This window comes from Oncorhynchus kisutch, linkage group LG2 (genome assembly GCF_002021735.2).
Source record: "Oncorhynchus kisutch isolate 150728-3 linkage group LG2, Okis_V2, whole genome shotgun sequence".
NCBI lineage: Eukaryota > Metazoa > Chordata > Actinopteri > Salmoniformes > Salmonidae > Oncorhynchus > Oncorhynchus kisutch.
The window spans coordinates 28418953-28491041 of record NC_034175.2 but is presented as its reverse complement, the minus strand read 5'-3'; the positions used below and the strand labels follow the sequence as shown (position 1 = coordinate 28491041).

Here is a 72089-nt window from a genome sequence, read left to right as displayed (position 1 = left end):
CATCATTAGATTTTTCATTACATGAACAATTTATGAAATGTAATTATTTTCCCCCACAGCATTTGAACACAAACGAGTTCTTGTGAAAAATTCGCAGAGGGATACGAGTTGATGTATGGGGAGACAGTTACCTAATTAGACCGTTAAAAATTGAAACTTTACAGCATGCGGGTCATATAATTACTGTTAATTTAACGCTCAGATTCTCCATCGTTAATTTTTATTCCCTTAAATGTTTGGCAGCAGCTCTTGGAGCACAGGAATATATTCTACTGTATGGGAAAGCACACTGCCCCCTCCGAATGAATTACCACGGACCCCGCAGTCCAAATAACAAGACTCGCATCATTTATGCGTTGTTAAGCCATGTAATTGAACGACCCATAGTTTGCATATTACACCATTAAAATAATGTGCTTTGCATTTCTCCCAACACGACTATTTAAGCCTGTGTGGCGATGTGGTAATTCCTTGAATTACAGCCCTAATTACCACAAATGTTCTTTTGATTTGGATGGTTTCAGTGTTACGCCACAATGATGATATAAAACAAATTAATTACTGAACCATGCCTTGAAACTTTTGTGCTTGGACTTTAATCCTTTCATATTTGCACTGTGTTATATGCACAGTCTATTTGATTATGTTTATATTCATATATTAATAAGGATTATTTGCTGCGACATGTCAAGAGAATACTCAGGTCAAACTATTGGTATAATGGATGGATGCACAAATCTGTGGATAATGCCATTCAGTCAACCCGGATTGTTAATCTACACTCTTATGAAAAAAAAGTTCTGGATAAACCGGAAAGGGTTCTATGCTTGCTTCATATATGGCATCCCTTAAGGTTCTATATATGACCGAAATTGGTTCCATATAGAACCCTATATGGAGTCCAAGGGTTCTATATGGAACCAAGTTTGGTTCAGTGAAGAAGAACCTTAGAATCTAGAACCTTCAGGTGCCATATATGAAGCAAGCGATATAAAATAACCCTTTTTGGTTTTATCCAGAACCTTTCTTTGTGTATTGAACTAATCAGAAAACTGATTACCAGTAAACTGTTCCACGCTAAATGAAAGATTGTTTCGATTATCCAATAATGGTACATATTTTAATAGGCCTATATGCCTTTATTATGTGCATTGACGGTTTGTTGAGCTGGTATAGGCTACCTTTTGATCGTTCGTTTTTTTTTATATTCGATTGAATTCATATTAGATTTCAATCTATTTTAGTCCCCCCCCCCCTACAACGTGTTTTTGAACACGTTGTAGGCCTATTTGTTCTGGCGGTCAATTCCATGCTCCAAAATATGAACATATTTACTGGGATATTTCAGAGGGCTATTCTATTTGGCCTGCACACTAGACTGATAGGTTAGGCTACTATTAAAGAAGACTCAAGCGGGTAGTTAGGCCTAATATTTGTGACGGAAAATTTGCTTGAATGATGCACAAAAGTTTGAGAATGGAGAAGTGGGGCCAGTTTTAACCCCTTATGTCGTTTGTAGGCCTATCATAACTACTCTACCAGGCATACACAGAAACTCTCTCACTCCTCCCTCCCTCCCTCTCATCCTTTCTCCTTCAACGTTCCCACTAACACCCACTCCCTCCTTTTCTCCCTCCAGCCTTTGTCCCGCCAGAGGGCCCCTTTAAATAGACCTTTAGATATTCAAGAAGAGGGGGCGAAAGTAGCTGTGACGTGAGCTCTGTTGTTTCATTTACTCCTCTCTATGGCAACCAGCAGTGGCTCGACAAGAATGTCTCTCTTTGGACAATGTCCTATCCTATCCCTGAGCCGCACAGAGAGGAGGAGAGAGAGAGGACGGCAGCTGTGGCGGGTTTGACACCTGCGCACCACGCCACGGATCGAGGCATGATCTCACTAAGCCGCTTGTATGCACTTCTGTCCTTGATGCTTCACTGACTAAACATCAGCCAGTCGACTCCCACTCTAAGAAACATTTTAGCCTTATATTGGCCTAAGTCATTTGTTTGTATTACTGACTAGTAATTAGCTGGTTGATAAACTGGATCAGGTTATTTATATCTGGAGTTGAATTGAAAAACTACAGGACGGTGGCTCTCCAGGAACAGGTTTGGAGAGCCCTGTTGTAGACTACTAGGCCTGCTTCGCCTATAGGCCTACAATCTCAAATCATAAATGGAGGCTATGATTAGGCCTATATACACAGGGTTGGGTAGGTTACTTTCTAAATGTAATCCATTACAGTTACCTGTCCAAAATTGTAGTCCAGTAATATAACTTTTGGATTATCCAAACTCAGTAACAATCGGATTACTTACAGTTACTTTCCCTTTCCCATCGAAAGCATTTGGTGTGTCACCATCTTAGTCTCTGACTTGTGGTCAGAGGTCGCTCAGGTGGAACAAACTTAAACTTTCGCCTTTTTTCGAAGATAAATTGAATGTCATTGGAAAACAATGTCATAAGGGTATTTTTTCGCAAACATCCCTCCTACTTAAAAAAAACGCAGTAAGTAATAGCTTTTTTTTAGAGTATCTGTAATCTGATTACAATATTTTTGCTGTTAACATAACTGATTACATTTAGTTTTTTGTAATCAGATTACATGATTAGGCTACATGTAATCAGCTACTCCCCAACCCTGTATAGACAATATGTGTATAGGCCTACTTCACACATAAAATATTGATTTCCTTGTACTATTATATAATGTATTTATTACTTATTTTCCCTATATTTTAATCAATTCAGTAGCATATTGAAAGCTAATTGTCCAAAGATCATACTTTTAATGGGTTCGATTTGAAAAGTATACTTAGGCAACACAACACTAGTCTTGCCTATATAACCGAATTCAGCACTGTGCTTAACGCGTTACGTTCACTTCTAAGCCACTGTGGAACGTTTGTTGAGTAGGCGCAATTTAATCATTGTATGCAAACTTTGGCTATAGTTAGTTAGTTATGCCTACAGCTGGAAACACCTAAGCAGATGCAATGCTTATTGAAATATTTGAAATGTTGTGGCAAAAAAATGTTCTGTTCCTGTCTCTGTTCCACAGGCCTTTTATGTATCTGCCTTGTCACGCACAACTTTTATAATCTCTTACCGTCATTGTTTGACATTGTTGTGGTGGTCCAACTTTTTTTGTTCTATTTGTAGACGTTTTATATTCGTGTAGGTCTCCATAATCCAAACATGTTCAACTTGGTATTTACAAATTACATCAACTAATTTTTCTACTAAACCTAAACCAAATAAAATAGTGCCCAAACGAATATTTGAAAACTCGTACTATTTCAGACCCGATTTTCATAGGTCTTAGGTGGAAGCGTTTCACACACACACACACACACACACACACACACACACACACACACACACACACACACACACACACACACACACACACACACACACACACACACACACACACACACACACACACACACACACACAGAGAAAGAGAGAGTCCTAAACAACAATGACATCATAGCGTGCCCATAGTTGTACATTATGCACTCCGGTTTTAAATGCAAAACTCCAACTAAGTAACCTATTACTGAACGTTTTTATTTTAAGGTTTACACCTTCATATGGCGCCAAGACTAGTTTGAATCTAAAAGTTTATTGTGCTTAGCCTTATACTTGTATTGTCATACAATTACATCCCAGTATTGTAGAGCACGTGTAATGCAGAGGGAAATGGCATTACATCACCGACATTGTATACAAACAGATCACGTAACACATGCACACGCAAAGTACTGTCAGTGGCACAAAGCATGTATCTATACAGGTTCACAGTAAAACATGTTTTCATTCCCTGCATTTTTGGCCATAAAAAAATAATTATGCACTACAATCATTTCCATCATGCAACCAGCACTGATCCTCGCAATAAGTCTCAGTTACTCTCATTCGGCTATTCAATATCAAGGAATCCATATCCTATCTCATAGTATACGCCTAGTAACACAATAAATACATAACACATGTAACTGCAACTATCCGCCTACTACCTCAAACAAAACTTTATCCTTGAAGAAAAAAAAGTTTTCGCCACAATCACTGAACGGCCAAACATAAAAATGCCCACACAGTTATTACAAGTATTAATAACATTTCATGTCAAAAAAAAAGTTATGTAAATACAATAAATACAAACACAATTTACTCCAAATAAATAGGAGAAAATCTATAACCGTAAACAAATGGATATTTCACAAAAGCATTTGAAGCATGCATCACTCGAATGATCTGCAATCACGATATTCATATATTGGTTTAAAACATTATCGTATTAATTTGAGTAAATTCCTTACAGTTCCATTTGAAACCTCGGCCAGTGCCTATCCCCTCTCTCCGTTTTCCATGCCGCACTCGGTCTCTCACGTTTCAGAGGTGCCGCAGCAGAACTCGCAGTTCTCTAGAAATAGGTAGTGTTTGTTGAGACTCTCTAACGTCCAATGAGTGGGCTGTTGCCAGTAGCAACCACGTCCATCAGCCATTTCTGTCCAATGAACAGCGGGACGAGGCGGAGTGCAGGTGCGCGCCGCTGTGTCCACTTGGCAGAGTGCCTGGGAGACGCCTGTGGCAAAACAGTAACTGTCAAATGCAAGGTTCCTTTAATAAGAGCGATCAGTCCGGCTCCGAGAGTCATGGCGACCACAGCGTCTAATCATTACAATATCCTCACCTCCAGCGCATCCATTGTGCACTCGGAGCCCGGGAGCATGCAGCAAGCATCGGCGTACAGGGACGCGCAGACCCTGTTGCAGAGTGACTACTCATTGCAGAGCAACAGTCACCCGCTCAGCCACGCGCACCAGTGGATAACGGCACTGTCGCACGGAGAGGGAGCTCCGTGGTCAACCAGTCCGCTCGGTGAGCAGGACATCAAACCCGCGGTGCAGGGCACCAGAGACGAGATGCACAGTTCCAATAACCTGCAGCACCAGCATCAGCCGCGACCGCCCCACCTGGTGCACCAGTCACATGGGAACCACCACGACGCCCGAGCGTGGAGAACTACCGCAGCCCACATACCCAGCATGGCAACATCCAATGGCCAGAGCCTTATTTATTCACAGCCCGGATTCGGCGTCAACGGCCTGATTCCAGGCAGCGGACAGGGAATGCACCACCACAACCTAAGAGATGCACACGAAGACCACCACAGCCCGCATCTCAGCGACCACGGCCACCAGTCGTCCCAGCACCAGCAACAGAGTCACCACGACCATTCGGACGAGGATACACCGACCTCCGACGACTTGGAGCAGTTCGCCAAGCAGTTTAAGCAGCGGAGGATCAAGCTGGGCTTCACTCAAGCTGACGTCGGACTCGCCTTGGGAACGCTGTATGGAAATGTGTTTTCCCAAACCACTATTTGCAGGTTCGAGGCCCTGCAGCTCAGCTTCAAAAACATGTGTAAACTCAAGCCTTTGTTGAACAAGTGGTTGGAAGAAGCGGATTCCACCTCGGGCAGCCCAACCAGCTTGGACAAAATCGCTGCACAAGGGAGGAAAAGGAAAAAACGGACCTCTATCGAGGTAAGCGTAAAAGGGGCGTTGGAGACCCATTTCTTGAAGTGTCCTAAACCCGCAGCGGCGGAAATTACTTCCCTGGCGGACGGTCTACAGCTGGAGAAAGAGGTGGTGAGGGTTTGGTTTTGTAACAGGAGACAGAAAGAGAAACGGATGACTCCTCCCGGTGGACCGCTTCCTGGAACCGAGGATGTGTATGGGGACACACCGCCACATCATGGAGTCCAAACACCGGTTCAATGAACAATAACGGACCACTATTAGACTTTTCCTGATTTTGTTTGTCTTGAAAATTATATATAATTCACTGGACTATGAGCGATAGTGGGTGTTTTATGTATAATAGCCTAGCCTATGGCATGAGTAGGCTACTTACACAATATCTGCATTGAATACCATTCAAAACCCGAATATCATAAGCGATGGAGTAGAAAATGTTTTCTACAAGAGCTAAGCGAACACATGTTCGAGGATATGCCTAGCACTGTGACTCAACGCAGTTTCAAGGTGTAGCCCTATTGTGAAAAATATTTGGCGTAAAGGAAATTATCGTTAAAAACTAGCCTCGGGATTCATAGCTAAAATGGTTTACATTCTCGCCTCTTGTTCAACACATGGCGCTGCGTAATCATCATGGTTTTGTTCTGGACGTGTGGGTCGGACAAGAAAAGTCATGAGAGCTGCATTCGACAAAACATAGCCTAAACGCCATTTCTCTGTCCCAGACAAGCAGCTGGGGGTTGAGCATCGGCTGAGCAATGTGTGAGGGTTGATCATCCGTCAGTCATCTTTTTCCAGTTAGTTTTGACATTCAACATTGCTTTGAGGCGTTTAGGCAAATGATTATGTGCGAAAGCTTTATTATTTTAGCCTGTTACCTGTTATATCCCTATTATTATTATTATTGTTGTTGTTGTTGTTGTTGTCAAGAGCAGTTCGAAGGAGCTCCTTGAATAATTGATACCACATAAGTCGTATGGTTTTAATATTTCGTTTGGACGCACACAGGAGCACATCATCCTCCTCGTTCTCTCAATGATATCAGCACGTGTGGATCAAACACAAAAGGCTGCCAACACTGAGCTCCGCTCCACGCCACGCGGCCAGCAGCTAGCAGTCAGGTCACGGAAGGGCTACGTGGCGATGGAAACCTGGCACTTTTCTAGAGCAAGATATATCACCAAGTTTCACAGAACATTGTGATCAATTTTGTAAATATTGTATAACTAAACAGTCACGGCTTAGTTCCTTCTCACTGGGGCACTTTTTTTCTTTCGGTGTTTTCAAAACAAAAACAGGTTTTAGCTGTTTATTTTTTTATTCCAAATGGTTTTGACACAATTTTTAGGTTTCAATAGCCTACCTTGTATTTTTATTTAAAGTTATTTGTAGCTGAAATTATGCTTGTTGTTTGCAGTGTAATGTGTTTGAGAAGCATTTTATGTTCAATTCAGAGGGATTTCATTGATGTGAGTTCAATTGGATTGGCAGAATTGACTTCACATGTTGTCCTGACATTGGCTTTCAATAATGTCCACCTGACATTATATTTTTGAATCAAATATATGCTTTAAGTAATTATGGTCTAATTGATTGGCAACTAAATAATTAATCAGCCCACAGATTGGCAAAAGAAGGCGATATGCTCGCTGAAATATATTTTATTTAAAAGATGTATAATTCCTTTACAAAAGGAAATAGATATTTAAGTGTTCTACATTTTATATCAACTTTTAAAAACAACGTGGACCCTTTGTCAAAAACAAGTCACCTGACATCACATATCATGAAAATAATAATAAGAATAATATATTATTATTATTTTATTATTTATCAATGGGGTGAGGATTTTATTTGATACTTGCCACCTTTCTTTTGTTTTGGTATCATTGCGATATGGGAATAATGATCAAATACGTTAATTTTATAATTTTGTTATTGAGATTGTAATTTATTCTATAATGACTTTTATAGATGACAAAGTACAATAGATATATAAATGGCATCGAAAAGGCTTATGGAATATAGGCTAGTCAGAAAGGGGGAGAGATAGTATTTTTTATTTCAGGGGGATTGCCATAGCCTATACCGTCAATGCTACGTGTATATACATGTTTTATGATAACCATATGGCTTGTTCTCCGTAGCTTTGTTTCATTTTATGCAAATTATATCCAGGGACTTGTGTTCTTCTCATTTACTTTTGTTTTTTTAAAGAAAAAAGTTAATGGCATTGATCGTATTTCTTCTGTAGCTTGAATTAATCGACCAATCATACAATTGTCTGATAATCAAACTGTGGGATGTACAAATTCGATGTTTTGTTTTGTTTTTGTTTATTGTTTTTTTTTCTCCCCGCGTTTGTCACATTCACTTTTAATTGATCTGGATAAACCTGGGGGTTAAACACGCAGATGGTGATGTGCAGGTAATATTTCATCACTTGATATCACATGAACAAAGACTTGCACATTTTTAAATAATGGGGTTGATATTAAAAAGCTTTTTTCAATGTCGAGATCTAATGTATTTTATTTAAAGCTGCATGGAACATGGTCTTTCTGGCTATTTCCCACCATCTTTTTTTTTTATTGTATTCTCATCAAAGGTCTTTTCGTGGTAATCACGTCATGATGACGAATTTGGTTCATTTTGAGTTTTGCAAGAAGAGAGGCATCGAATTGGTTAATACCATTTTGAAATTTAGAACAATAACAAGATTGAAATGTTTATCAGTTCATGGCCATGGCGCATTGTATTATGCCAACCAAATGCTAAAACCAGATTAATGCAAGTTACCGTTTCACGACAGCTATGCCATTTCTGTGCATTCGTTCATATTTACTGACTAGACAAAAATATTTAATATGAGCAAATGGGTGGTGCGCCTCGGCTATAGGGAAAATATAGGCAAAAGGCCTATTTCGTTTCTGCTCTCTCAACAGCGTGCGGTCTTTTGTAGGCTAAATGTAGGCCTACATTCCACAGGTCAAATGGACCACAACACCATTGAGCCCTGTGGACGTGTCGATTAGTGTCAATGAATCCATTCGAACATGTGTTCAAAAGAATAGGGCCAACAACTGCCCTCTATCGATCACAACCATAGACTTAGATAGACATGGAATCATTGTATCGGTCCTTATTATGGCGTCCGTGAGCGCATGGGCAGCGTTATTGGCAGCCCATTGAGGACTCCTCCATTTTGAAGTAGTCCATTTTCTTCTTCTACTACTTTTATGACCTGGCAAACAAACTGGAAGGGGGCATACTGCCATCTGTAGTGTGTTGTTTGAACATATATGAAGCCAAGGTTGGTGATTTACTGCCAATGTTAGCTCATTACTATAATTCATTGGCTTATTCCTCCTGATTTATTTTATTTTAATTTTACCTTTATTTAACCAGGCAAGTCAGTTAAGAACACATTCTTATTTTCAATGACGGCCTAGGAACAGTGGGTTAACTGCCTGTTCAGGGGCAGAACGACAGATTTGTACCTTGTCAGCTTGGGGGTTTTGAACTCGCAACCTTCCGGTTACTAGTCCAACGCTCTAACCACTAGGCTACGCTGCCGCCCCAAGGATAGAATCACGTTGACTACTTCAAAATGGTGAAAGTCCTCATTGGCGCTGTACATGCAAGAAATATATTGAGGCAAAAAGTATAGGCAGTAGCCTAGAATTAACAAAATATAATCTAGATTTGAGAGACCTCTATTTAACTCTGTGGTCACAACCCAGACAAGGGCATGGCTCTCCGAGCCTTCGTAGCGTTAATTAAGATCCTCTTTAGAACAATCTTATGATGTATAGTAGCCGAGCTTTTCCCAAAACCATCGTTACTCAAGTTGCACAAAATAACGCTCGTTATTTATTGACGGCCTCAGACCACTCGTAGAACATCTAAGGGAGTCGTTAGATGCTTTTTTTGCAGTCACTTTATACGCAGAAAATCTCAGTTTAACACTTAATCAAGAGCTTCGTCGGTCTGTCTGGGACTGCGGATAAGTTCAGAACGCAGTCGACTACAAATAGGCTAGCCTATGTTGCTTGTGTCTTTGCATTTGTTACAAACAAACGAATAATAAAACGATGCGTGCTTCAAATGAAAACCGAGATGACTGCAAAATATAGGCTACGTTATAGGCTTCGTGGGCCTATATTTAAATCACATTGAAATCAATTTGACGTTCATTCAATTGAATTATATTTGGCTAATTCTATGCTATTGTCTGTACTTCTTGCCTCAATATATTTCACGATATCGAACAACATGTGCGGAATGATGCGCCAAATCTTGATTTAGTGCATTATTATAGGGTAGGCCTAAGCATTTAGAGTAAGTCGCTTCAATATTTGCAGCCAAAGCTGGTAATATCTATAGGAGCTGATCCATCGTCAGTATTGTAGATTAATTATAGTGCTATGGTAATATTTGAAAGTTGATCAGAGAGCAGCCCCACTGAGCACAGTCGTCAATTCAACGTCTATTCCACCTTGGTTCCACACAACGTTTATTCAACCAGTATGCCCCGTGGGGCGTTGCTTCTCTTTCGACACAAATGGTCTGACGACGAACTACTCTACGTGCTTGTTTGGGAAAAAGTAAATAACAATGCATCTGGTATGATCGTAGTACTTACGTTACATCACAAGATCATGTTTATCTTGACCGGATGAAACATTTTGGGGGATAATATAATCCCAATTTTTTTTAACCTTTATTTAATTAGGCAATTCTTATTTACAATGACGGCCTACCCCGGGCCAAACCCGGACGACGCTGGGCCAATTATGCGCCCCGCTATGGGACTCTCAATCACGGCCGGATGTAAATGCAGCCTGGATTCGAACCAGGTACTGCAGTGACGCCTCTTGCACTGAGATGCAGTGTCTTAGACCACTACTCGGGAGCCCAATAATTCAAAGCAAAATGCCATATTGTATTGCATAATTTAGAAACATTGAATACACGTGGATGTCCCTTATTTTTTCCATTTTGTTTACATGCGATCATATGATGATAATCTGAGCCAATCATACTTATCAGCCTTTCTACTGACACAAACACTCGATGCTTCACAAGTTCAATAACGTTTTGATGTGAAAGGGTGGAAGGCATATTATCGATGGTTTGAAAGTGTTAATGTGACTGGATCTAATGGAATTTCATTAGTCTTGATATCGATAGGTAGGCTTAGGCTACTAACTGTAATGACATGGTAAAGCAAATATATGCGTTCAACAGCAAAGAGCGTTTATTTAAGGCGAAGAAGCATAGCTTTCCTCCTTCGCCTGTACGGCGATGCTGTATATCCTAATACCTTTATGGTAAGATGACTCCTTAGTGCCAATCTACCATTAACACCTGATTGATACATTTGCATGGACCTGGCTGCAGGCTACCTCAAAGACTCCCTACGAAAGAAGACATATCAATATGAGAACTGCAGAGCTTGGTCTAACATGCCTTCTTCCATAGGGGCTTTCTTTTGGGAACTTGTGGAAATTGCATATCCTAGCCTACGTGGCACATTTGTAGGCCTATGAACATTTACTGTTATTGCAGAGTGTCATTCTTTTTTAATTGTTATAAATGGTTTACATAGCCTTGGTTTGTTTACTGAGCATCTTTACATATACCAGTAACATGCTATATTTGAATAAAACTAAATATCCCAAAGGAAAGTGTGCAGGAGCCCCCAATGCCATTTCAATGTTTTGCATAAAATGCACCGGCCTGTGATCTATCTCGACCCTTACAGAAGCAACGCCTAATTATATATATATATTATATATATATATATATATATATATATATATGTAACTAAATTTACTTAATTCGTTCACTTGCAGATGCAATTAATACTGCGACATGTTAATTACACCTTCCTCTTTATTTAGTTTGCTTGAAATTTCCCATTAGGCTCGCGCGGTACACGGTTCTGCTTGGTGCTTATCCGCTACACGCAGCTCAAGTTGCACAACGTCAATCCTCTGGTGCCATCTAGCGAGTCCTTGGCTGAATAATTGCATAAAAGAGGGGGCAGTTTAGTGTAGCCTAGGCCGACACATGGAACACATTCTTTCTTAGAAACTTCTTAAATTGATAGGGACATGGGTTTACAGCTTGCCTACTGCTCATTTCATTCTTAAGACATGCTTTCATAATTTCCAATCATTGGTCAATTGACAAACTCAACAATTTAAGGCACCTTCTCATCAGACTAACATAGCTGGTCTTTCGTGGGGGGATCCTGTTCAGTAGGCCACTTAACATTCATTATGTAGCCTAGGCCGATTTATAATGTATTATAGGCCTCATAATAATAATCAAATTAAGCAATCTTAGTGCTTTATTTAATCATACCTGCTTTAGCTGACATCGGCATAGAGGTTGTTTTGGCGGTGTGGGACAGGTGTGGCTTCATGAAAATGATCAAGAGCAACTGCTCACCAAATTGACAGCTCCAATGCAGTTGTATCTCAGACACCTCCAAAACATCAGCTATGTGTGTGTTGGCTATTGCTGGTTAGTGCTTGATCTGATTGAATGTAGGCCGTAAGTTAAACACACTTTAAATTGTATGTGATTACTTACCACTGCCACCAAAAATAGAGTAGCAAATGAAAAGTAACACTGATCAGATGTATTTTCATATTTAGCAATAGGATATTATATACATACATACATACATACATACATACAGTGGGGCAAAAAATAATTTAGTCAGCCACCAATTGTGCAAGTTCTCCCACTTAAAACGATGAGAGAGGCCTGTAATGTTCATCATAGGTACACTTCAACTATGACAGACAAAATGAGAAAAAAAATGCAGGATTTTTTTATAAATCTATTTGCAAATTATGGTGGAAAATAAGTATTCACGCTTTTTCAGGTCTGCCCACAGTTTCTATAGGACTGAGGTCAGGTCTTTGTGATGGTCACTCCAATACCTTGACTTTGTTGTCTTTAAGCCAATGTGTCTCAACTTTGGAAGTATGCTTGGGGTCATTGTCCATTTGGAAGCCTCATTTGCAACCAAGCTTTAACTTCCTGACCGATGTCTTGAGATGTTGCTTCAATATATCCACCTAGTTCTCCTCCCTCATGATTCCATCTATTTTGTGAAGTGCACCAGTCCCTCCTGCAGCAAAGCACCCCCACAACATGATGCTGCCACCCCCGTGCTTCACTGTTGGGATGGTGTTTTCGGCTTGCAAGCCTCCCTCTACCAAAGTACGTTCATCTCTAGGAGACAGAACGCATCTCCTTCCTGAGCGGTATGATGGCTGCGTGGTCCCATGGTGTTTGTACAGATGACAGTGGTACCTTCAGGCGTTTGGAAATTGCTCCCAATGATGAAGCAGACTTGGAGGTCTACAATGTATTTTTTTTTCAGAGGTCTTGGCTGATTTCTTTTGATTTTCCCATGATGTCAAGCAAAGAGGCACTGAGTTTGAAGGTAGTCCTTGAAATACATCCACAGGTACACCTCCAATTGACTCAAATTATGTCAGTAAGCATTTCAGAAGCTTCTAAAGCCATGACATCATTTTCTGGAATTTTCCAAGCTGTTTAAAGGCACAGTCAACTTAGTGTATGTAAACTTCTGACCCACTGGAATTGTGATACAGTGAATCATAAGTGAAATAATCTGGTCCATCCAGAGTGATCATGGGCCTCTTGGCTGCATCTCTAATCAGTCTTCTCCTTGTATGAGCTGAAAGTTTAGAGGGACGGCCAGGTCTTGGTAGATTTGCAGTGGTCTGATACTCCTTCCATTTCAATATTATCGCTTGCACAGTGCTCCTTGGGATGTTTAAAGCTTGGGAAATCTTTTTGTATCCAAATCCGGCTTTAAACTTCTTCACAACAGTATCTCGGACCTGCCTGGTGTGTTCCTTGTTCTTCATGATGCTCTCTGCGCTTTTAACGGACCTCTGAGACTATCACAGTGCAGGTGCGTTTATACTGAGACTTGATTATACACAGGTGGATTGTATTTATCATCATTAGTCATTTAGGTCAACATTGGATCATTCAGAGATCCTCACTGAACTTCTGGAGAGAGTTTGCTGCACTTAAAGTAAAGGGGCTGAATGATTTTGCACGCCCAATTTTTCAGTTTTTGATTTGTTAAAAAAGATTGAAATATCCAATAAATGTCGTTCCACTTCATGATTGTGTCCCACTTGTTGTTGATTCTTCACAGTTTTATATCTTTATGTTTGAAGCCTGAAATGTGGCAAAAGGTCGCAAAGTTCAAGGGGGCCGAATACTTTCGCAAGGCACTGTATAAGGAAATCAGTCAAATTACATAAATTAATTTGGCCCTAATCTATGTCATAGGCCCACCGAGTGGGGAGCCAAGTCCAGCCAATCAAAATGAGTCTTTCCCCTACAAAAGAGCTTTATTACAGATACTCTTCAGTGTCATTAGCTGTCCGGGTTGCTGGTCTCAGATGATCCCGCAGGTGAAGAACCCGGATGTGGAGGTCCTGGGCTGGAGTGGTTACATGTGGTCTGTGTTTGTGAGGCCGGTTGGACGTCCTGCCAAATTCTCTAAAACAACGTTGGAGGCAGCTTATGGTAGAGAAATGAACATTCGACTCTCTGGGATCAGCTCTGGTGGACATTCCTGCAGTCACAGCATGCAAATTGCACGCTCCCTCAAAACTTGAGACATCTGAGACTGTGTTGTGTGACAAAACTGCACATTTTATAGTGGCCTCTATTTAACCCTTTTTTGGTTGCTACATGATTCCATGTGTTATTTCATAGTTTTGATGTCTTCACTATTATTCTACAATATAGAAAATAGTGAAAATAAAGAAAAACCCTTGAATGAGTAGGTGTGTCCAAACATTTGATTGGTACTGTATATATTTTTGCCAACCACAGGAGCCCGCTCTCAATGTTCAAAATACACCAGAGAGTAATTTAGCCACAGAGGAGCAATATGTTCTAAAACATAACTGTGGATTCAATTTTATCGCAAGCGCATATAGGTAACTGCCAAAATAAAGGAAACACCAACATAGTGTCTTAAAGAGTGTTTGGCCACCACGAGCTGCCAGAACAGCTTCAATGATCCTTGACATAAATACTGCAAGTGGACCTAAACCATGCCAGGAAAATTCACCCCACACCATGACATATTATTTATATCCTTAATTTATTCAAGTGTTTCCTTTATTTTGACAGTTACCAGTTGCCTACATTTGGGAAGGCTGCATGCGCTCCAATATATACAGCTTGTTACATTGTGGCAAAAGACATGCAGTGCCTTCAGAAAGTATTCACACCCCTCAACTTTTTCCTAAATTTAAAATTGAGTAAACTGTGATTTTGTGTCACTGGCCTACACACTACAGAGTACCACAGTATGATTAATAATATCCATAAAACCTAGCAGTCAAACAGGGAAATGGTTCCTATAATTTTTCCACCATTCATTTTTCCCATGGGGGATTTTAGAAACGCACATAAGGGCTTTGCTTCGTGTAGGCTTACCCTGGCGTGATGTTTCGATAACCTTGTAAATCTCTCTTGGACAAGGTGACTTTTAACAATAGCTGCCCTCAGCGCAGCATTGGAAAACCTCCTGGTCTTTGTGGTTGAATCTGTGTTAGTCCAGCAGATAGGTGAAATAATTGTTACATTTTATGATACAAAGGGAAGGGACAGGGTTGCCTGTCAGTCAACCAGTGTGGTCAATTTAATAAAATGCTGCCATCCTGTCACGCCTACACCCTCTCCAGCGCTCGGTCTACTAACCACCGGTCCTGGCTTCATCATTACGCAAACCTGAACCTCATCATCACCTTGATTACTTTCCCTTTATTTAGCCCTCAGTAGTCAGGCAGTGTAAGAACCAACACTGGAGATGAGAAGCGGGTGTGGGGAATCAACATTTAATTTGGAATGGACAGGTCACGGTCTCCTGGTCTGTTTATCTGCCTTTCTTATCATTAAACTCACCTTCTGCACCTGCTTCCAGACTCCAAACGTATACGTTACAGAATACTGTCACACCATCTGGAAGCAGCAGAAGAAAAGGACATCTCCCAGGCGGTCGACGAACAGGGACACCTACCCTGCCAACACCATGATCAGCTGGTGCAACTGGGTGCGGCTATTGATGAGGTCCTCTTCGTCCTCCACCACCTCGACACCACCCGAGAGGATTCACCTCCAACTAGTGGAGGGCCTCCTACCACGAGTCATCCTAGCCTACCCAGCAATCCGTCCAAGTCAGCGATGCTAGTATGATGGGACTCTATCCAAATACTGTGGCTTCCTACTCCAGTGCTCCCTCTATTTCACCCATCAGATGGGAGCCCCTACCACTGAGGTCCAAGATTGTCGCGGTCATTTCCCTTGCTGACCGGGTGGGCGTTGGAGTGGGCTACAGCCGTCTGGGAGACAGGAGCGGAAGAGCTGGGTTCCCACGAAGTTCATAGCTCTGTTCAGGGCGTTCTTCGACCATCCATTGGAGGGCAGAGAGGAAGGTGAGCGACTAATTGTACTCCGGCAGGGTGCCCAGACTGCTGCGGAATATGCTCTCACCTTCCATGGCAGCCTCCAGCGGATGGAATGAGCTGGCGCTCCGCACCATATTCCAAAGTGGACTCAGCAAGGAGGTCCAGATGGAGTTGGCATGTCAGGATGACAACCTTTCGTTGGATGTGCTCATTGCGATGGCCATCTGTCTGGACATCCCCTCGCCCTCCTCCTTTGGCCGTCCTGAGGCAGAGCCTGAACTCATGGAGGTAGGGGCCACACACCTCTCCGCGGCAGAGCGGCGTCGCAGGAGACAGCTGGGGCTATGTTCCTATTGCGGCCAGAATGGGCACCAGCTTCAGCGGTGTCCGGTACCTCCCAACCCGCGGTCCACAGGGAGAGATGGGCGGTCCCGTGATCATCCTTCTCCTGGGGTAGGCATGAGTATTTCATCATCATTGCTTTCCACCAAATCCTTCCTGGTTTCCATTTTACTGGCTGGCTGTTTCTCATGTGTTGTCGCTATAGCTCCAGGAGGCCCTCGCCTCCTCCCTGAACACCACCTCGCACCCGCTCTCCTCTCCTTTTCCTGTCCAAGCCTTGGATAATTGACCGTTGGGATCCGGCACAATCATGCACATCACAGCACCACTCACCCTCACCGTGGGACCCCAGCACCAAGAAAGCCTTCCCTTCCTCATCATCAACACACCAGTACACAAAGTCATCCTGGGCCTCCCGTGGCCCCAATGTCATGATCCCACCATCTCCTGGTCGAGGATGTCGGAAGACCTGCTTTCCCTTACCCTGTGGTTCAACATCAGTTGAGAGTCCTGTGGTAGCACTCCAGCCCGACCTCCCAGAGGCTTACCAGGATCTCCAGGACCCGAGCCCCCTGTCTCCCTCTTCATCACCCCTGGGACAGTACCATCGACCTGCTTGCAGACTCTGCGCTTCCACGCAGCCGCGTCTACCAATTGTCGGTGGTTTGAAACCAAGGCCATAGAGGAGCTCTGCGGGGCCAGTTATCTTTACTAAACTGATCAATCTGATCCGCACGCAGGAGGGGAATGAATAGAAAACGGCCTTCAGTATGATATCTGGGCACTACAAGAACTTGGTGATGCCTTGTGGATAAGCTAATGCGTTAAACTACAAGCTTATGGTGGAATTTTGTGCGTGTTTGTCTCTTGGATGTTGGAAGGCATGTGCACTGTGGATGCTAGAAACTCTCTGGAAGCTACTCTTCCTGGGGTCCAGGAAAATTAAGGCAGTTTATACAATTTTTCAACATGACAATACATTCACAGATTTCACATAACACTGTGGGCCCCCAGGCCCCTACCACATATCTACGGTACTAAATCCATGTGTGTGTGTGTGTCAATGTTTGTGCTGCTTCACAGTCCCCGCTGTTCCATAAGGTGTTTTTATCTGTTTTTTAAATCAAATTTTGTTGCTTGCGTCAGTTACTTGATGTGAAATAGAGTTCCATGTAGTCATGGCTCTATGTTATACTGTGTGACTCCCATAGTCTGTTCTGGACTTGGGGACTGTGAAGAGACCTCTTGTGGCATGTCTTGTGGGTATGCATGGGTGTCATTGACATGTTGAATGCACCGAGCTGTCTGTTTGAACTACTGGCACACAGCTCGGTGCATTCAACATGTCAATGCCTCTCATAAATACAAGCAGTGATGAAGTCAATCTCTCCTCCACTTTGAGCCAGGAGCGATTGACATTATTAGTTCTGTGTACATCCAAGGGCCAGCCGTGCTGCCTTGTTCTGAGCCAATTGCAACTTTCCGGAGTCCTTTTTCTGGTACCTGACCACACGACTGAACAGTAGTCAAGGTGCGACAAAACTAGGGCCTGTAGGACCTCCCTTGTTAATAGTATTAAGAAGACAGAGCATCGCTTTATTATGGACAGACTTCTCGCCATCTTAGCTACTACTGCGTCAATATGTTTTGACCATGACAGTTTACAATCTAGTGTTACTCCAAGAAGTTTAGTCATCTCAACTTGCTCAATTTCCACATGATTTATTACAAGATTTAGTTGAGGTTTAGTGTTTAGTCAGTGTTTTGTTCCAAATACAATGCTTTTAGTTTTAGAAATATTTAGGGCTAACTTATTCCTTGCCACCCACTCTGAAACTAACTGCAGCTCTTTGTAGAGTGTTGAGTCATCCACATACATAGAAACTGTGGCTTTACTAAAGTCAGTGTCATGTCATTAGTAAAAATAAAAAATAAAAGCAGGGGGCCTAAACAGCTACCCTGGGGAATTCCTGATTCTGACTGGATTATATTTGATAGGCTTCCATTGAAGAACACCCTCTGTGTTATGTTAGACAAGTAACTCTTTATCCACAATATAGCAGGGGGTGTAAAGCTATAACACAAGTTTTTCCAGCAGCAGCCTATGATCAATAATGTCAAAAGCTGCACTGACGTCTAACAAGACAGCCCCCACAATCATTTTATCATCAATTTCTCTCAGCCAATTATCAATCATTTGTGTAAGTGCTGTGCTTGTTGAATGTCCTTCCTTATAAGCATGCTGAAATTCTATTGTCAATTTGTATCTGGTCAAACACGATTTTTCCCAGAAGTTTACTAAGGGTTGGTAACAGGCTGATTGGTCGGCTATTTGAGCCAGCAAAGGGGACTTTACTATTCTTGGATAACGGAATGACTTTAGCTTCCTTTAGCTTCCTCTCACCTCTCCCACACTGACTTTACGGAATTCAAAAGTACAAATCTTGTCTTTCATAATTTGGTCAGATATACTTGTATGTGTAGTGTTGCTGGCATGTCATCCCTGAGTTTGCTTATCTTGCCAATGAAAAAGTCATTAAAGTAGTTGGCAATATCAGTTGGTTTTGTGATGAATGAGCCATCTGATTCAATGAATGATGGAGCCAAGTTGGCTTTTTTCCCCAGAGTTTAATTTAAGGTGCCCCAACGCTTTTTACTATCATTCTTTTTATAATGTATCTTTGTTTCATAGTGTAGTTTATATTTTATTTAGTTTAGCCACATGATTTCTTAATTTGCAGTACGTTTGCCAATCAGTTGGGCAATCAGACTTAATTGCCATACCTTTTGCCTCATCCATCTCAACCATACAATTTTTCAATTCCTCATCAATCCAAGGGGATTTAAGTTTTAAAGTCATGTTCTTAATGGGTGCGTGCTTATTAGTAACTGGAATAAGTAGTTTCATAAATGCGTCAAGTGCAGCATCTGGTTGCTCCTCATTACACACCACAGAGCAGAAAATATACTTTACATCATCAACGTATGAATCACAAAAAAACGTATTGTATGACCTCTTATACACTATATTAGGCCTAGCCTTTGGAACTTTGGTATTCCTAGATATGGCGATTATATTGTGATCATTAGATCCTATGGATTTGGATACTGCTTTAAAGCAAATATCTGCAGCGTTAGTAAAAATGTGATCAATACTTGTTGATGATTTAATTATTGTGCTGTTTGTAACTACCATGGTAGGTTGACTGACAACCTGATCCATGTTGCAGGCATTGGTTACAGTTAGAATTTTTTTGGGCAGCTTGATGATAGCCCGTCAATATTGAAATCTCCCAGAAAATACACTTCTCTGTTGATATCACATACATTATCAAGCATTTCACACATATTGGTGAGGCTCCTGTGTTCCATCCTTGTGATCACATCTGTCTCTCCACCCCCGGTTTGTGGGGCCCTTCAAGGTCCTCCAGAGGGTCAATGAGGTAACATATCCACTATCCGATCTCACCCTCTTTATGTTTCCCTACTCAGACTGGTGGTTCCTGGTCCCCTGGCTGGTGTCGTCCTCTGTGACACCCCTCCACCTCCCATGGACATCGATGGGACGGGGACGGTCCGGACGGGACCCAACAGCACTCCTCAAGGCCGCACCCCTCCCAGTCTACCAGGTACAGGAGCCGACCCCCACAATGTCGGGAGTCCAGGAGAGACCTTAATAATCTATTCCGTCAGGTCTCTTCTGGACTCCCGACGTCGTGGGGGTTGGTTCCAGTACCTGGTGGACTGGGAGGGGTACAGCCCAGAGGAGCGCTGTTGGGTCCCGGGAGCCAACATCCTGGACCCCAACATCGTCCGAGATTTCCATCTCTGCCGGCTCTCGGGGCTGTCCCCCTGGCCTGCGTCGTCCTGCGGCTGGAGCCACGTGTCAGAGAGCACACCTGCTCCCCATCATTACACACACCTGTCCACCTTTTCTGTAATTTGAATTGGCCATAAATTAATTAGTATGTGGCATATTAAGCCTAATAATGACTTAAAATGTTCAATGTAGTGTGGGAAATACAATCAAATGGATCATGTATGTTTTTTAAGACGTTTTAGAAAATATGACCAAAAATATGCCCAAAATGATGTCCAAATCACTGATTTATAAAAATATTTTTGATTCTTCGATTGAGGATAAAATTTCAGCATGCTCTTAATGATTTCAAAAGAGTGTGTGATATCTGTGGATTAGAATATATAACATGTACCAAAACAGTGCTTGCTTAATAATTAATGTAGGCTTAGTAGCTCGTCCCGTACATTAAGTTATACAAAGGGTGGGTTGAATGCTGATTGCTTAAAACTGCATTCCAGCAAGTTACCACCGGCTAAATCTATGATGTTAAATTGCTATTTACTCTGTTCCATCTGACTGTGTAATCCACTGTCTCATCAGCCCAGCCAGGCAATTTATAAATTTTATCTTCACTATAAAAAGCATCTAAACATTATCTCATATTTCTTTTAGACTAACATTTCTCCCGAGTAGTGCAGCGGTCTAAGGCACTGCTTGAGGCGTCACTACAGACCCGGGTTCGATCCCAGGCTACGTCACAACCGGCCGTGACCGGGAGTCCCATAGGGCGGCACACGGGTTAGGGGAGGGTTTGGCCGGGGGGGCTTTACTTGGCTCATTGCGCTCTAGCGACTCCTTGTGGTGGCCGGGCGCCTGCAGGCTGACGATGTTTCCTCCGACACATTGGTGCGGCTTTCTTTCAGGTAAAGCGGGCGGGTGTTAAGGAGCTTGGTTTCGTGGGTCATGTTTCGGAGGACGCATGACTCGACCTTCACCTCTCCTGAACCCTCTCCTGAGTTGCAGCGATGAGACAAGATCACAATTGGATATCACAAAAGGGGTAAAAAAAAATACTAACATTTAGAGATTTGTATAAACCTTGCTGTCTGTCTCTCCGACATTTGCAACATTGTTTCAATATTAAAATTCGATATCTAGCTGTCCCATAATAATGAACGTGTCCGGAGTTGAGATGAGACAGACCGAGAGGCAGCTTTTCTAAGCCAGTCAATCATGAATCAACATCGTTTTTATGCATATATTCAAAGAACTATCAATAGAAAACAGGTAAAACAGCTAGTTTGCTGTCTTTCCAACTTCAGTTTGAAGTGATTGTGTTAGCTGTATTGGGTCGCGTCCCTGGCAACCAAAACGAATGACCAACCGGCTTGGGTAGCAACCCTATATTTTTGTCACGACTATATCTTGTGGAAATGAATCAAAATAAAGTTTTTAATTAACATTTTTAAATCATTATTTGAATATGTTGGTAACCAAGTGTATAAAAGTGATAATGCCCTCAAGCCGGTGTTTGGAGAATATATTGGCACGGTTTGCCAGCCCGCGACTTCATCTCGGGTCTAACAACAACCATGCCAATATATCCTCCAAACACCGGTTTCGACGCCATTATCACTTTACGTAGAGTTCTATTGGAAATGGCTTCATGTCCATGGTTCCAAAATGTAGATTAAAGTACGTAAAAAATGTGTCATTTTGGTAGATTTTTGGGCACTTCTTCACCACTTTTCTACCAAATATTTAAAGGATACATATACAGTATATTGCATACTTGGGCCATTTTATTGTGTTCTCCAGACCCCCTCTGTAACGATTCTCCTCTTCTTTTGACGAGGAGTAAGAGAGGTCGGACCAATGTGCAGCGTGGTAAGTGTCCATTTTAGTTTATTAAACTGAACACTCAAAAAATACAAAATAACAACGTGAATGAACAAACGAAAATCGAAACAGTCCCGTGTGGTACAGACACAGGAAACAATCACCCACCACTCAAAAGTGAAACCAGGCTACCTAAGTATGGTTCTCAATAAGGGACAACAATAGACAGCTGCCTCTGATTGAGATCCATAGAAGGCCAAACACAGAAATCCCAAATCATAGAAAAAGGAACATTTTCTATGCCCACCCAACTCACGCCCTGACCATACTAAACCACAGACATAACAAAAGAACTAAGGTCAGAACGTGACACCCTCAAATATTTTAGGGCATCATTGGGCTGTATGTAGGCTTAACAATGATTTATTGAGATATGGCCATGTGAATCATGTTCATTACGGCACTTTGGAACTGGTTGGTGATCAGATTGGAAACCTGAGTATAATCAAGGGTGTAGTGCTGCTGGAGCGCACCAGAGCAATGAATTACCGTCTCACATCACTTACTGAATGATTAATTAGTACTCTACATAACAGCCTGAATATAATAGCAGACTATAACGTTACATTAGGACCAAAAACACAGCCAGGTCAGCACTAGCACCTCTAGTTATCAGTCAGATAGCTGTTGGGACAGCTTTATGTAAGCCCTAACAGTTTGTAGGCACCGTTTGAGTGCAATTAATGTATTGTTTAGTGTTGTGGCTTTGCTGGCATGCATCCCACTTTTTTTTTGTTGAACCCCACAAAGTTTTACATGCTAAAATCGCCACTGAATACGAGTGACCAATATTTAGGCCTATTTCTAGGCAATGTAGTAAACTATGGCCCAGTCCTAGGCCTAGTTTGGAATAACATTTCCGTGGAAAGATAACTGCTCCGTTATTCCCTGCCCATGAATAGGCTATAGCCAACTATTTAATTGAGAACACACGCACACCTGATCTCGCAGGTACGGCTACTGAACTGGAAACAGCAAGACTGATGACAGCAACACTTGCTAGGTTTTGCATAGGCCTATAAGATATAGTCTACCTTATAGGAGGACGATTTGCAGGCAGAGACAAATAAATGGGTAATCAATATTTATAGAAAATGAAAAAGGCACAAGGTTTCTCACCATAGTAGCCTAAACAATGTGCGCATTGTGCCTTTTCCTTTTCAAATCATACAATTTTTTTGATTGCACTTCGACTCACGTTGGTTGAGCACCCTCCACGTTTTTCCATTATGAATGTGTATTTACAGACACTGTAGTAAACTACAGTCTAATCGTATTCAAGTAAATTTCCTATTCAAATGATCTGCCCCTTGATTCTCCACCCATGTAGGCAGCCTACTCTATTTCAATGAGACCACACACACTAGGCGCTCTTGAACTCTCACGCCCAACTAGGAGAGCAGTGGTAGGCTACTTAAGTTGAAGCAGTGAATTCTGAGTGTGTGAATAATGCAACTAAAAATGTGCTTTTAATAAAATATGTAGGCTAATGCATACAAAGCAGAAAGAGGACCGTTCCAAATAATCTGTGGGACAACAAAAATATGTTGATCCCAAAGTCGCCTGACAGACAGCCCGCTCCCGCCCGCAGCATGAAAAATACAGACCGTGCCACAATGATCTCTGTTGGGACCCGTAGGTCCCGTAGGTATTCCGTTCGGATGCAGCCCTCTAGTGCAGTCAGTACACAACACTATACTCATCATGTCTTAGCAGGATCAGAGGGTGATCATGTTCCCAGCAGGGTCAGACTGCAAGGGGAGAAGTCTACGGAGTTCAGGTGAATTATGCAGTAAGCCTATATTAACAATAACAGTGAATGACACAACGTTCCATCTTGAATTGATGGGTAGACCTACAGTAACTACAGGACAGCAGTTTAAGTGTAAAGCTACAGTCTGGGAACTGGTTATCACGGTTATCACGATTATTGAACCATTGATTATATTATTGGATAACATTATGTATAAATAAATGTACACCAAGGTAATTCTTTGTCATACCTCATTTTTAGGAGGATTAGATGGTGACAGGGGTTTCAGCAGTGTCAGGCAGCCAGGGAAGACCAGTTTGTGACAGAGGTGAGGTGATTTTTCCACAGATGCAACACTTTATTCTCTCTGTGCAGTAAACACTGGACAAGCCAGATGTTATTTTAAGGCAGTCTGACAAACCTCCAAAGTTGATTTCCAAAATGTATCAAGTGTTGAAAGAGAATGGCTACAGATGTGTTTGAATACCCAGTCATGTTCATACCATCTCAGACATAAATTACTGCAGTTGAAGGCCATCCATAGAACATTCTATATGCCATTGAAACTGAATATCATGCATTCAGAAATATAATTCCTCTGCTGGAGGTGTCAAACACAAAAGGGGACATATTTGCATATAGTACGGTCTTGTGAAGGCGGGCTGAATTATGGCAAAGAGTATTTTCTTTTATCTCAGCATGTCTACAGATTCTCCCTTCTCCCTGTTTTTGTTTGCTTGGAAATGTTGATACTGGGGACTTATCTGAATAAACTGTGTAACCAAGCATTTATACAGTGGGGCAAAAAAGTATTTAGTCAGCCACCAATTGTGCAAGTTCTCCCACTTAAAAAGATGAGAGAGGCCTGTAATTTTCATCATAGGTACACTTCAACTATGACAGACAAAATGAGGGGAAAACATCCTGAAAATCACATTGTAGGATTTTTTATTAATTTATTTGCAAATTATGGTGGAAAATAAGTATTAACAATAACAAAAGTAACAAAAGTTTATCTCAATACTTCGTTATATACCCTTTGTTGGCAATGACAGAGGTCAAATGTTTTCTGTAAGTCTTCACAAGGTTTTCACACACTGTTGCTGGTATTTTGGCCCATTCCTCCATGCAGATCTCTTCTAGAGCAGCGATATTTTGGGGCTGTTGCTGGGCAACAAGGACTTTCAACTCCCTCCAAAGATTTTCTATGGGGTTGAGATCTGGAGACTGGCTAGGCCACTCCAGGACCTTGAAAGAACACAATTGGTGGCTGACTAAATACTTTTTGCCCCACTGTATAAACTCAGCAAAGAAACATCCTCTCACTGTCAACTTTTTTCAGCAAACTTAACGTATAAATATTTGTATGAACATAACAAGATTCAACAACTGATACATAAACTGAACAAGTCCCACATATATGTGACGAACAGAAATGTGACAATGTGTCCCTGAACAAAGAGGGGGTCAAAATCAAAAGTAACAGTCAGAATCTGGTGTGGCCACCAGCTGCATTAAGTACTACAGTGCATCTCCTCCTCATGGACTGCACCAAATTTGCCAGTTCTTGCAGGGAGATGTTACCCCACTCTTCCACCAAGGCACCTGCAAGTTCCCGGACATTTCTGGGGGGGAATGGCCTTAGCCCTCACCCTCCGATCCAACAGGTCCCAGACGTGCTCAATGGGATTGAGATCCGGGCTCTTCACTGGCCATGGCAGAACACTGACATTCCTGTCTTGCAGGAAATCACGCACAGGACGAGCAGGATCATCATGTCAGGATGAGCCTGCAGGAAGGGTACCACATGAGGGAGGAGGATGTCTTCCCTGTATAACGCACAGCGTTGAGATTGCCTGCAATGACAACAAGCTTAGTCCAATGATGCTGTGACACACCGCCCCAGACCATGACGGACCCTCCACCTTCAAATTGATCCCGCTCCACAGTACATGTCTCTGTGTTACTCTCATTCCTTTGGCGATAAGCGTGAAATCGACCATCACCCCTGGTGAGACAAAACTGCGACTCATCAGTTTTTGCCAGTCCTGTCTGGTCCAGCGATGGTGGGTTTGTGCCCATAGGCGACGTTGTTGCCAGTGATGTCTGGTGAGGACCTGCCTTACAACAGGTCTACAAGCCCTCTGGCCAGCCTCTCTCAGCCTATTGCAGTCTGTGCACTGATGGAGGGATTGTACATTCCTGGTGTAACTCGCGCAGTTGTTGTTGCCATACTGTACCTGTCCCGCAACTCGAATGTTTTGATGTACCGATCTGTGCAGATGTTGTTACACGTGGTCTGCCACTGCGAGGACGATCAGCTGTCCATCCTGTCTCCCTGTAAGCGCTGTCTTAGGGATCTCACAGTACGGACATTGCAATTTATTGCCCTGACCACATCTGCAGTCATCATGCCTCCTTGCAGCTTGCCTAAGGCACGTTCACACAGATGAGCAGGGACCCTGGGCATCTTTCTTTTGGTGTTTTTCAGCAGTCAGTAGAAATGCTTCATTTTTTCATAACTGTGACCTTAATTGCCTACTGTCTGTAAGCTGTTAAGTGTCTTAACAACCGTTCCACAGGTACATGTTCATTCATTATTTATGGGTCATTGAACAAGCATGGGAAACAGTATTTAAACCCTTTACAATGAAGATCTGTGAAGTTATTTGGATTTTTATGAATTATCTTTGAAAGACAGGGTCCTGAAAAAGGGACATTTCCTTTTTTGCTGAGTTTATATAATTCGGGTTGGCAGGTAGCCTAGTGGTTAGAGCATTGGGCCAGTAACCAAAAGGTTGCTAGATCGAATTCCCGTGCTGACAAGGTAAAAATCTGTCGTTCTACTCCTGAACAAGGCAGTTAACCCACTGTTCCTAAGCAGTCATTGTAAATAAGAATTTGTTCTTAACTGACTTGCCTAGTTAAATAAAAAATACACACACACACACACACACACACACACACACACATATATATATATATATATATATATAATTTAAAAGTGTCTAATAGAATGTGGCAAAAACAAACGTAGTCATTAATAAATGCATTTCAATATCTTCCTAAATATTTTCTACAATGATGGGGGAGTGCCAAGATGGAGGAACGGTGGCTTCAACATAGCACCCTCTATTAGTCAGTTAGTGTATACAGTGCCTTTGGAAAGAATTTTGACCCCTTGACCATTTTCCACATTTTGTTAAGTTACAGCCTTATTTTAAAATTGATTCAATTGTTTTCCCCTCATCAATCTACACACAATACGCCATTAATGACAAAGCAAAAACAGGTTTTTAGACATTTTGAATAATAATATCACATTTACATAAGTATTCAGACCCTTTACTCAGTACTTTTTGAAGAAGCTTTGGCAGCGATTACAGCATTTAGTCTTCTTTGGCAGAGATGGTTGTCCTTCTGAAAAGTTCTCCCATCTCCACAGAGGAACTCTGGAGTTCTGTCAGTGACCATCAGCTTCTTGGTCAAGGACCCTCCCTGACCAAGGCCCTCCGATTGCTCAGTTTGGCCAAGCAGCCAGCTCTAGGAAGAGTCTTGGTGGTTAAAACATTTTTCCATTGAAGAATGATGGAGGCCACTGTGTTCTTGGGGACCTTCAATGCTGCAGAAATGTTTTGGTACCCTTCTCCAGATCTGTGCCTTGACACAGTCCTGTCTTTGTGCTCTACTGACAATTCCTTCGACCCCATGGCTTGGTTTTTGTTCTGACATGCACTGTCAACTGTGGGACCTTATATAGACAGGTGTGTGCCTTTCTAAATAATGTCAAATCAATTGAATTGACCACAGGTGGACTCCAATCAAGTTGTAGAATCATCTCAAGGATGATCAATGGAAACAGGATGCAACTGAGCTCAATTTCTAATCTCATAGCAAAGGGTCTGAATTTATGTTTTACATTTTTAAAACATTTGCAAACATTTCTAAAAACATATTTTCGATTTGTCATTATGGGGTATTGTATGTACATTGTTGAGGATTTTATTTATTTAAGCAATTTTAGAATAAAGATATGGAAAAATTCAAGGGAAAAAGTACTTTCCCTACCGCAGGCTATGTACCTTGGACATATATACAATAGATCATTGTGTGCCCAAGGTACATAGCCTACAACAGTGTTCCCCAATTTACATTTTACAGAATTGTCATTGTTGGACACAAAAGACAAAAAAAAACTGGAAATCAGCTCCAAGTTATTTTAATTTTGGATATCTGTTCCTAAGTATTCCTACATATAATAGAAAGACATGATCGTATACAAATGTAAGCAAAGGTTTCAAATGATTACATTTGAGTGAAATACTGGGAAAAAACTGGTTGAATCAACGTTGTTTCAACATCATTGTGATGATGTGGGAATCCACGTGGGAAACTGATTGGATTTGAAAACAAGTCATAAACCTAAGGGAATTTAGTATTTTTTTCACCCAACTTTTAACCTAAATCCAATGACATGGTGAAATGTTTTGTTGATTTCACGTTGAATTCACCTTAGTTGACAACTCAACCAAATGTAAATCAAAACGAGATGTTCGTGCCCAGTGGGATGATTCTCTGGCTCCCTCTAGACAGATAACTGTGACAAAGGCTCACCAGCCCCCATAATTCCACCATTTGACATTGTTGTTTTTCAACCTCACTCAGATGCATCTGAGCGAACTACACTGTGCGCCCTTAAGTACACAAATGTTTGTGTGCGTTCATTTGTAAACAAGTTATTGTTAATTATAACTTTGCGTGAACTTTGCTGATCAGTGGAGCGAAGCATGTCTCCCCTTCAGTGAGTAATTATTCAGGCTAATTGCTGGCCCTGTTCACAGAGTATAAAGCACTGCTCATCCCTCAGCATGGCCATCTCACATGCCTTCATTTCACTGGCTCTGTCCCAAATAGCACCTTATCCCCTACATAGTGCACCAGTTTTGATCCGAGCCCTGGTCAAAAGTAGTGCACTATATAGCGAATAGGGTGCAATTTGGGAAGCGCTCACTGGCTGTCTCCTCAACAGAAACATTAGCAGCCTTTTAATGGTTCAATGTCTCTTATGATCCTAGTTGTCAAGATAAAAGCATATGGTGCTGAAAAGAAGGAGGGGGTGGTTATACATGTTATCCTTTGATTCACACGCCTAAAATGGATAAAATAACATTAAAAACATGACGTTAGCAATTTGTCTGTCTTTACACCGTAAACATGCATTGTTGTTCCACCCAGTCTGCCCTCCTTCCAAATCAAAGCAGGGTAATCAGAGGACACAAAGCCACATAATGACGACAGTCATGGTGAGGCCTCCCTCAGGCGGGTTAGGTTGAATCTCTCTCTCTCTCTCTCTCGCTAAAGATGAGCAAAAAAAGACTACATAAAATAAATAATACAAATACTGAGCTGTGTTGTATGCAATTTTTTTTTTTAATAATGATATTATTTTATCCCCTTGCTAGAATAACAACACTTAGCCTTTTTCTAAAAATGCTTTATAAGATTGGAGAATACATTAAGAGGGATCTTAGACCATTTTCTCCATACAGAATCTTTCCAGATCCTTGATATCCTCCATCTGCTCTGATGGACTGCCCCCTTCGATTCAAACTACAGGTTTTCAACAGGGTTCCAGTCCGGAGACTGAGATGGCTATTGCAACATTTTGTGGTCAAATAACCATTTCATTGTGGATTTTGACGTGTGCTTGGGGCTATGGTCTTGCTGGAAGATCCACTTGAGGCCAACATTCAGCCTCCTGACAGAGGCAGCCAGGTTTTGGGTTAAAATGTCCCGGTACTGGGTATAGTTGTTGATGCCGTTGACCTTAACAAGGGTCCTAGGACCAGTGGAACCAAAATGGACCCATAACATCAAAGATCCACCGCCATTTTTTTGCAGTAGGTATGGGGTTCTTTTCTTATTACTGTATGCTTCCTTATTTCAACGTGAAACCCACCACTGGTGTGTGTGGCCAAAGAGGTCTATTGTCATGTCACCCGACTATAGCACTGGTTCCAATCCAAGTGCCAATGCTGTTAAGCAAACTCCAGGCGTTTACATTTGTTCAATGTCATGAAAATAGAGCTCTTTGGCCATGCACACCAGTGGTGGGCTTTGCTTCGGGAAAAAAAGAAGATTGGCACACTTGACCTGAATGCATTTCCTCCTCAACTTTGAGACCACATCCTGCTCTAGAAATCTCACATCAGTTCATGTTCAGTTCCTCCCCATCTCTCACAACAGTTACGATGGCATCTCTCTGTCAAACAACAACTCCTCCCTGAATCTCTTCAAGAAGATCAGCGAGAGGAACAGCGAAGGAAACATCTTCTCTCCTCTGTTAATATTCAGAACCACATTCCTCTAAAGATTAAAGAGGATCTCATGTTAAATACTGTTGAAGTAATATGGCTACAGGTTAATCTGCCTCACCTAAAGGCCATTCTGGGGTGAAGCTGCTATAAACCACCAAGTGCTAACAGTCAGTAGCTGGATAAGATTTGTGAAATGCTTGATAATGTATGTGATATCAACAGAGAAGTATATTTTCTGGGTGATTTAAATATTGACTGGCTTTCATCAAGCTGCCCACTCAAGAAAAAGCTTCAAACTGTAACCAGTGCCTGAAACTTGGTTCAGATTATCAGTCAACCTACCAGAGTAGTTACAAACAGCACAGAAATGAAATCATCAACATGTATTGATCACATCTTTACTAATGCTGCAGAAATTTGCTTGAAATCAGTATCCAAATCCATAGGATGTAGTGATCATAATATAGTAGCCATATCTAGGAATACCAAAGTTCCAAAGGCTGGGCCTAATATAGTGTATAAGTGGTCATACAATACGTTTTGTAGTGATTCATATGTTGATGATGTAAAGAATATTTGTTGGTCTGTGGTGTGTAATGAGGAGCAACCAGATGCTGCACTTGACATATTTATGAAATTGCTTATTCCAGTTGCTAATAAGCATGCACCCATTAAGAAAATGACTGTAAAAACTTAAATCCCCATGGATTGATGAGGAATTGAAAAATTGTATGGTTGCGAGGGATGAGGCAAAAGGAATGGCAAATAAGTCTGGCCGATTGTCAAACTTATTGCAAATTGAGAAATCATCTGAATAAAAAGAAAAAGAAACTACACTATAAAACAAAGATATATGAAATAAAGAATGATAGTAAAGAGCTTTGGTGCACCTTAAATGAAATTCTGGGAAAAAAGGCAAGCTCAGCTCCATCATTCATTGAATCAGATGGCTCACTCATCACAAAACCAACGGATATTGCCAACTACTTTCATGATTTTTTTCATTGGCAAGACTAGCTAACGTAAGCATGACATGCCAGCAACAAATCCTGACACTACACATCCAAGTATATCTGACCAGTATTATGAAAGACAAGCATTGTAATTTTAAATTCCGTAAACTTAGTGTGGAAGAGGTGAAAACAATGGTCTATCAACAATGATAAGCCACCGCCTTCTGACAACTTGGATGGAAAATTATTGAGGTTAATAGCGTCCCATTTGCCACATTTTCCTATTTAAGTCCACTAGAATGTGTGTGCCCCCAGGCTTGGACGGAAGCAAAAGTCATTCTGCTTCCTAAGAATAGTAAAGCCCCCTTTACTTGCCTAAATATCCAACCACTTTAAACAATGCTACTTAATATAATGTTTATATACCCTACATTACTCATAGGTATATACTGTACCCCATATCATCTACTGCATCTTTATGTAATACATGTATCACTAGCCACTTTAAACTATGCCACTTTGTTTACATACCCTACATTACTCATCTCATATGTATATACTGTACTCAATACCATCTACTGCATCTTGCCTATGCAGTTCTTTACCATCATTCATTCATATATCTTTATGTACATATTCTTTATCCCTTTACACTTGTGTGTATAAGGTCGTAGTTTTGGAATTGTTAGGTTAGATTACTCGTTGGTTATTACTGCATTGTCGGAACTAGAAGCACAAGCATCTCGCTACACTCGCATTAACATCTGCTAACCATGTGTATGTGACAAATACATTTGATTTGATTTGACCAATCAGCCTGTTACCAACCATCAGTAAACTTTGGGGGAAAATGGTGTTTGACCAGATACAATGCTATTTCACAGTAAGCAAATGACAACAAATGTTCAGCATGCTTATAGAGAAAGACATTCAACAAGCACAGCACAGCACTTACACAAATGACTGATGATTGGATGAGAGAAATTGATGACAAAAGATTGTGGGGGCTGTTTTGTTAGACTTCAGTGCGTCTTTTCACATTATAGATCATAGTCTGCTGTTGGCTAAACTTGTGTTACACCCCCTGCTATATTGTGGATAAAGAGTTAGTTACCTGTCTAACAAAACACAGAGGGTGTTCTTTAACGGAAGCTTCTCCAACATAATCCAGGTAGAATCAGGAATTCCCCAAGGCAGCTGTCTAGGCCCACTACTTTTTTCAATCTTTACTAATGAATTGCCACTGGCTTTGAGGAAAGCCAGAGAGTCTATGTATGCGGATGACTCAACACTATACATGTCAGCTACTACAGCGACTGAAATGACTGCAACACTTAACAAAGAGTTGCAGTTAGTTTCAGAATGGGTGGCAAGGAATACATTAGTCCTAAATATTTCTAAAACTAATAGCATTGTATTTGGTTTCACTAAACCCTAAACCTCAACTAAATCTTGTAATAAATAAATGTGGAAATTGAGGTGACTAAACTGTTTGGAGGTATCTTGGATTTATAAGCTGTCAAAACATTGATACAACAATAGCTAAGATGGAGAGAAGTTTGTCCATGATAAGGTGCTGCTTAACCTTCTTGACAGCACTGTCAACAAGGCAGCTGGCCCTTGGGTGTACACAGAGAGCTAATATTAATCGTATGCATGTCAATCTCTCCTGGCTCAAAGTGGAGGAAAGATTGACTTCATCACTGCTTGTATTTATGAGAGGTATTGACATGTTGAATGCACCGAGCTGTCTGTTTGAACTACTGGCACACAGCTCAGACACCCATGCATACCCCACAAGACAAGCCACAAGAGGTCTCTTCACAGTCCCCAAGTCCAGAACAGACTATGGAAGGCACACAGTAGTACATAGAGCCATGACTACATGGAACTCTATTCCACATCAAGTAACTCATGCAAGCAGTAAAATTAGATTTAAAAAACAGATTAAAAAAAACATTTTATGGAACAGCGGGGACTGTGAAGCAACACAAACATAGGCACAGACACATGCATACACACGATAACATACGCACTATACACACATGTACACATGGATTTTGTACTGTATATATGTGGTAGTTGTGGAGTAGGGGCCTGAGGTCACACAGTCTGTGAATGTATTGTAATGTTTTTAAATTGTATAAACAGCCTTAATTTTGCTGGACTCCAGGAAGAGTAGCTGCAATGGGGATCCATAATAAATACAAATCTCCTCTGCTTTGGCTAAAGTATTCCTTGAGGCCAAGGGCAATATTGCTACACAGATGTCAGAGGCGCTGCACCTCCACAAAGCTGAGGGTGATATCCACGATGGGTTAAAAAAAACTCCTGTCTGAGCTGAACAAAGACAAACCCCATACACACTTGAGCCTGGCCAACTGCCTGTTTGGAGGGGTCAGGGGCCAATAGTGGGGCCAGGAGCAATACTGCCACACGGATGTTAGAGGCCCTGCCCCTCCACAAAGCTGAGGTGTTCAGAAAACTCCTGTCTGGGCCCCGTACACACTACCCCCTTGCACTGAACCTGGCAAAGCCTTTTCAAAAGCTTTTCTCTGTGAAACTAGGAAGTACTACGGTGCCAGGTTAGAGTCTGTCGACTTCGAGTCCAATGCAGAGGCGCCTAGGGTTAACATTAACAACTGGGTGGATAAAAAGACAGAGGGAAAACTCCAGGACCGGTTGCAAAAGGGAGTTGTCAACAACCAAAACTTGTTGGTGAATGTCATTTATTTCAAGGGCAAGTGAGGAAAGCAGTTCATGAAGAGATCCAGCAGAGAAGCTCAGTTCAAGGTGAGAGAACATTTGTGTATCAGAAGAGCATGTTCTGCTTGACCTTAATCCCTGAGGTCAACTGACAGATTCTGGAGCAATCTGAGCACGCTCCCGGAAGAGATAGAGGACAAACTGGGCTGGAGGAGCTGGTGAGGGAGTTCACGTTATGATAACTTTGTTGCATGGACCTGGCCCACTTGGGACACATGCACTTGTCCAGACTGAAGATGGAGAAGGCCTGCAACCTGAAAGCCGTTCTGGTCAGCATGGGCATGATGGACTCCTTTGAAGGGCTCAGGAGCAATTTCTCAACCTGGAGTTGTCTGAGGTGGTGCACAAGGCCTTTGTAGAGGTGAATGAGGAAAGCGCAGAGGCTGCGGCTGCCACAAGGCTGTGTCCCCGATCAGTAATGTTAAGAAAGCATAATATACGTACCTTCAAAGCCGACCACACTTTCTGTTCTTCATCCGCCACAACAGTAGTCAGAACAGCCTCTTCTGTTGCAGGTTTTGTATAAACAGTCCCCAAAGATTTTGCCCAATTGTGTGCAACGTCATCCAATTCGTATGACGTTACATCCTGGGGGAAAAAAGAAGATATGTTAATCTCGGTTAACCCAGAAGTAAAGTATTGTGTAATTTGTTCAGCTGCATGATGAACTTCTGGGACTATACGTGTTAGAGGTTGAGAGTTCCGGCAAAGATGAAGGCCTAGATTCAATCAGATCAAGCACTAACCGGCGATAGCCAAAACCTGCATAGCTGATGGTTTGGCGGTGTAAGAAGTGGAACTGTGTTGGAGCTGTCAAATCGGTGAGGAGCTGCTCTTGTGATCATTGTCACGAAGCCACACCCGTCCCGTAGAAATAATGACGCTCAAATTGAAAATCATTAAAATGTGATCATGAGGATTTCTATCAACTTAATCAAGGTGTATACACAATTTCACATTGTAGAATTGTTAGCTCAGCTGTATGGGATTTCTCTTAAAGCGACTCGGTGCTACCAATGGCCATGTCTGCTTTAGGTATAATGCTGGGAGCCGCTTGTGGATTTGACAGCTCTAAAACAGTCCCACCTCTTACACTGTCAAAACATCAGCTATGGGGATTTCGGCTAAAGATGATTTGATTGAATCGGGACCAAAGTCTCCACCCTCACAAAGCCAAAGCCCCCCCATGGGCAAAGCACTTGAATCGAAACGGTTTAAGCACTGCCTTCGCCCAATCCTAAAACATCCAAAATAACAGAACTACTGCTGCTTGTTATCTCACGCATCCCATTCAGTTCCAACTGATTCTTTGGTCTAAACACAGAATCTCCCTACAAGAGATTATACTGTTATTTTATGTTTGAGGAATTATGTTTAATAATATAATTATGTAATCGTTTTAAAATTGCATAATAATGTCTGCGTAATCTTGAGTGGAATATGTTTTTGTTTGTAATCTGTGTCTGAAAAAAAAATGCCAAAAGGTTTGGCACTCTACAGAAACATGCATTATAAAATCAGAAATCATCCATAAAATCAGATATAGCCCATTTGACTTTGTGGCTGTGGTAACTAGTGGAAACCATAAAATTAACAAAGGAACACCACCACTCTGAAAAAACTACAGCTTGGACAGAGGGAAAATTCCAACAGTGACATCACTGATCCAAGCACTGCTTTTTCACGCAAGTGTGCCAACAAGATCCGACCTGTGCTGGCGCAGTTATTTTCTTTTCGCATGATCCTTTCCCGCCTAGTTCCAGCAACTATGGTGGATCCATAACCAGGCCAAGCTTGGTTTGGTTCGGCTCAGTAGTGTGGAAGCTCTCATTATGCCATGCTTAGATATTTGCTTGTTAGACCAGCAGTAACCACAATAGTTCAACATCATCTGTTGGGACAGTTAACATCTTGCTCCTCACTTGTTGAGGGTACAAACATTTGACTTCAGAACTTTTAAATTTAAGAGGCAATAATTTCATCCAGACTTTTTTTCTTCTAGATTCATCTGGCCTGGCTCTTGCAAAACAAATACAAGCTAAACTAATTGCTGAGGATCCCCTACGGATGCATCAGGATTATAGTAGAGCAAGACAGTGAAAAATCAAGCCGCTGCATCGAGCGGAAAGTCTCCATGAATCACGTTCTGTGTGGGGGGGACAGGCAGCGGCGGTGGTGCAGTAATCATCGGGGAGGCAGTCCAAATTAATACTTCATCGGCGGCCGCCTCGTTCTCCATCATTAGGGCACATTACAGGGCCACAATATACATCATTAAACTCGGGCATAAACAATTCATTAAAAGGCAATTAAGGAGACAAGCGAATGTCACTTCTCCCTGTAGTATTAATAGGCAGTAAAACGGCAGAGGGTTAAGGCTAATGCTGAACTCCCAGTCAACCTGACTAATAGCCTCTAGTTGTTCCAGAAACACAAGATGGCCCTTTGCCTGGCTACCCAAACGCCTTGCTCCGGCCAAATGCTACGCCACGCCCACGGATGTCTCTTCTCTACAATGAGTCTGGATCGGAGTACCTAAATGACCATTTCTAGAATGGAAAAAACCATGAACCGTTCTGATTGGTCCCAGAAACAGATGGGCTGGGCAAGAGCCAGAACACACGCGTGTAAAGCCTACGTGGGAAGCGGAGGTTTGAAAATGTGTCATTGGCTATGTTACTCCGATTGGTTAGAGATGATCCAATCAATCCAATTTTAGGGTTCTTTGTTGGGTGAAAAGGTTCTACCTGGATCCAAAAATAATGATCCTACAGGGACAAGCCAGAGAACACTGTAATGGCACCATTCTAATTAAAGAGTGATCAAAACAAGGCGGTGTAATGTCAGCACCATGTACACTATGAGCCAGAAATACAAGGCAGTCGACCCTGGCATTTCAATGGACATACAGTTGGGGATAAATACGTAGTCTCAGTCATCAACCTTCATTTTATTTCAAATTAAAGCACCCAGTTTCGTCGTAGTACAGATGCAACCTTTTTCAACACTTTCGAGTGGTTATCTGCCAGTGAGTCTTGACGACACCACACCTGACATTCACACTTGGTTAAGGGTACATTACTAAAGGTTCTACAAATGGCACTAAGTTTGACCACACACACGCATCCAAAACTGACTGGGGAAAAGTCCATCAATGCAAAAAAATAGCAGGTCCACATCAATAAATGCCTCTAAATAAAAGTAGCATTACAATGTGGCAAAAACTGTGGTGACTTTGGTCAGCTAGTGACCGGACAAAGGAGAGAAACTAGATTTGTGTAGCGGGATGACAGATTGCGTGTGTTCGTTGCACGAATGTTAACATTAATATGTTTTTTTCAATAGTTTCCCTGTGCAGGTTACTTTAGTGATTTGAGCGTGCCCAGACCACGTTCCCACAGATAAAATAATATGTAATCCAAAAAGCAGACATAACTGCCACTTAATAAAAAAAGGGAATTGAAAGATGGAGATAAGATTCTGCTTAAAATAAATATGGCTTTGCATATGTCAAATCAAGATGACAGATCTGCATGGGTTTCTTCACTGGTCAAATGAAGCTATAGCGAGGGACATGGGATTTGATGGTAACTTTGGTAGAGGGCAGGAAGCAAAGCATTACAACCACTGACACAGACACCACATACAGTCATGAATATAAGGCACAAAAATACCTCACATACTAGCTAGCTACTGCTCATAATGACACTCCCAAGTTTCGCTTAAAGGTAGATTCAGCTATACAAATTCCAGTAGCTGCATATCAGGCCAATATCCCCAACAACGAAGAGAGTGAAGCGAGAGGCTAATCTACGCCGCAGTAGTTGTCCCCCAGCTATCACATTTGCAGGAGAGTGAAGCGATCTCCCATGCACATGCGAAGATGCTCTGTACGGGACTGTGGGTGCTCACATGTATAGCCTATTGTATAGCGTTTATTCCTAAATATATATTTGTTTCACACTGCTGCTCGTATCGCTGAGTCTCAGTTTAAAGGAAACGCTAACGTAGCATTGGAGATGTGCAATAATATATTACAAGATCAATAAATAATTAAGGATATTGATATCATTTTACAATCATACAATTTGCACAATATTCAACATAAAAAAAATTTTTGTCTCAGTATCAGTGCCCAATGTAAATTTTTCCCAGAATTCCCGTTGTCTCAGAACAAATCAAACAGGACTCAAATGTTTCTCTCAGAATAAAGGAGGCTCTTCTGCTGGTTTCTGAAGAAAAAATAAACATCTACATAATAATTGAACAATATGAACAAGATAAAACCCCTGAGATTTCAGATTCAGATAAAACACTGAGGTCAGACATTTTACAAATGAGTCACAGGAGGGGTGGACAGATGACAAGCAGCCGCCACCAGATGTGTCAGATACTAGGCTGACCAACAATGAAATCTAGCGACTTTGGCACCCGTGACCCTGATTTCAACCAGTTTCTCCTCACAAGACTCTCTCTTGCATTCAGCGGCTTAACATGAGGAGACTGTGTTGAGATGTAGGTGAGGTGTTCAGCCGATGCTCATGTCACCACAACACAACACTCCTAACCATTTAGTCCATATTATAATAGGCCTCAGTGCTCTCGGGCATCAGACCCCATTCATTCTACCCACTGGGCATTCAGTAATACTCCACCCCACTAGTCAAAAGTAGTGCCTCCCCCCTGGTGTCCCTGTGAAGGTGTCCCTGTGTCACTGCTCCTGTGTGAGGGTGTGGCTGGGTGAAGTCACTGGGTAAAGCTCTTCTTGATGGCCACATTGGGGAAGAGTCCGCAGAGCTCTTGGACAATGCGGGCATCCACCTGCGCGCAGAAGGACACGTCCAGGAGGAGGAGCTTCGGACACGCCTGCAGCAGCTTCCTCAGGGAGGAGGAGCTTACCATCCGGGTGCCTGTCAATCAACAACACAAACATACCACATAAGTGAGCAACATTTGTGACCACTTGATGAATACTGTGTTCTAAATGCCCCAAGTAAAATACTATATTCAAATATCGGGTGTGAACACATCTGTGGTTCTACCTAAAATGACTTAATATAAACTGGTGTGATAGAACGAGAGAAAGAGAGACAGATTAAGAAAGGAAGAGGGAGGTAGTACCCACCCAGTATGTCGAGGTGCTGCAGTGCGGGGCAGTTGGCAGCCAGCTCCTCAATGTCCGAGTCGCACACGGTACGGTTGGCGGTGAGGAAGAGCTTCCTCAGGCACTGCAGGTTGCGGGCCAGGTGCTGGAAGCAGCCCGAGCTGCTCTGCAGTGTGGAGCACCAGCCCAGGTCCAGCTCCTCCAGTAATCTGCATCCTGCAGCCAGCTCGGCCAGGCCACGCTCCGACAGGCTTCTGCAGCGCCACAGGTCCAGGGAGCGCAGTGAGCGGCAGCGGACAGCCAGCATGCTGGCCACCACGTCATAGTCCTCTATCTGCAGGGAGAACATAGGGGGCGGTGACCTTGGGGCTGTTAGCCAGCACAGAATGACTGAATCAATTGTCATGATTCTCGGTTGTGGTTCAGAGTTAAGGGGTGAGGCTGATCCTAGAATGTCTCTCTGGCGCAAGAGCAGGGTATGATAGTGAGTGCATTTGTGAGGGGCATCCTACCATCACACAGCTCCCCAGGTTGAGGTGTCTCAGCTCAATACAGAAGGTTAGGATGCGCAACATGGCTGTTTGCTGCAGCAACGTAAACAAAGCGAGAGAGAGAAAATGTCAAAGTAGAGTTAAGTTTCTATCGACTCACCCAAAATATGATGATTGCACCCCTTTTTGTACACACACAGTAAAATGAGACTGAGGAATGTGTATCAAAGGTGTCGCGTCAACATTTTACAATAACAGGTCTACCCCATGTTATTCAATATCTCTCCAAGACGACTTGGTCTGGCAAATACATAACTCAACAGTATTATGGTAGTGTAACATTTCAAAGCGTTAAAAAAATATACATTTGCTTATCATCTATCCACCATTGCTAGACAGGGATAGAGGTGGGATTCTAATGTGGAACTGTCAACATGCCACCCAATGGCAATTGGGTGTGCGTGGCGTGTACTTTAGCAAGCATCTCTAATGTGTATGCTATGTGTTTCGAGAGTGTGCGTCTGGTGGTCTCTTTTTATGACTTTTGGCAGCCAGAGAACTATTTAATTATACCAGTGACAGCTTAATGACAGCTTAATGACAGACAACAGGGCTTGGATGACACATAGGACTGGAGACAAACACACAGCCTGCTCAGTCTGCCTGCAGTAAACAACCTGAAAGCTTAGACCTCAACCTCACTACACTGGAAAGACTACGGTATGGTGTTTGCCTTAGGAAAGGCTGAAACATGAGAACAACACTCAGAAATGCCCTGTAAAGTTTTGTAGCAGGCCTGGGCAAGAACAGGACCCGAGCTCTGAGTTCATTACAAATGATGACAGCAGAGAATTAGTCCTACGTAAACCACAATGGTGCCATGCACAGGCCATGTATCTGATAGAAAGCTCAACTACCTCTTAACCCATACACCACCAATATACCCATGTGCATCAGCCTAAAAATATGGCATCATTTGTGTTACAACATCGTCTCAATATATGCTACTTAGCAAACACTTTTAACAAACTATAGTTTTGGCAAGTCGGTTAGGACATCTACTTTGTAAATGTATTTTTTCCAACAATTGTTTACAAACAGATTATTTCACTGCATCACAATTCCAGTGCGTCAGAAGTTTACATACACTAAGTTGACCTTTAAACAGCTTGGAAAATTCCATAAAATTGTGTCATGGCTTTAGAAGCTTCTGATAGGCTAATTGACATCATTTGAGTTAATTGGAGGTGTACCTGTGGATGTATTTCAAGGCCTACCTTCAAACTCAGTGCCTCTTAGCTTGACATCATGGGAAAATCAAAAGAAAATCAGCCAAAACCTCAGAAAACAAATTGTAGACCTCCACAAGTCTGGTTCATCCTTGGGAGCAATGTCCAAACGCCTGAAGGTACCACGTTCATCTGTACAAACAATAGTACGCAAGTGTAAACACCACGGGACCATGCAACCGTCATACCGCTCAGGAAAGAGACGCGTTCTGTCTCCTAGGGATGAACGTACTTTGGTGCGAAAAGTGCAAATCAATCCCAGAACAAGAGCAAAGGACCTTGTGAAGATGCTGGAGGAAACAGGTACAAAAGTATCAATATTCTCAGTAAAACGAGTCTGATATCAACATAACCCGAAAGGCCGCTCAGCAAGGAAGAAGCCACGGCTCCAAAACCGCCATAAAATAGCCAGACTATGGTTTGCAACTGCACATGGGGACAAATATCGTACTTTTGGAGAAATGTCTTCTGGTCTGATGAATCAAAAATATAACTGCTGGCCATAATGACCATCGTTATGTTTGGAGGGTAAAGGGGGAGGCTTGCAAGCCGAAGAACACCATCCCAACTGTGAAGCACGGGGATGGCAGCATCATGTTGTGGGGGTGCTTTGCTGCAGGAGGGGCTGGTGCACTTCACAAAATAGATGGCATCATGAGGCATCACAATGATGTGGATATATTGAAGCAACATCTCAAGACATCAGTCAGGAAGTGAAAGCATGGTTGCAAATGGGTCTTCCAAATGGACAATGCATACTTCCAAAGTTGTGGAAAAATGGCTTAACTCTTGGAACTACCGCTCCCGGATCCGGGAGAATTGTCATCAACTGACACTAATTAGCATAACGCAACGGACAAAAAATATTACTAGAAAATATTCATATTCATGAAATCACAAGTGAAATATATTGAAACACAGCTTAGCCTTTTGTTAATCACCCGGTCATCTCAGATTTTTTAAATAATGCTTTACAGCCAAAGCAAGACAAGCATTTGTGTAAGTTTATTGATAGCCTAGCATAGAATTATGCCTAGCTAACAGCAGGCAACCTGGTCACAAAAATCAGAAAATCAATCAAATTAAATTGTTTAACTTTGATGAGCTTCGGATGTTTTCACTCACGAGACTCCGAGTTAGATAGCAAATGTTAATTTTTTCCATAAAGATTATTTTTGTAGCCGAAATTGCTCCGTTAGTTCTTCACGTTTGGCTGAGAAATCGACCAGAAATTGCGGTCACGACAACGCCGAAAAATATTCCAAATTAGCTCCATAATATCGACAGAAACATGGCAAACGTTGTTTATAATCAATCCTCAAGGTGTTTTTCAAATATCTATTCGATAATATATCAACCGGGACAGCTGTATTTTCAGTAAGACCGGGAGGAAAAATAGCTACCTCTGTCTATTATGCAAGAATTACTCTGAGAGCACTCAGCCGGCCACTTACGCAATGTAGTCGTTTACGCTCATTCTTCAACATAAAGGCGTGAAACTACGTCAACATGCTGTAGACACCTTGGGGAATATGTAGAAAAAGGAATCGGGGCGGCAGGGTAGCCTAGTGGTTAGAGCACTGGACAAGTAACCAAAAGGTTGCAAGTTCAAATCCCCGAGCTGACAAGGTACAAAATCTGCCGTTCTGCCCCTGAACAGGCAGTTAACCTACTGTTCCTAGGCCGTCATTGAAAATAAAAATATTTGTTCTTAACTGACTTGCCTAGTAAAATAAAGGTTAAAAAAAAATCTGGTTTATATCCCATTCACTGCTCAATAGGAACGCATCGGAACGCAGAGCTTTCAAAACATGAGTCACTTCCTGACTGGATTTTTCTCAGGCTTTCGCCTGCAATATCAGTTCCGTTATACTCACAGACAATATTTTTACAGTTTTGGAAACTTTATAGTGTTTTCTATCCTAAGCTGTTATATGCATATTCTAGCATCTTGTCCTGACAAAATAGCCGTTTACTTTGGGAACGTTATTTTTCCAAAAATGAAAATAGTGCCCCCTAGTTTCAAGAGGTTTTAAGGACAACAAAGGCAAGTGGAGTGGCAAAGCCCTGACAAAGCCCTGACCTCAATCCCATAGAAAATGTGTGGGCAGAACTGAAAAACCGTGTGCGAGCAAGGAGGCCTACAAACCTGACTCAGTTACACCAGCTCTGTCAGGAGGAATGGACCAAAATTCACCCAACTTACTGTGGGAAGCTTGTGGAAGGCTACACGAAACGTTTGACCCAAGTTAAACAATTTAAAGGCAATGCTACCAAATACTAATTGAGGGAATGTAAACTTTGGACCCACTGGGAATGTGATGAAAGAAATAAAAGCTGAAATAAATCATTCTCGCTACTATTATTCTGACATTTCACATTCTTAAAATAAAGTGGTGATCCTAACTGACCAAAGAAAGGGAATTTTTACTATGATTAAAAGTCAGGAATTGTGAAAAACTGAGTTGAAATGTATTTGGCTAAGGTGTTTGTAAACTTCAGACTTCAACTGTACGTTATATAGGTATGCAAGGTAGCTTTGATATCGTTTTTTAACATCGGCATTAAACTTGGCAGATGCAATACCGATGTTGGCATTTTTAGCTAATGTCGGACGATTCCGATATGTTCACTGATATAATGTGCATCCCTAGTTGAAGAGATTGCAGAGCACTGCAAAATAAGTGTACAAACAGTGTGTAAAAGACCCAAAACAAGCTTTTTTATGACTCATTGATGATGAGCACTGTAGGACAGAAAAATAGAGACCAAAGTGATGGTGAGAGCTTCCAAAGAGCTATCTTTAATCGGGTGCTTGACAATCTCACAGCTGAGCTGCAGAGGCGTTTTTCAAAGGCTTGCAAGATAATGCAAGGGATCCAGTCTCTCAACCCAAAGAGTACAACATTCTTGAATGAGGAGCCTCTGTTTGCCTTTCCTCAGAACTTTGAGTCAGACTTAGAGGACCTCAAACATGAGGTTCATCAAATCAAGCGGCTTTCGACTTTGTAAGATTTCTGTTGTTACACCAGTCAGCAGTGCGTCTTGCGAGAGAAGCTTCTCAGCTTCAAAACTGATTTAAACCCACCTTAAGACAACAATGGTTGATGACATGTTAAGTCACCTCGGAATTCTCAGTGTTGAGTCAAGGAGGGCATGCTCCCTCAACATGGATGAGTTTGTGAAACATTTTGCCAGTTCTCACCAGAAATGCAGAATTATGCTGTTTTAAATCTACCTAGGATAATTTGGCTCTTAGGCAGTCCCTCTGGTCATGATTAAAACCTGCACTGTGTACTAGCTAGTACACTGACATTCTAAAATGATAAATCCAAAGGGTATCATGTCACACAGATTTAATTTGGTCTTGATTAGGCCAATTCCAAAACTTTTCTTTGCTATTAGTTAACATAATATATATATTGGCGTAAATATGATAGTGTAAGTCTGTAACATTGATGGGCATCAAAATTATTTTTATTTTTCAAGTCCATTTCTGTTTGATACCAGGTATGTCAAATTGCAGTGTGTTTTTTTTGTCAATTACATTTTTTGGGAAATAAACGAATGTAATTTATGTAACACACAAATGCTCTTATCTCCTTGAGCTTAATTCTCTGAAAATATTTTGGATGTTCAACACTTATTGACACAGATGATATATTCATGAAAACAGAGTGACCCAAGTCTCTCCAGTATGTGAGTACAGTACAGTGTGTGTGTGTGTGTGTGTGTGTGTGTGTGTGTGTGTGTGTGTGTGTGTGTGTGTGCGAGAGAGAGAGAAATTGAGCTGCAGTGCCGAGGTAGAGACACTGACTATTCATGTTAAAGAATTCTAGTGAAGTAACCCTTTTGGACAACACCATCTGCTACATTGAAGAACTCCAGGTTAAGTGAATTTCACTTCTACCTCTAATCAGCAGTCATAGGATTCATTCATGCTCCTTAGATGCCAGGTTAGGATTACACACTACATTTTCTGAAGTAGCCTTGGCCACCCCTGTATAAAACTGTAGTTCTGCCACTGGTGATACAGTCAGACAGTTGTGATAGTGACAGCAGAGGTTGATGCTTTGTGAGCGCTGTCCAAATTAACCGTTACGCACAACCTTTTTTGCCTGACAGACTAACTAACTAACTAATTAGCTAGCTAGCTGTAGCAAGCAGTGTCCATATAAATACATTGGTAGAACCAAGACAAAACAACCAACTAGTTAGTTGACTATATACAGCTAAACACTGCAACTATTTCCATGAGACAGAGAGCAATCATTTGATCTTGACCGCTGGCACGGATGTGCTGGCCTGTACCAACCAAATCATGATTTGCTAATCTGTGAGCTATTCCCCAAGTTTCACAGCATCATACATTGACAACACCAAACTGCTGTTTACTTATTTCACTCACCTCGACATCATCGCTTTTAAAAGTGCAAGGACGTGTGTGAATCCGTATCACCAAGCAACATAGATTAAGCCTCTTTCACAGTGAAAAGTCACGTCTGCTTCAGCCATGTTATTTTCAGTCATTAAGATTTTTTAAAAGTCAAATGACAGCATACCCTGTTTCCGGTCGACGACAACAGCCACGCCAATACGACAAAAGGTTGTTAGAAAGTTCACTTTGCAATATTGACACAGATATTATCGTTAGAAAAACAAGGCCGTTTGTGGCCGTTATAGTAATTTAAAGAAAGGCTGTTCTAAAGTGAATGTTTTTTGAATGACTACCTCATCTCTGTACCCCAAGCATACAATTATCTATAAGGTCCCTCAGTCGAGCAGTGAATCTCAAACACATATTCAACCACAAAGACCAGGGAGGTTTTCCAATACCTCACAAAGGGCAGATGGGTAGATTGGTGTAAAAAAAAAAAAAAAAGTAGACAGTGAATATCCCTTTGACCATGGTGAAGTTACTCATTACACTTTGGATGGTGTATCAATACACCCAGTCACTACAAAGACACAGGCGTCCTTCCTAACTCAGTTGCTGGAGAGGAAGGAAACCACGAGGCCAATGGGGACTTTAAAAACAGTTACAGACTTGAAAGGCAGTGAAAGGAGAAAACTACAATGCTGTTGATCCATCCTCAGTTATGTCACAATACAAACCCAATTGACAGAGTGAAAAGAAAGTAGCCGGTACAGAATAAATATATTCCAAAACATGCTTCCTGTTTGCAACAAGGCACTAATATAATACTGCAAAAATGTTTGTTCTGAATACAAAGTGTTGTGTTTGGGACAAATCCAATACAACACATTACTAAGTACCGCTCTCCATATGTCCAAGCATAGTAGTGGCATGCTTGTAATCAATCATTAAGGACTGACGAGTTTTTCAGGATAAAAAATAAAACAGACTGGAGCCAAGCACAGGAAAAATCAGTGAAGGCAGTGAACGTTCCTGAGTGGCCGAGTTAGTTTTTTGCTAAATATCTAAAAACACTGTCATTATGGGGTATTGTGTGTAGATAGGTGTTTTTTTTTAAACCATTTTGAAAATTCAGACTGTAACACAACAAAATGTAGAATAAGTCAAGGGGTACTTCTGAAGGCACTATACCTCTATCCTTGTGCGGTAGAGCACTAGCCGGCGCAGGCGGGTGAGCTTGGAGATGTGTGTAAAGGCCTGGGGGTGGAGGCGGTCGCACGAGGACAGGTTGAGCTCCTGCAGCCCGGGACACGTCTGGGAGATGACCTCCAGACACGGTTCACTCAGGAAGTGACAACACGACAGCTCCAGACCCACCAGGCTCCCACCACACGCCTTCATGAAGCTGAGAGGGGGGGGGGGGGGGGGGGGTCAGACCTGTGTTGTGGCATGGCAACAACATTAACACGGAAGTTCAGGATTTGACAACTTTATGTTAGTTTCAGTTTCAAGTTTTATTAGTTGTATGTATGGGATACACATGGTATACGCTTGTCCAACTAAAAAATTTTTTTACTTGCAGGTTCCTTCTCGACAATGCAACAACAAGAAATAATGAGAGAATACGAACATAAAGTAAATGGCTCAGTAGAATACAATAAAGATTTTAGCACAAGTAAAATACAGAAAGGCACAATTTATAGTCCAATATTTACACAGACGGTTCCTCACCCTGAAATCAACCGAAGTGATGGGCACACACATGCCACTCTAAAGACAGAGACCGATGAACCACAAAATGTCCAGATTCTCTAGTCCCCCCCCAGCCCCATGCCTCACCTGCTGAAGCCGGTGAGGGTGAGGGCTCCACGGTTACCGGTCCAGGAGAGGTTGAGCCTCTGGAGCAGGGTGCACCGACCCTGCAGGTGGCTCAGGGAGGTGTCACTGAGGCGAGCCCAGTATGGCTGCAGGCTCAGCTGGATGTACTGGAGGGGGTCACAGCAGTGCTGGCTGAGTAGCTTGCAGGTCTGGGTCAGGCGACACAGGTCGGGCAGGGTCAAGTGGCTAACTATCAGCTGGATCAACTGCAGGGGGAGAGAAGGGAGATAATTACAGAGAGAAGGGAGGATGGTGGGAGAGGGGGTAGAGGGAGAAGGATAAATAACGATGGAGGAAGAGAGAGACAAGGAAAGCAAGAAAGAAAGCAAGAAAGAGACAGAAGGGATGATGTCAGGCAGAGCAGAATAATATAAAACAGTGTATGTTGAACACACACACACATAAAGCAATATCCTTGTGGCAGTGAGGCTGCCTGTTCGTGCAATATGGAAGTGTGCTTCTCAGTAAGACAGAGGTAGAGAGAGAGAATAGGTGTGTATGTGTGCAGTGAATAAACAATACGCTGTGTGTTCAACAGGGTATCCGCTAGCAGATAATAGCTATATTGTGTTTCAGACACACACACATCAGTTGTGAGGAGTGAGGTGAATGGCAGCGGTTTGGAGAGCAGTATATAAAACCAAGAGAACAGCTCGTCTTAGAAAATATGTGTCTTTACCTTGCAGTTTTGTACACCAGCTTCAAACAGCTGATTATGTTATGAAAAATATATTTCATAACAGTTCAGATGGTACAATGATTCTCTACACTATATTAGCTTGTTTTAGTCACATAAGCTGAAATCAGGCGAACTAGTCACATGTTTGCAAACAGGAAATGGCGGAGCAATGTCTGCATAGTCCATCTTTAAAACCAAAGCGAGAATTGTTTGGAAAACAGCATCTTGCAATTGTCCTGCAACTATTGCCAAACTTTTTTTTCAAATTTCAGTGCCGTTTTGTGGACAGAAAATGCAGCCAGCAGCCATATACGAGTGTTGTAGTATATGTGAGTGTCTAATAGCGTATTCTCCCCACCTCGTAGGGCAGTTTATCAAAGTATCCATTCCCTAGGTTAATGTGCTTGCCATCCCCGGCCTGTCTGAAGGAGGCTCCCGGGTCAGACAGTTCCTCATCGCTGTCCCTCAGGTCACAGATGTCGATCCTGGGCATCCTATAACGGGAGAGGATGGGCCTCTCTTTCTGGCCACGCAGGACGACGGCGTCCAGCTCCGTGTAGTACTTTAGCAGGGAGCTGTTGACCTCCACGCGGATCAAGTTGGTGGGGAAGCTCAGCTGCTTGATGCTGGGAGAGAACTGCCTGGCCTGGGGAGTCAGCACCTTGGTGGGCTCCTCAGCCCACAACACCTCCCACCTGGGGACAGAGAGGTACACCAGTCAGAGGTACACACAGACTCACCATTCTTTAATCTGAGATTTAGGGTTTAGGGCAGTTTGCTAAGCCTAGTCCTGAGCTAATAAAAACGTGCTAAATGGAGAATCTAAGTAAAAGTGCTTCTTATTCTGAGACTAGGCTTAATCTGTGTCTGGGAAACCAGCCAATAGAGTACAAACACACATTCCGTTGTGGTCCTCTGTAGCTCAGTTGTTAGAGCATGGCAGTCGCAACGCCAGGACAGTGGGTTAGATTCTCAGAACTACCCATATGTTAAAAGAAATACAAATAAAAGTGCAAGCATGACTTTAAAAAAGGTCCAATGCAGCCGTTTAATTGAAAACAAACAAAATGGATTCTTAGCAAAGAGTAGTTTCTCAAGCAACAATTTTGCTAGGACTGTCAGAGTGGTCTGAGGGGGAAAACTGAACATGAGCTGTTATTGGCAGAGAGGTTTGGAACTCTCTTTCTTATTGGTCTATTAACTTATTAATAGAAAAACTACATTCCACAATTGAGAGCACCTTGACTGGCTGCATCATTGCTTGGTGTGACAACTGCACCGCCTTCGATCGCATGGCACTAGAGGGTGGTGCGGACAGCCCAAGTACATCACTGGGGCCGAGCTCCCTGCCATCCAGGACCTCTATATCAGGCGGCGTGAAAGGAAGGCCCAGATAATTGTTAAAGACTCCAGCCACCCAAGCCATAGACTGTTCTCTCTGCTTCCGCACAACAACTGGTACCGGAGCAACAAGTATGACAACAGCAGGCTCCTGAACAGCTTCCATCTCCAAGCCATAAGACTGCTAAACAGACAACAAAATGGCTACATGGACTATATGCATTGAACCTTGTATTACAGTTTTATTTTTGCACCGACTATGCACACACTCACTCAGTACGTAATTTTCTCACACACACCTGTCCAATTTAATAGTCGGGCAGCTGCACACATTTCAGCACATAAACGCCTGTTTCAAATAAACGCTGGGTCTAAATGAATGGTTTGAGGTTACCATGGACACAGCTTTGATATTCCTACGGTCATGTGCATTAAAAACATTCTTTCAAAATTCTGTCATCGTTGCTAGCCATGACGCCACCAAAAAGAAAAGGTGACTTCAGTGATTACCGGTACTGCTCTCCATGGTGCTGAAGGGCGAAATTGGGGTGTATGATAGGCAGCCTAGTCTTTGCAAGTCTGACCTTCGATAGATTTGCTATTATAATGGTTACAATAAACAATGTGGTAGTCTTTTCAGAAATGTATTGAGCAAAGGCTGTGTGCATTAAGGAAATAGACGACTGACTCAAATAGAAGCACCGGTTGTGTTGAGAGATTGAAGCAAATATATATAAATGTACCCTTATTTTACCAGGTAAGTTGACTAAGAACACATTCTCATTTACAACAACGACCTGGGGAATAGTAACAGGGGAGAGAAGGGGGGATGAATGAGCCAATTGTAAACTGGGGATGGTTAGGTGACCGTGATAGTATGAGGGCCAGATTGGGAATTTAGCCAGGACACCAGGGTTAACACCCCTACTCTTACGATAAGTGTCATGGGATCTTTTGTGACCACAGAGTCAGGACACCCGTTTAACGTCCCATCCAAAAGACAGCACCCTACACGGGGCAATGTCCCCAATCACTGCCCTGGGGTATTGGGCTATTAGACCAGTGGAAAGGGTGCCTCCTACTGGCCCTCCAACACCACTTCAAGCAGCATCTGGTCTCCAATCTAGGGACCGACCAGAACCAACCCTGCTTAACTTCAGAAGCAAGCCAGCAGTGGGATGCAGGGTGGTATACAGGGAAGGTGTGAAAGTGGCTAAATTTCATGATAGAAGAAACTTCTACAACCTGAGTCCCACACCACCACTGGTCCTTACCGGACGTCGGTGGGAGGGTTCTGGGAGAAGGGGTTGAGGGAGCAGGCCATGATCTGGACGATAGCCCCCGGGTGGTAGGTCTCCAGCACCTCCACAGCTGTGGGGTAGACGGGTTCCTCGAAGGCCAGCTCGATGTAGTCCTGGCTGTGGAAGGCCTTGGGCGTGCGGCGGAAGGGAAGCGGCGCGCTGGCACACTGCTCCCACCACACCCCGTAGGCCCTGAACACGGCCGTCTGGGTGAAGTCCCCAGAGCTGGGGTAGACGTTGGGCATGCCGGCCAGGTTCCACATGGTGTACGACATGCTGTTCTCACTGCCGTAGTGGGAGCTGAAGTCCAGCACCTCTATAGGATAGGATAAGGTTAGTCCATCTGCTCCCAATCCACCAGACAATAGCACACAAACACACAGCACACATTATGGGAGGAGCACACAGTGCCGGCTCCAGTGCAGCATACCTGGAGTTATTTTAAGGGGTTGGACTAAGTGCCTTGCTCAAGGGCACAATAGCAGGTGAATGATCCTACCTTTGGCATACTGTTCCACCTCCACGCTGATGGGCAGGGTGGCCCGCTGGCCTGACTCCATGGCCCGCCTGCTGGTCAGCGCCTCACCCCGAGTTCCGCTCCTGGACCGGCGCCGCAGACAGATGTAGTAAAACATGCTCAGAAGGGTTAGCATAAGGAATAGTGGGTCAGGGGAGCAGTGGACTGGGTGTGGTTTTTGGGAAGCGGCCCCAGAAGCCCGCCTGGCTCTGGGGATTGTGCCCAACACAGCGCAGGCTACAGGCCCAGCCACATACAGGACCTGTGGGTTAGGGGGGAGACAAAAAGACACACAAGGCAAGAGTTAGAAAAGCAAGACAGAAAAATATTCCCCGATGATCTTCAAGAGTGCTAGTAGTAAAACTTTGGACCAATCCTTTTTTCCCCACAAATTGCTAAGAAATAAGCAAATGTATTGGTCTTAGGGATGGATTGAAAAAAAATTGTATTTTTTTATTTATTTAGTCCAGTGGCTGGTCATGTCATTTGTAATTTATGAAATGTATTTCTCTGTGTTTTAGAATGAATTGCTTATTAGGCTGTATAAACTCAGCAAAAAAACGAAACGTCCACTGTTTCCCATGCTTGTTCAATGAACCACAAACAATTAATGAACATGCACCTGTGGAACGGTCGTTAAGACACTAACAGCTTACAGACAGTAGACAATTAAGGTCAAAGTTATGAAAACATAGGACACTAAAGAGGCCTTTCTACTGACTCTGAAAAACACCAAAAGAAAGATGCCCAGGGTCCCTGCTCATCTGCGTGAAAGTGCCTTAGGCATGCTGCAAAGAGGCATGAGGGCTGCAGATGTGGCCAGGGCAATAAATTGCAATGTCCGTACTGTGAGACGCATAAGACAGCGCTGCAGGGAGACAGGATGGACAGCTGAACGTCCTCGCAGTGGCAGACCACATGTAACAACACCTGCACAGGATCAGTACATCCGAACATCACACCTGCGGAACAGGTACAGGACGGCAACAACAATTGCCCGAGTTACACCAAGAACGCACAATCCCTTCATCAGTGCTCAGACTGTCCACAATAGGCTGAGAGAGGCTGGGCTGAGGGCTTGTAGGCCCGTTGTAAAGTAGGTCCTCACCAGACATCACCGGCAACAACGTCGCCTATGGGCGTCACTGGACCAGACAGGACTGGCAAAAAGTGCTCTTCACTGACGAGTTGCGTTTTTTTCTCACCAGGGGTGATGGTTGGATGCACGTTTATCGTCGAAGGAATGAGCATTACACCAAGCCCTATACTCTGGAGCGGGATCGATTTGGAGGTGGAGGGTCCGTCATGGTCTGGGGCGGTGTGTCACAGCATCATCGGACTGAGCTTGTTGTCATTGCAGGAAATCTCAACGCTGTGCGTTACAGGGAAGACATCCTCCTCCCTCATGTGCTACACTTCCTGCAGACTCATCCTAACTTGACCCTCCCGCATGACAATGCCACAAGCCATACTGCCTCTTCTGTGTGTGATTTCCTGAAAGACAGGAATGTCAGTGTTCTGCCATGGCCAGAGAGTTGGAGTTCAATCCAATTGAGCATGTCTGGGACCTGTTGGATTGGAGGGTGAGGGCTAGGGCCATTCCCCCCAGAAAATCCAATGTACACAATTACAAGCAGAAAAAAAACTTTCTAAATCAGTTATTCCACAACTGTAGGAGAGCACACAGGCTTCAGTGAGGGAAAGAGTCCAAAAAGTTACTGCAGTTTGCTTTACCACTGACTGCTGGACATCAGGGGTAACCACTTCTTACATGTCGGTTACATGTCACTTCATTGAAGATTTGTCGATGTCTAGCTGTCTTCTGGACTGCTTTGAGTTCAGCGACAGACACACCTCAGAGAACTTAGCAGAGGAACTGTTGAGAATGGCAAGTAGATGGAAAAGTGATCTGTTGTGTTAGCGACAATGCAGCTAACATAACCAAAGCCATGAAAATTTTCAAATGGACACATCATCCATGTCTTGCCCACACAATCAACCTGGTTGTAAGAGATGCTGTGACGGTGATGAAGCTCACTGTGGACAAAGTGAAAGCATCTGTGGAATACTTCCAAATGGGGATGCCTGAGCTAAGACTGCACTACAAGGTGGAATTCAACATTTTATATGTTGAAGCGGTTTCTTGAGTCAAAGGATGCCATCATCTCTACCCTGGCCATTGTCAATGCACCTGTTGATACTCTGACCCAAGAGGAATGGGAGGTGGTGGAGGAGTTGTGCAGAGTCCTGGAACCCTTTGAGCAGGTCAGTGTGGAGATCAGTGGAGAGGTACAGTAAGCAGTTATTACTACATCATTATTTAATCCAGTATTATATATGTATATGACCAGTAGATGAGAATGTAGTATTAGTAGACAAAACATGAACCTGAACTAATAAGTTACTGCTCTCTCTTTTCAGCTATGTGACAGACTCAAAAATGATACTCCTGTGTAAGGGTCTGCAGCGAATGACAGCCAGCCGCCAGAGAGAAGCAAATGTAACCACAGGACATGTGATAGAGTTGATGGACACCCTATGTTCATCAATGGACAGAAAGTTCCACATAATGGAATATAATCACATGCTATCAGAAACCGCTGTACTTGACCCCAGATTTAAGAAGTTAGCCTTCAGTGATGCCAGAGCGATTGATGAGGCTCTTCAAAGAATAACCTCAGCTGCAGGGAGGGACAGCCCCAGCAGTCAGCTGGTTCAGGCACCAGGAAGAAGAGGGATCCGATGGAGCAGAAGCACCAGCAGTAGTGCCACAAACGTCTGCTGTTTGGATGCTGTTTGACGAGAGAGCAACTGGAGATGCAGCACGAAGGAATCCCTCAGCAGATGCCATAATGGTGGTCTGATCCTATTTGGAGGAGCTGCAGATCCTCTGAGCTGGTGGAAGAACAAGGCCTCTTTCTACCCACGGCTTACTAAAGTCATGGCAGGGAGACTCTGCATAGTGGCCACATCCGTTCCCTCTGAGAGGGTCTTCTCGAAAACGGACAAACAATTACTGAGAGAAGAAACAGCATCGGCCCCTCGAAAGTGAGGCAGCTTGCATTTCTGAATGCAAATCTCTCATAAAAGGCACGATATGGTCAGCGTTGCTGTGTGCTGCTGGTTATAACATGGCAATAAAGAGGAGAGAGAAGAGAGGGACCAGCTTAAGGTTTTAAGTGGGATGCTGCAGTGTGTCAAATTAACCTTCCTCTACTTCCCTCTCCCGTGGGTCTATACCCCCATCCTAGCCAATGTATGTAGCTAGAATCCCTCCACAGTCTACACACATTCTTGACATAGCTAGCTAAGCTAACCCTACCCCAAACACCTGTCAACTAGTGACAGAACATGCCATTGCAGGAATGCCAGATGTAGCTCGTTACGTCGATGTTGTTGCTGTAACGTTAGTTGTTCTCGTGATGTAACGGGGAACCAACTTGTCGCCTTGATGGAACCCACACACATGAACGTCAAAATCACCCAGGAATGTGGCTAACTTAGCTGTGATCATCTTGACATGTGGTGGACCACAAATAAACCAGTAAAAAATAAATACATCGGTTCCGCTAAAGTTGATGCACATGCTCACTTCATCTAATATTCAGAAGACATGATAATATGACGTTTGTCCCAAAAGAACATTGAAGTAGCATATCGCAGCCAAATAGCTACTAGAACGTTAGCGATGGCTAGCATGATGTGTCTCGCTAGCAAACGAGCAAACTACTGTGGCAGGCTCAATAGTAAGAACACATGTAACAAGGATTACATATGTACTTACGTTAACAGTCGATCAAATTAAGCGTTCATATAGCAAGGCTGTCTTTGTTCCATATCTGAGATTATTGTTAGCAGGAATCCTGAAACCATAGACTTTTCTTCTCACTTCTGTTTACATCGATAATTAACGCCGATGAAGCGGAGCATTATGGGAATTATAGTATTTTGTACTGGAAACCGATTTATTCTTGTTACAACTGTGTGTGTATGTGTGTGTGTGTGTGGGTGTGGGTGTGGGTGTGTGTGTGTGGTGTGTGGGTGTGGTGTGTGGTGTGTGTGTGATTGTAATCAGGGCTGATAAAAAAAAGTGTGAATAAAACATTTGTCCGTCAGAATTGACTGACAATGTAGTGGTGTGACATTTATCCTCTCCTAACAGAGCACTCTCCTGTCACAACCTGCCTCTGACCTCTCAAGGCAGAGGCAGAGGGACTGCATTGTTGGCTGTCCATCACACACAAACACTCACACAAAATCAGAGAGAGAGAGAAAGAGAGAGAGGGAGAGAGGGAGGGAGAGAGATATTAATGGATGCTTATGGTCATGTCTTGGCTGGCATTTGCATAGATGAATGACTTGTCCAGTCACTTTGTCTCTCTGGTGCGTTGAGGCCCTATTGTCACCACAAAAGAGCAATGGGTCCCTGCGGAACCCTCAGCAGCCAATCAAAAGCCAAGCTCTCATTAGCAGGCATCCTTTGTGGGTGACTAGAGCAGATTAATTACCTTTGACTAACAGAGCTCCATTTCTCTTTTCTCTCAATTTTAACAATAAATAACCCTTTGGGTTATTTAGTAATAAACTCATAATTTAATAATCACAAATCCTTTCTTTCTCTTTGAAGCTTTGATTTCAATTCAATGACCAAATAGCCAAAAATATTTGTCATCATAACTTAATTGACACGATAAGCATATTTTTCTTGTCCGACAAAAATTATAAAGGAGAACAATTCAATGTGTTCAATTGTATTATATGTAATATAATAAAAAAACTGAATAATTTCCTTATATTTCCTTTGATTATTTCTTATCCCTAGAATAGGCTTTGAGATTGCTGCGGTCACTGGCCACTGGCTAAGGTACATTACCAAGACACTGGAACAGAGGAGAGTATCAGAGGAGAAGCTGGTGTCTATCCAGCTAGAGAGTTAACGAGAGAAAAGGGGGGTGATTTGGAGCCAGCGGGCACCGGGGCTGCCAGTTCTGTGATTGACAGTCCAGGCGGCTGTCAGCTCTCCTAGGCATCACCGCCGTCTAGCCTGTCTACTGTCAGGCCTTTGTTCCGGCCCACTGTGCCACACATGCATATATACTCATGGGTGAGCACACACGCATGCAAATGACCACACACACACACACACACACACACACACACACACACACACACACACACACACACACACACACACACACACACACACACACACAAAAGTTAATTTCTGTCCCTGTACTTTGCCCCAGCTGTCAGAAACTTAGTTAAATAACGAATCTGCCCCTCTCTTGCCTCTGTGGAGAGGCTAAAGAGGAGGTCAGACTAACCTAATGTAAAATGAGTACCACTTCCTCCCAATTTGGCCCATACCTGGCGCAAGCTGGTAAAAGCTGGCTATTTGCTGGCACAAGTGGGGACACTTCAAGCTGAGGAGTAAGGTTCACACATCCACATGTGCTACATTCACCCCTCAAAATTACTCACCGGCGACCCCAGCACAACTGTAGATCTGGGTCACGGCACCACTGTAAAAGACGTCACACTGCTTGCTTAGTGAGTACCACTTCCTCCCAATTCGGCCCATACTGGCACGAACTCAAGACCTCTGCCTTGCTAGCACACGTGACCGCCCTCCTCAAGCATCTTAGCCGATCGTGCCACCTCAGAAGCCAGCTAGTGAGGTGACGGTGGGGGGGTTCTCTTCTCTTCTGTACTGTACTGTTAAACAAAACCAATAAATGTGGAGGAGGAGTTCAGATGGACTGTCGCCTTGTTAACGTCCCAAAGCGGAAGGTGCAACACAGGCTTTCTTCCATTTCCATCCCTGGAAACTGACAGAGAGTAAGAGAGAGAAGCCGCTCTGCATCGCTATAGCCATGCTCACCTTCCCAGGCAGCCTTAGTCAAGCCACATGGGGTAACATCTCATGGGGTGCATATAACATCCAGCCATGCCTAGTGCCCATCCCCCTCTGCATTAGCATAGAATCTGGTCAATGCCAGGCCTTAACATAGAAATAGATAGGGTGCACTCAATATGGCCACCGGTCCACCCATCATAAAACATTGATTTGATTTGAATGGGAATGTCCAATCTAATCCTTATATTTCTATATTCACCAACCCTCATCGAAGTTGAATACAGAATGTATTATTTCCATGTACATCATTTTTTTCTCACGTCAAATAAAGCCAGCGATCAAATGTCCCAGCTATTAAAACATGACTTCCAGGTGCCAGTATGTTAATTATTCACATACATTTAAATGCATTTGATATCCCAACAGGTGTTAACAAATGTATGCTGCACATCACCCCGGCATGATGCTCGACTGAAGTCACATCACAGGCTGCTACACAAGGTCTCCTCTACAAACACAGAGGGTAAAGAAAGGTGAAGAAAGACTGAGGTTGAAAAAAAGAGGAGGTGATGTGTAAGTGGGGGGGGGGGGGGCAGTGAATGCAGTAAATAATAGAGGGGTAGGTATATATGTATGAATGAATCAGTATGAAGTATCAGTATGAAGTATGAAGAATAGAAGAGAAGATGGAGGAAATGACAAGAAAGTGAGTAGAATGGCATAGAAACACAGCAAAAGACACACACACTCACTTGAAATCACACACCTTTTGCATTGAAAACCAAGGCTTTTAGTGAGGTTATAGGAGGCAATGCTAGAAGAAAACAAAAAGGACTGAAGAAGACAAAGGGCGTTCTTTGCATTTCTGAATCTGATCAACTTCGAGGTGTATTGAGAATGCTTAGCAGAATAATTTACACTTCTTTTGTTCATAACGGTTTGTCCAAATCCAAGAACAAAACAAATATTGACTTGAGGGCAGCAATAGCCTTTGCATAAAACAATCATTAGCATTAGGCGATACCTTTCACCATTCATCAGGGCCAACCTTCATTTGTAATCATTTATAAGATAACATTCCATGAATTAAGTCTTAAATTCCAACCTCCCAATCAAAATGATCCCATATCTAGCATTTGACTCCAGTTTCAAAGGTTGGCAATACTATCTAAAGAGCATTTGAAATATTTCACCCTGATTACAAAAGCTATCGGGCTTTTGTCTAAATGACAGAATCTGCAAATATAATTAGCACAGGAAGAAATACAGCAAGATAGCGGAAGAGCTGTCATCTCCTTCTGCTATTGTTTTCCAGCGCGCGTCCTCCACTTCACCGTTAGCTCTTTAATTGGTTTCAGGAAATAGGTTGCGATGAAAAGTCATGACCTTGATCTTTCCTTTCGATAAATTCTTCTTTTTTTTTGCCTGGTACATGCAAATAGGAGGTTGGTTGGGGTGGAAAGTAAACAGACACAGATTGTTTCATTTTATTTTGTGTTTAGTGGCTGATTAGAAGCCTAATTAAATACACTGTTAAAGAGTTCCCAGGCACACAGAGGAGACTCTGACCCTGCAACTTCTCATAGACCCCAGAGATCCACTAAACAAAGAGATTATTAAATGCACCCCGGAATAAAGAGCATGTACTCAGAGTCTTTAACAAACAACCATTAGACCTTTGTTATTATCAGATCCTGTTCTTCATTTACTTTTCACCTAACAGCTGAACATTAATGGGGGTATAAAGGGAAAGGAAGCCGACCAAACATTAGCTCATTAGGTTGGTGATATACTGTATATCAACTTGGCACTGTTCCAGCGGACGGCAGGGTCAACACACGGACAGTCAAATGTCATGCCTAGAACAGGAAGGTGAGTCAAATGGGCTTGTAATGTAAATCCAATAGAATTCATTAGATTCATTTTATGACCCAATGGTGAAAACAAAAGAGATTTGACAAATAGCCCACATCATCACTGATTCGGTCAGCGATGATGAGCTCCCCACATCGTCTCGCCACCCCTCCCACTTTCCTTTCAGTTCAGAAATTCAGTGTACCAGGGCATCTCCCATCCTCCCAATTCATCTATGGAGTGGACAGAATGGCATTCTTGTCTAGTCATTCTATTTCTATGAGCTAGGCCTACAGTAAACACTAGTCCTGGTGCAGGAGAATTCTCTCACCTCTCAAGGTCTCGGGGATGCTCTTATACTGTAAAGCAGAGCAGCCTTGACGCAGTGCGTCGTCGACTCGTCGCTATGACAGCCTCAGACACAGAGGGCACACGTTACAACACAAAACTCACAGCAGGCGCTTAGCTACTCACAGTGAACTAACACACCACACACTCCTGGAGGTTCTCTCATCCAAAAGGTTAACATGGCTGTGCAGAGGGGATTATGTTTGTCATCCTATCTATCTCTCTGGACTCACTCTAGCTGGTAGTGGAGGGCAGTGGTCAGAGGAAGGGTATTAGCCAGGTAAATAAGTCATGCAAAGCCAAAACATTGTCGCTATGTAACGGTACATTGGTGACAGGTAATACTGAAGATTCACAGTCATATCCAAATATGTTAGTGATTATCTAAAGGAAGATACATGTTTGTCCAAACAGGCCATAATACAACGACGGTGGCCAGTTCCTATGTAGTCCATATTCCTCCTCCTCCAGCTGTGAGGGCTATTTCAGATGCCACCCGTCCACCCGTCCTCTCCTCTCCTCACCGCCTCTGTCCACCTCCTCCTCCCTCTCAACAGGCTTCTCCGGAATTTATTCAAATATTTTGACATTTTGCCTCTCCTCACTTCCCGAGCAGAAATGATTTGTGACAGACGGAGATAGGGCTTTGTCTGAAGAGCTTCCTCTAACGCCCACCCAAGGGCTCTTTTTTCCAGATTTTTTCCCCCTCTTTTACAAAGGCCAGTTCTCTCCTCCTTTCTTCTCCACTGCTCCTCCTGTCAGCTGTTGCAGCCGATGAAAGCAAAGCTCTACTCCTGGTTTTCTCCATGTGCCGCTCCACTGCCGTCAACAAACTGTGTGAAATTGCAGTTGCTGACATAGTTTTATGTGCTTTTAGCTCAGTGGCCACCTGTGATCCTGACACTATGTATAACAACAATGTAAGGGTGTAAAAGTACTGTAACCTGGCAGGCCAAATACTTTAGCACACCCCCTTAAGGTGTCACGCCTTCACTACACAGCAAATTCTCCTGTGTTAAGTCAACACTGAGAGTGTTACATTTAACACTGAGTATTAAATTAACACACTGCTTAGTTTAAAGCCTTATTTGCATATATCCCAGTATTTTGCCTTTCGAATGAATTGTAGAGTTACCACCAATGACAGTATTTATTAGTGACGAGGACATGCTTGTTGTGTTCATCCATTTTCAGTCCTGTGGACTTCACCAAGTGTGATCCTAAGCGAATATGTTAACATTAAAATGAAATGTTTTAACACAATACATATTGGTTTAGTTTAGAAAATGTCAGTTGTATTTGAGTAGCATTACATTAATTCATCAATCAATGTACAAACAAAAAACATAGATATTGAAACAAACATTTCTAAAAATCAACCTGCAATAGTGCATGCTGGGAATTATGATAATGGCGGGTGTGGCTTTGGTTCAACTCTGGTATAAACACCAACACTGGGGTTCTTTTAGTTATCCATTTCTGTGTAGTTATCCATTATACTCCATTTCATTAAAAGCAGTTTATTCTACAAGCAAAATCTAAATACATTGCTATTGTACTATTGTACTACATAAGTAGTGGTAGATGGAGTACATTTCTGCAAAATCAAAAGGAGGATGTTGTATCCACTGAAGGAAGCAGCTCAGATAACAAGCGATGTAGAGTACACTGCTGTAGACTGTTCTGCTCTGACAACACAGCCTTTATTTGAATAATGCTGCTTATTAGCTTATGGAGAGGTTTTTTTTCTGCTCCTGTCTGTCCCTGGTCACTTTGCTCCGCCACAATAGACAAACAAGGCAACTGAGCGGGAATGTTGTCATCCATCAAGAGAGAGAGAGAGAGAGAGAGAGAGAGAGAGAGAGAAAGAGAGAGCGAGAGAGAGAGAGGCATGAAGCAGTGCAAGACAAGTGCATTTCTGTCTTGTTTATTTCTTCACCAATAATACGACTTCTCTACCTTTCACATTCGTTCTCCCCTATCTGAAACCCTGGTCTCCACACAGCTTGAAACATAAACTCCAGTACATTTTAAACCAGGCATATTACTAAACTGCACAGCTAGCATGTGAATGTGTCACATTTGACACCACACACGCATGCAAGCCAGTCTATACCAGGCGGTGTCAGAGGAAGGCCCAGCCTCCCTAGTCATAGACTCTTCTCTCTGCTACCTCACGGCAAGCGGTACCGGAGCGTCAAGTCGAGGTCCAAAAGGCTTCGTAACAGCTTCTACCGCCAAGCCATAAGATGCCTGAACAGCTAATCAAAGGGATACCCAGACCCCTCTTTAACGCTGCTGCTACTCAATGTTTAGAATCTATGCGTAGTCACTTTAACTCTACCTACATGTGCATATTACCTCGACTAACCAGTGCCCCAGCACATTGAGTATGTACCGGTACCCCCTATATATAGCCTCCACATTGACTCTGTACCGGTTCCCCCTGTATATAGCCTCCACATTGACTCTGTACCGTAACACCCTGTTTATAGCCTCCACATTGACTCTGTACAAGGGAACCCCCTGTATATAGCCTCCACATTGACTCTGTACCGGTACCCCCTGTATATAGCCTCCATATTGACTCTGTACTGCTACCCCCTGTATATAGCCTCCACATTGACTCTGTACTGGTACCCCCTGTATATAGTCTTCACATTTACTCTGTACCAGTACCCCCTGTATATAGCCTCCACATTGACTCTGTACCGGTACCCCCTGTATATAGCCTCCACATTGACTCTGTACCGGTACCCCCTGTATATAGCCTCCACATTGACTCTGTACCTGTACCCCCTGTATATAGCCTCCACATTGACTCTGTACCGGTACTCCCTGTATATAGCCTCCACATTGACTCTGTACCGGTACCCCCTGTATTTAGCCTCCACATTGACTCTGTACCGGTTCCCCCTGTATATAGCCTCCACATTGACTCTGTACCGTAACACCCTGTTTATAGCCTCCACATTGACTCTGTACAAGGGAACCCCCTGTATATAGCCTCCACATTGACTCTGTACCGGTACCCCCTGTATATAGCCTCCATATTGACTCTGTACTGCTACCCCCTGTATATAGCCTCCACATTGACTCTGTACTGGTACCCCCTGTATATAGTCTTCACATTTACTCTGTACCAGTACCCCCTGTATATAGCCTCCACATTGACTCTGTACCGGTACCCCCTGTATATAGCCTCCACATTGACTCTGTACCGGTACCCCCTGTATATAGCCTCCACATTGACTCTGTACCTGTACCCCCTGTATATAGCCTCCACATTGACTCTGTACCGGTACTCCCTGTATATAGCCTCCACATTGACTCTGTACCGGTACCCCCTGTATTTAGCCTCCACATTGACTCTGTACCGGTACCCCCTGTATTTAGCCTTCACATTGACTCTGTACCAGTACCCCCTGTATATAGCCTCCACATTGACTTTCTACTGGTACCCCCTGTATTTAGCCTCCACATTGACTCTGTACCGGTACCCCCTGTATATAGCCTCCACATTGACTTTCTACTGGTACCCCCTGTATATAGCCTCCACATTGACTCTGTACCGGTACTCCCTGTATATAGCCTCCACATTGACTCTGTACCGGTACCCCCTGTATATAGCCTCCACATTGACTCTGTACCGGTACCCCCTGTATATAGCCTCCACATTGACTCTGTACCGGTACCCCCTGTATATAGCCTCCACATTGACTCTGTACCTGTACCCCCTGTATTTAGCCTCCACATTGACTCTGTACCGGTACTCCCTGTATATAGCCTCCACATTGACTCTGTACCGGTACCCCCTGTATTTAGCCTCCACATTGACTCTGTACCGGTACCCCCTGTATTTAGCCTTCACATTGACTCTGTACCAGTACCCCCTGTATATAGCCTCCACATTGACTTTCTACTGGTACCCCCTGTATTTAGCCTCCACATTGACTCTGTACCGGTACCCCCTGTATATAGCCTCCACATTGACTTTCTACTGGTACCCCCTGTATATAGCCTCCACATTGACTCTGTACCGGTACTCCCTGTATATAGCCTCCACATTGACTCTGTACCGGTACCCCCTGTATTTAGCCTCCACATTGACTCTGTACCGGTACCCCCTGTATATAGCCTCCACATTGCCTCTGTACCGGTACTCCCTGTATATAGCCTCCACATTGACTCTGTACTGGTACCCCCTGTATATAGCCTCCACATTGACTCTGTACTGGTACCCCCTGTATTTAGCCTCCACATTGACTCTGTACCGGTACCCCCTGTATATAGCCTCCACATTGACTTTCTACCGGTGCCCCCTGTATTTAGCCTTCACATTGACTCTGTACCAGTACCCCCTGTATATAGCCTCCACATTGACTTTCTACTGGTACCCCCTGTATTTAGCCTCCACATTGACTCTGTACCGGTACCCCCTGTATATAGCCTCCACATTGACTTTCTACTGGTACCCCCTGTATATAGCCTCCACATTGACTCTGTACCGGTACCCCCTGTATTTAGCCTCCACATTGACTCTGTACCGATACCCCCTGTATATAGCCTCCACATTGCCTCTGTACCGGTACTCCCTGTATATAGCCTCCACATTGACTCTGTACTGGTACCCCCTGTATATAGCCTCCATTTTGACTCTGTACTGCTACCCCCTGTATATAGCCTCCACATAGACTCTGTATCGGTACCCCCTGTATATAGCCTCCACATTGACTCTGTACCGGTTCCCCCTGTATATAGCCTCCACATTTACTCTGTACCGTAACACCCTGTTTATAGCCTCCACATTGACTCTGTATCAGTACACCCTGTATTTAGCCTCCACATTGACTCTGTACCGGTACCCCCTGTATATAGCCTCCACATTGCCTCTGTACCGGTACTCCCTGTATATAGCCTCCACATTGACTCTGTACTGGTACCCCCTGTATATAGCCTCCATATTGACTCTGTACTGCTACCCCCTGTATATAGCCTCCACATAGACTCTGTATCGGTACCCCCTGTATATAGCCTCCACATTGACTCTGTACCGGTTCCCCCTGTATATAGCCTCCACATTGACTCTGTACCGTAACACCCTGTTTATAGCCTCCACATTGACTCTGTATCGGTACACCCTGTATTTAGCCTCCACATTGACTCTGTACCGGTACCCCCTGTATATAGCCTCCACATTGACTCTGTACCGGCACTCCCTGTATATAGCCTCCACATTGACTCTGTACTGGTACTCCCTGTATATAGCCTCCACATTGACTCTGTACTGGTACCCCCTGTATATAGCCTCCACATTGACTCTGTACTGGTACCCCCTGTATATAGCCTCCACATTGACTCTGTATCGGTACCCCTTGTATATAGCCTCCACATTGACTCTGTACTGGTACCCCCTGTATATAGCCTCCACATTGACTCTGTACTGGTACCCCCTGTATATAGCCTCCACATTGACTCTGTACTGGTACCCCCTGTATATAGCCTCCACATTGACTCTGTATCGGTACCCCTTGTATATAGCCTCCACATTGACTCTGTACTGGTACCCCCTGTATATAGCCTCCACATTGACTCTGTACTGGTACCCCCTGTATATAGCCTCCACATTGACTCTGTATCGGTACACCCTGTATTTAGCCTCCACATTGACTCTGTACCGGTACCCCCTGTATATAGCCTCCACATTGACTCTGTACCGGTACTCCCTGTATATAGCCTCCACATTGACTCTGTACTGGTACTCCCTGTATATAGCCTCCACATTGACTCTGTACTGGTACCCCCTGTATATAGCCTCCACATTGACTCTGTACTGGTACCCCCTGTATATAGCCTCCACATTGACTCTGTATCGGTACCCCTTGTATATAGCCTCCACATTGACTCTGTACTGGTACCCCCTGTATATAGCCTCCACATTGACTCTGTACTGGACCCCCTGTATATAGCCTCCACATTGACTCTGTACTGGTACCCCCTGTATATAGCCTCCACATTGACTCTGTATCGGTACCCCTTGTATATATCAAATCAAATCAAATTTATTTATATAGCCCTTCGTACATCAGCTGATATCTCAAAGTGCTGTACAGAAACCCAGCCTAAAACCCCAAACAGCAAGCAATGCAGGTGTAGAAGCCTCCACATTGACTCTGTACTGGTACCCCCTGTATATAGCCTCCACATTGACTCTCTACCGGTACCCCCTGTATATAGCCTCCACATTGACTCTGTACTGGTACCCCCCTGTATATAGCCTCCACATTGACTCTGTATCGGTACCCCTTGTATATAGTCTCCACATTGACTCTGTACCGGTACTCCCTGTATATAGCCTCCACATTGACTCTGTACCGGTAACCCTGTATATAGCCTCCACATTGACTCTGTACCTGTACCCCCTGTATATAGCCTCCACATTGACTCTGTACCGGTACTCCCTGTATATAGCCTCCACATTGACTCTGTACCGGTACCCCCTGTATTTAGCCTCCACATTGACTCTGTACCGGTACCCCCTGTATTTAGCCTTCACATTGACTCTGTACCAGTACCCCCTGTATATAGCCTCCACATTGACTTTCTACTGGTACCCCCTGTATTTAGCCTCCACATTGACTCTGTACCGGTACCCCCTGTATATAGCCTCCACATTGACTTTCTACTGGTACCCCCTGTATATAGCCTCCACATTGACTCTGTACCGGTACTCCCTGTATATTGCCTCCACATTGACTCTGTACCGGTACCCCCTGTATTTAGCCTCCACATTGACTCTGTACCGGTACCCCCTGTATATAGCCTCCACATTGACTCTGTACCGGTACTCCCTGTATATAGCCTCCACATTGACTCTGTACTGGTACTCCCTGTATATAGCCTCCACATTGACTCTGTACTGGTACCCCCTGTATATAGCCTCCACATTGACTCTGTACTGGTACCCCCTGTATATAGCCTCCACATTGACTCTGTATCGGTACCCCTTGTATATAGCCTCCACATTGACTCTGTACTGGTACCCCCTGTATATAGCCTCCACATTGACTCTGTACTGGTACCCCCTGTATATAGCCTCCACATTGACTCTGTACTGGTACCCCCTGTATATAGCCTCCACATTGACTCTGTATCGGTACCCCTTGTATATAGCCTCCACATTGACTCTGTACTGGTACCCCCTGTATATAGCCTCCACATTGACTCTGTACTGGTACCCCCTGTATATAGCCTCCACATTGACTCTGTATCGGTACACCCTGTATTTAGCCTCCACATTGACTCTGTACCGGTACCCCCTGTATATAGCCTCCACATTGACTCTGTACCGGTACTCCCTGTATATAGCCTCCACATTGACTCTGTACTGGTACTCCCTGTATATAGCCTCCACATTGACTCTGTACTGGTACCCCCTGTATATAGCCTCCACATTGACTCTGTACTGGTACCCCCTGTATATAGCCTCCACATTGACTCTGTATCGGTACCCCTTGTATATAGCCTCCACATTGACTCTGTACTGGTACCCCCTGTATATAGCCTCCACATTGACTCTGTACTGGACCCCCTGTATATAGCCTCCACATTGACTCTGTACTGGTACCCCCTGTATATAGCCTCCACTTTGACTCTGTATCGGTACCCCTTGTATATATCAAATCAAATCAAATTTATTTATATAGCCCTTCGTACATCAGCTGATATCTCAAAGTGCTGTACAGAAACCCAGCCTAAAACCCCAAACAGCAAGCAATGCAGGTGTAGAAGCCTCCACATTGACTCTGTACTGGTACCCCCTGTATATAGTCTCCACATTGACTCTGTACCGGTACTCCCTGTATATAGCCTCCACATTGACTCTGTACTGGTACCCCCTGTATATAGCCTCCACATTGACTCTGTACTGGTACCCCCTGTATTTAGCCTCCACATTGACTCTGTACCGGTACCCCCTGTATATAGCCTCCACATTGACTTTCTACCGGTACCCCCTGTATTTAGCCTTCACATTGACTCTGTACCAGTACCCCCTGTATATAGCCTCCACATTGACTTTCTACTGGTACCCCCTGTATTTAGCCTCCACATTGACTCTGTACCGGTACCCCCTGTATATAGCCTCCACATTGACTTTCTACTGGTACCCCCTGTATATAGCCTCCACATTGACTCTGTACCGGTACCCCCTGTATTTAGCCTCCACATTGACTCTGTACCGGTACCCCCTGTATATAGCCTCCACATTGCCTCTGTACCGGTACTCCCTGTATATAGCCTCCACATTGACTCTGTACTGGTACCCCCTGTATATAGCCTCCATATTGACTCTGTACTGCTACCCCCTGTATATAGCCTCCACATAGACTCTGTATCGGTACCCCCTGTATATAGCCTCCACATTGACTCTGTACCGGTTCCCCCTGTATATAGCCTCCACATTTACTCTGTACCGTAACACCCTGTTTATAGCCTCCACATTGACTCTGTATCAGTACACCCTGTATTTAGCCTCCACATTGACTCTGTACCGGTACCCCCTGTATATAGCCTCCACATTGCCTCTGTACCGGTACTCCCTGTATATAGCCTCCACATTGACTCTGTACTGGTACCCCCTGTATATAGCCTCCATATTGACTCTGTACTGCTACCCCCTGTATATAGCCTCCACATAGACTCTGTATCGGTACCCCCTGTATATAGCCTCCACATTGACTCTGTACCGGTTCCCCCTGTATATAGCCTCCACATTGACTCTGTACCGTAACACCCTGTTTATAGCCTCCACATTGACTCTGTATCGGTACACCCTGTATTTAGCCTCCACATTGACTCTGTACCGGTACCCCCTGTATATAGCCTCCACATTGACTCTGTACCGGCACTCCCTGTATATAGCCTCCACATTGACTCTGTACTGGTACTCCCTGTATATAGCCTCCACATTGACTCTGTACTGGTACCCCCTGTATATAGCCTCCACATTGACTCTGTACTGGTACCCCCTGTATATAGCCTCCACATTGACTCTGTATCGGTACCCCTTGTATATAGCCTCCACATTGACTCTGTACTGGTACCCCCTGTATATAGCCTCCACATTGACTCTGTACTGGTACCCCCTGTATATAGCCTCCACATTGACTCTGTACTGGTACCCCCTGTATATAGCCTCCACATTGACTCTGTATCGGTACCCCTTGTATATAGCCTCCACATTGACTCTGTACTGGTACCCCCTGTATATAGCCTCCACATTGACTCTGTACTGGTACCCCCTGTATATAGCCTCCACATTGACTCTGTATCGGTACACCCTGTATTTAGCCTCCACATTGACTCTGTACCGGTACCCCCTGTATATAGCCTCCACATTGACTCTGTACCGGTACTCCCTGTATATAGCCTCCACATTGACTCTGTACTGGTACTCCCTGTATATAGCCTCCACATTGACTCTGTACTGGTACCCCCTGTATATAGCCTCCACATTGACTCTGTACTGGTACCCCCTGTATATAGCCTCCACATTGACTCTGTATCGGTACCCCTTGTATATAGCCTCCACATTGACTCTGTACTGGTACCCCCTGTATATAGCCTCCACATTGACTCTGTACTGGACCCCCTGTATATAGCCTCCACATTGACTCTGTACTGGTACCCCCTGTATATAGCCTCCACATTGACTCTGTATCGGTACCCCTTGTATATATCAAATCAAATCAAATTTATTTATATAGCCCTTCGTACATCAGCTGATATCTCAAAGTGCTGTACAGAAACACAGCCTAAAACCCCAAACAGCAAGCAATGCAGGTGTAGAAGCCTCCACATTGACTCTGTACTGGTACCCCCTGTATATAGCCTCCACATTGACTCTGTACCGGTACCCCCTGTATATAGCCTCCACATTGACTCTGTACTGGTACCCCCTGTATATAGCCTCCACATTGACTCTGTATCGGTACCCCTTGTATATAGTCTCCACATTGACTCTGTACCGGTACTCCCTGTATATAGCCTCCACATTGACTCTGTACCGGAACCCCCTGTATATAGCCTCCACATTGACTCTGTACCTGTACCCCCTGTATATAGCCTCCACATTGACTCTGTACCGGTACTCCCTGTATATAGCCTCCACATTGACTCTGTACCGGTACCCCCTGTATTTAGCCTCCACATTGACTCTGTACCGGTACCCCCTGTATTTAGCCTTCACATTGACTCTGTACCAGTACCCCCTGTATATAGCCTCCACATTGACTTTCTACTGGTACCCCCTGTATTTAGCCTCCACATTGACTCTGTACCGGTACCCCCTGTATATAGCCTCCACATTGACTTTCTACTGGTACCCCCTGTATATAGCCTCCACATTGACTCTGTACCGGTACTCCCTGTATATAGCCTCCACATTGACTCTGTACCGGTACTCCCTGTATATAGCCTCCACATTGACTCTGTACTGGTACTCCCTGTATATAGCCTCCACATTGACTCTGTACTGGTACCCCCTGTATATAGCCTCCACATTGACTCTGTACTGGTACCCCCTGTATATAGCCTCCACATTGACTCTGTATCGGTACCCCTTGTATATAGCCTCCACATTGACTCTGTACTGGTACCCCCTGTATATAGCCTCCACATTGACTCTGTACTGGTACCCCCTGTATATAGCCTCCACATTGACTCTGTACTGGTACCCCCTGTATATAGCCTCCACATTGACTCTGTATCGGTACCCCTTGTATATAGCCTCCACATTGACTCTGTACTGGTACCCCCTGTATATAGCCTCCACATTGACTCTGTACTGGTACCCCCTGTATATAGCCTCCACATTGACTCTGTACTGGTACCCCCTGTATATAGCCTCCACATTGACTCTGTATCGGTACCCCTTGTATATAGCCTCCACATTGACTCTGTACTGGTACCCCCTGTATATAGCCTCCACATTGACTCTGTACTGGACCCCCTGTATATAGCCTCCACATTGACTCTGTACTGGTACCCCCTGTATATAGCCTCCACTTTGACTCTGTATCGGTACCCCTTGTATATATCAAATCAAATCAAATTTATTTATATAGCCCTTCGTACATCAGCTGATATCTCAAAGTGCTGTACAGAAACCCAGCCTAAAACCCCAAACAGCAAGCAATGCAGGTGTAGAAGCCTCCACATTGACTCTGTACTGGTACCCCCTGTATATAGCCTCCACATTGACTCTGTACCGGTACCCCCTGTATATAGCCTCCACATTGACTCTGTACTGGTACCCCCTGTATATAGCCTCCACATTGACTCTGTATCGGTACCCCTTGTATATAGTCTCCACATTGACTCTGTACCGGTACTCCCTGTATATAGCCTCCACATTGACTCTGTACCGGTACCCCCTGTATATAGCCTCCACATTGACTCTGTACCTGTACCCCCTGTATATAGCCTCCACATTGACTCTGTACCGGTACTCCCTGTATATAGCCTCCACATTGACTCTGTACCGGTACCCCCTGTATTTAGCCTCCACATTGACTCTGTACCGGTACCCCCTGTATTTAGCCTTCACATTGACTCTGTACCAGTACCCCCTGTATATAGCCTCCACATTGACTTTCTACTGGTACCCCCTGTATTTAGCCTCCACATTGACTCTGTACCGGTACCCCCTGTATATAGCCTCCACATTGACTTTCTACTGGTACCCCCTGTATATAGCCTCCACATTGACTCTGTACCGGTACTCCCTGTATATAGCCTCCACATTGACTCTGTACCGGTACCCCCTGTATTTAGCCTCCACATTGACTCTGTACCGGTACCCCCTGTATATAGCCTCCACATTGCCTCTGTACCGGTACTCCCTGTATATAGCCTCCACATTGACTCTGTACTGGTACCCCCTGTATATAGCCTCCACATTGACTCTGTACTGGTACCCCCTGTATTTAGCCTCCACATTGACTCTGTACCGGTACCCCCTGTATATAGCCTCCACATTGACTTTCTACCGGTACCCCCTGTATTTAGCCTTCACATTGACTCTGTACCAGTACCCCCTGTATATAGCCTCCACATTGACTTTCTACTGGTACCCCCTGTATTTAGCCTCCACATTGACTCTGTACCGGTACCCCCTGTATATAGCCTCCACATTGACTTTCTACTGGTACCCCCTGTATATAGCCTCCACATTGACTCTGTACCGGTACTCCCTGTATATAGCCTCCACATTGACTCTGTACCGGTACCCCCTGTATTTAGCCTCCACATTGACTCTGTACCGGTACCCCCTGTATATAGCCTCCACATTGCCTCTGTACCGGTACTCCCTGTATATAGCCTCCACATTGACTCTGTACTGGTACCCCCTGAATATAGCCTCCACATTGACTCTGTACTGGTACCCCCTGTATATAGCCTCCACATTGACTCTGTATCGGTACCCCTTGTATATAGCCTCCATATTGACTCTGTACTGCTACCCCCTGTATATAGCCTCCACATAGACTCTGTATCGGTACCCCCTGTATATAGCCTCCACATTGACTCTGTACCGGTTCCCCCTGTATATAGCCTCCACATTGACTCTGTACCGTAACACCCTGTTTATAGCCTCCACATTGACTCTGTATCGGTACACCCTGTATTTAGCCTCCACATTGACTCTGTACCGGTACCCCCTGTATATAGCCTCCACATTGACTCTGTACCGGTACTCCCTGTATATAGCCTCCACATTGACTCTGTACTGGTACTCCCTGTATATAGCCTCCACATTGACTCTGTACTGGTACCCCCTGTATATAGCCTCCACATTGACTCTGTACTGGTACCCCCTGTATATAGCCTCCACATTGACTCTGTATCGGTACCCCTTGTATATAGCCTCCACATTGACTCTGTACTGGTACCCCCTGTATATAGCCTCCACATTGACTCTGTACTGGTACCCCCTGTATATAGCCTCCACATTGACTCTGTACTGGTACCCCCTGTATATAGCCTCCACATTGACTCTGTATCGGTACCCCTTGTATATAGCCTCCACATTGACTCTGTACTGGTACCCCCTGTATATAGCCTCCACATTGACTCTGTACTGGTACCCCCTGTATATAGCCTCCACATTGACTCTGTAT

General features: G+C 43.5%; 2 protein-coding genes and 1 pseudogene across 4 annotated transcripts; 2 read left to right on the top strand and 1 right to left on the bottom strand.

Moving 5' to 3' along the window:
* The first annotated feature begins 3562 nt into the window (after positions 1–3562).
* On the top strand, positions 3563–8061 carry pou3f2b (POU class 3 homeobox 2b). The gene has a single exon (XM_020478946.2). It carries the CDS (start codon positions 4470–4472, stop codon positions 5790–5792), a length of 1323 nt encoding a protein of 440 aa, XP_020334535.2. The 5' UTR covers positions 3563–4469; the 3' UTR covers positions 5793–8061.
* Positions 8062–16691: 8630 nt separating this feature from the next.
* Positions 16692–34450, top strand: LOC109904000 (leukocyte elastase inhibitor-like; annotated as a pseudogene).
* Positions 34451–36800: 2350 nt separating this feature from the next.
* fbxl4 (F-box and leucine-rich repeat protein 4) lies at positions 36801–54798 on the bottom strand. Of its 3 annotated transcripts, XM_020452650.2 has the most exons (9): positions 54634–54796; positions 50832–51111; positions 50306–50648; positions 48049–48385; positions 46973–47217; positions 46325–46538; positions 39488–39559; positions 38997–39309; positions 36801–38781 (listed from the first exon to the last, which is right to left on the bottom strand). In XM_020452650.2, exons 2-9 carry the CDS (start codon positions 50983–50985, stop codon positions 38618–38620), a joined length of 1842 nt encoding a protein of 613 aa, XP_020308239.2. In that variant the 5' UTR covers positions 50986–51111; positions 54634–54796; the 3' UTR covers positions 36801–38617. The 3 variants fall into 3 exon arrangements, with proteins under 3 accessions (XP_020308239.2, XP_031648388.1, XP_031648393.1); XM_031792528.1 differs by lacking the exon at positions 39488–39559 and having other exon boundaries at positions 54634–54798; XM_031792533.1 differs by lacking the exon at positions 54634–54796 and having other exon boundaries at positions 50306–50646; positions 50832–50948.
* Positions 54799–72089: the final 17291 nt, after the last annotated feature.

What these genes read in the sequence shown, in the direction of transcription:
- pou3f2b (XM_020478946.2), top strand. Translation starts at nt 4,470, where the DNA reads ATGAGTGGGCTGTTGCCAGTAGCAACCACGTCCATCAGCCATTTCTGT.
- fbxl4 (XM_020452650.2), bottom strand. Translation starts at nt 50,985, where the DNA reads ATGCTAACCCTTCTGAGCATGTTTTACTACATCTGTCTGCGGCGCCGG. An exon ending in AACCCTCCCACCGACGTCCG is followed by an intron (nt 48,386 to 50,305) that starts GTAAGGACCAGT and finishes CTCTGTCCCCAG; the next exon opens with GTGGGAGGTGTTGTGGGCTG. An exon ending in GCAGCACCTCGACATACTGG is followed by an intron (nt 38,782 to 38,996) that starts GTGGGTACTACC and finishes GTTGATTGACAG; the next exon opens with GCACCCGGATGGTAAGCTCC.